The following is a 72,089-nucleotide window of genomic DNA, read 5'->3' as shown; positions in this document are numbered from 1 at the left end:
GACAAAACAAGACAAGACAAGACAAGACAACACAACACACGACATGACATGACATGACATGACATGACATGACATGACATGACAAGACAAGACAGGACAGGACAAGACAAGACAAGACAAGACATGACAAGACAAAACAACACAACACACGACAAGACAAGACAAGACAAGGCAAGACAAGACAAGACAAGACAAGACAAGACAAGACATGACAAGACAAGACAAGACAAGACAAGACAAGACAAGACAAGACAAGACAAGACAAGACAAGACAAGACAAGACAAGACAAGACAAGACAAGACAAGACATGACATGACAAGACAAAACAACACACCACACGACATGACATGACATCACAAGACAAGACAAGACAAGACAAGACAAGACAAGACATGACAAGACAAAACAACACAACACATGACATGACATCACAAGACAAGACAAGACAAGACAAGAGAAGACAAGACAAGACAAGACAAGACAAGACAAGACAAGACAAGACAAGACAAGACAAGACAAGACAAGACAAGACATGACAAGACAAGACAAGACAAGACAAGACATGACAAGACAAGACAAGACAAGACAAGACAAGACAAGACAAGACATGACATGACAAGACAAAACAACACACCACACGACATGACATGACATCACAAGACAAGACAAGACAAGACAAGACAAGACATGACAAGACAAAACAAGACAAAACAACACAACACACGACATGACATGACATCACAAGACAAGACAAGACAAGACAAGACAAGACAAGACAAGACAAGACAAGACAAGACAAGACAAGACAAGACAAGACAAGACAAGACAAGACAAGACAAGACAAGACAAGACATGACAAGACAAAACAACACAACACACGACATGACATGACATCACAAGACAAGACAAGACAATATAAGACATGAGAAGACAAAACAACACAACACACGACATGAAGAGACAAGACAAGACAAGACAAGACAAGACAAGACAAGACCAGATAAGACAAGACAAGACAAGACAAGACAAGACAAGACAAGACAAGATAAGACATGACAAGACAAAATAAGACAAGACAAAACAACACAACACAACACACGACATGACATGACATGATATGACAAGACAAGACAAGACAAAACAAGACAAGACAAGACAAGACAAGACAAGACAAGACAAGACAAGACAAGACAAGACAAGACAAGACAACACAAGACAAGACAAGACAAGACATGACAAGACAAAACAACACAACACACGACATGACATGACATCACAAGACAAGACAAGACAAGACAAGACAAGACATGTCAAGACAAAACAACACAACACACGACATGACATGACATCACAAGACAAGACAAGACAAGACAAGACAAGATAAGACATGACAAGACAAAATAAGACAAGACAAAACAACACAACACACGACATGTCATGACATGATATGACAAGACAAGACAAGACAAAACAAGACAAGACAAGACAAGACAAGACAAGACAAGACAAGACAAGACAAGACAAGACAAGACAAGACATGACAAGACAAAACAACACAACACACGACATGACATGACATCACAAGACAAGACAAGACAAGACAAGACAAGACATGTCAAGACAAAACAACACAACACACGACATGACATGACATCACAAGACAAGACAAGACAAGACAAGACAAGATAAGACATGACAAGACAAAATAAGACAAGACAAAACAACACAACACAACACACGACATGACATGACATGATATGACAAGACAAGACAAGACAAAACAAGACAAGACAAGACAAGACAAGACAAGACAAGACAAGACAAGACAAGACAAGACAAGACAAGACAAGACAAGACAAGACAAGACAAGACAAGACAAGACAAGACAAGACAAGACAAGACAAGACAAGACAAGACAAGACAAGACAAGACAAGACAAGACAAGATAAGACATGACAAGACAAAATAAGACAAGACAAAACAACACAACACAACACACGACAAGACAAGACAAGACAAGACAAGACAAGACAAGACAAGACAAGACAAGACAAGACAAGACAAAACAACACAACACACGACATGACATGACATCACAAGATAAGACAAGACAAGACAAGACAAGACATGTCAAGACAAAACAACACAACACACGACATGACATGACATCACAAGACAAGACAAGACAAGACAAGACAATATAAGACATGACAAGACAAAACAACACAACACACAACATGACAAGACAAGACAATACAAGACAAGACAAGACAAGACAAGACAAGACAAGACAAGACAAGACAAGATAAGACATGACAAGACAAAATAAGACAAGACAAAACAACACAACATAACACACGACATGACATGACATGATATGACAAGACAAGACAAGACAAAACAAGACAAGACAAGACAAGACAAGACAAGACAAGACAAGACAAGACAAGACAAGACAAGACAAGACAAGACAAGACAAGACAAGACAATACAAGACAAGACAAGACAAGACAAGACAAGACAAGACAAGACAAGACAAGACAAGATAAGACATGACAAGACAAAATAAGACAAGACAAAACAACACAACACAACACACGACAAGACAAGACAAGACAAGACAAGACAAGACAAGACAAGACAAAACAACACAACACACGACATGACATGACATCACAAGACAAGACAAGACAAGACAAGACAATATAAGACATGACAAGACAAAACAACACAACACACAACATGACAAGACAAGACAATACAAGACAAGACAAGACAAGACAAGACAAGACAAGACATGACAAGACAAGACAAGACAAGACAAGACATGACAAGACATGACAAAACAACACAACACAACACACGACATGACATGACATGACATGACAAGACAAGACAAGACAAGACAAAACAAGACAAGACAATACAAGACAAGACAAGACAAGACAAGACAAGACAAGACAAGACATGACAAGACAAGACAATACAAGACAAGATAAGACATGACAAGACAAAACAAGACAAGACAAAACAACACAACACACGACATGACATGACATGACATGACAAGACAAGACAAGACAATATAAGACATGACAAGACAAAACAAGACAAGACAACACACGACATGACAAGACAAGACAGAACAACACAACACACGACAGGACAGGACAAGACAAGACAAGACAAGACAAGACAAGACAAGACAAAACATGACACGACAAAACAACACAAGACAAGACAAAACAACACAACACACGACAGGACAGGACAAGACAAGACAAGACATGACAAGACAAAGCAAGACAAAACAAGACAAAACAAGACAAGACAAAACAACACAACACACGTCAGGACAGGACAAGACAGGACAAGACAAGACAAGACAAGACAAGACAAGACAAGACAAGACAAGACAAGACAAGACAAGACAAGACAAGACAAGACAAGACAAGACAAGACAAGACAAGACAAGACAAGACAAGACAAGACAAGACAAGACATGACAAGACAAGACAAGACAAGACAGGACAAGACAAGACAAGACAAGACATGACAAGACAAAACAAGACAAGACAACACAACACACGACATGACATGACATGACATGACATGACATGACATGACATGACATGACAAGACAAGACAGGACAGGACAAGACAAGACAAGACAAGACATGACAAGACAAAACAACACAACACACGACAAGACAAGACAAGACAAGACAAGGCAAGACAAGACAAGACAAGACAAGACAAGACAAGACAAGACAAGACAAGACAAGACAAGACAAGACAAGACAAGACAAGACAAGACATGACATGACAAGACAAAACAACACACCACACGACATGACATGACATCACAAGACAAGACAAGACAAGACAAGACAAGACAAGACAAGACAAGACAAGACAAGACAAGACAAGACAAGACAAGACAAGACAAGACAAGACAAGACAAGACAAGACATGACATGACAAGACAAAACAACACACCACACGACATGACATGACATCACAAGACAAGACAAGACAAGACAAGACAAGACAAGACATGACAAGACAAAACAACACAACACATGACATGACATCACAAGACAAGACAAGACAAGACAAGAGAAGACAAGACAAGACAAGACAAGACAAGACAAGACAAGACAAGACAAGACAAGACAAGACAAGACAAGACAAGACAAGACAAGACAAGACAAGACAAGACATGACAAGACAAGACAAGACAAGACAAGACATGACAAGACAAGACAAGACAAGACATGACATGACAAGACAAAACAACACACCACACGACATGACATGACATGACATCACAAGACAAGACAAGACAAGACAAGACAAGACATGACAAGACAAAACAAGACAAAACAACACAACACACGACATGACATGACATCACAAGACAAGACAAGACAAGACAAGACAAGACAAGACAAGACAAGACAAGACAAGACACGTCAGGACAGGACAAGACAAGACAAGACAAGACAAGACAAGACAAGACAAGACAAGACAAGACAAGACAAGACATGACAAGACAAAACAACACAACACACGACATGACATGACATCACAAGACAAGACAAGACAATATAAGACATGACAAGACAAAACAACACAACACACGACATGAAGAGACAAGACAAGACAAGACAAGACAAGACAAGACAAGACCGGATAAGACAAGACAAGACAAGACAAGACAAGACAAGACAAGATAAGACATGACAAGACAAAATAAGATAAGACAAAACAACACAACACAACACACGACATGACATGACATGATATGACAAGACAAGACAAGACAAAACAAGACAAGACAAGACAAGACAAGACAAGACAAGACAAGACAAGACAAGACAAGACAAGACAAGACAAGACAAGACAAGACATGACAAGACAAAACAACACAACACACGACATGACATGACATCACAAGACAAGACAAGACAAGACAAGACAAGACCAGATAAGACAAGACAAGACAAGACAAGACAAGACACGTCAGGACAGGACAAGACAAGACAAGACAAGACAAGACAAGACAAGACAAGACAAGACAAGACAAGACAAGACAAGACAAGACAAGACAAGACAAGACAAGACATGACAAGACAAAACAACACAACACACGACATGACATGACATCACAAGACAAGACAAGACAATATAAGACATGACAAGACAAAACAACACAACACACGACATGAAGAGACAAGGCAAGACAAGACAAGACAAGACAAGACCAGATAAGACAAGACAAGACAAGACAAGACAAGACAAGACAAGACAAGACAAGATAAGACATGACAAGACAAAATAAGACAAGACAAAACAACACAACACAACACACGACATGACATGACATGACATGACAAGACAAGACAAGACAAAACAAGACAAGACAATACAAGACAAGACAAGACAAGACAAGACATGACATGACAAGACAAGACAAGACATGACAAGACAAAACAAGAAAAGACAAAACAACACAACACACGACATGACATGACATGACATGACAAGACAAGACAAGACAAGACAATATAAGACATGACAAGACAAAACAAGACAAGACAACACACGACATGACAAGACAAGACAAAACAACACAACACACGACAGGACAGGACAAGACAAGACAAGACAAGACAAGACAAGACAAGACAAGACATGACACGACAAAACAACACAAGACAAGACAAAACAACACAACACACGACAGGACAGGACAAGACAAGACAAGACATGACAAGACAAAGCAAGACAAAACAAGACAAAACAAGACAAGACAAAACAACACAACACACGTCAGGACAGGACAAGACAGGACAAGACAAGACAAGACAAGACAAGACAAGACAAGACAAGACAAGACAAGACAAGACAAGACAAGACAAGACAAGACAAGACAAGACAAGACAAGACAAGACAAGACAAGACAAGACAAGACAAGACATGACAAGACAAGACAAGACAAGACAGGACAAGACAAGACAAGACAAGACATGACATGACATGGCATGACAAGACAAGACAGGACAGGACAAGACAAGACAAAACATGACATGACATGACAAGACAAGACAAGACAAAACAAGACAAGACAATACAAGACAAGACAAGACAAGACAAGACAAGACAAGACATGACAAGACAAGACAAGACAAGACAAGACAAGACAAGACATGACAAGACAAAACAAGAAAAGACAAAACAACACAACACACGACATGACATGACATGACAAGATAAGACAAGACAAGACAAGACAAGACATGTCAAGACAAAACAACACAACACACGACATGACATGACATCACAAGACAAGACAAGACCAGACAAGACAATATAAGACATGACAAGACAAAACAACACAACACACAACATGACAAGACAAGACAAGACAAGACAAGACATGACAAAACAACACAAGACATGACATGACATGACAAGACAAGACAAGACAAGACAAGATAAGACATGACAAGACAAAACAAGAGAAGACAAGACAAGACAAGACAAGACAAGACAAGACAAGACAAGACAAGACAAGACAAGACAAGACAAAACAACACAACACACGACATGACATGACATCACAAGACAAGGCAAGACAAGACAAGGCAAGACAAGATATGACATGACAAGACAAGACAAGACAAGACAAGACAAGACAAGACAAGACAAGACAAGACAAGACAAGACAAGACAAGACACGACAAGACAAGACAAGACAAGACAAGACAAGACAAGACAAGACAAGACAAGACAAGACAAGACAAGACAAGACAAGACAAGACAAGACAAGACAAGACAAGACAAGACAAGACAAGACATGACAAGACAAAACAAGACAAGACAAGACAAGACAAGACAAGACAAGACAAGACAAGACAAGACAAAACAACACAACACACGACATGACATGACATCACAAGATAAGACAAGACAAGACAAGACATGACAAGACAAAACAACACAACACACGACATGACATGACATCACAAGACAAGACAAGACAAGACAAGACAATATAAGACATGACAAGACAAAACAACACAACACACAACATGACAAGACAAGACAAGACAAGACAAGACAAGACAAGACAAGACATGACAAAACAACACAAGACATGACATGACAAGGCAAGACAAGACAAGACAAGACAAGACAAGACAAGACAAGACAAGACAAGACAAGACAGGACAAGACAAGACAAGACAAGACAAGACCAGACAAGACAAGACATGACAAGACAAAACAAGACAAGACAAGACAAGACAGGACAAGACAGGACAAGACAAGACAAGACAAGACAAGACAAGACAAAACAACACAACACACGACATGACATGACATGACAAGACAAAACAACACAACACACGACATGACATGACATCACAAGACAAGACAAGACAAGACAATATAAGACAAGACAAGACAAGACAAGACAATATAAGACAAGACAAGACATGACAAAACAACACAAGACATGACATGACAAGACAAGATAAGGCATGACAAGACAAAACAAGACAAGACAAGACAAGACAAGACAAGACAGGACAAGACAAGACAAGACAAGACAAGACCAGACAAGACAAGACATGACAAGACAAAACAAGACAAGACAAGACAAGACAGGACAAGACAGGACAAGACAAGACAAGACAAGACAAGACAAGACAAAACAACACAACACAAGACAGGACAAGACAAGACAAGACAAGACAAGACAAGACAAGACAAGACAAGACAAGACAAGACAAGACAAGACAAGACAAGACAAGACAAGACAAGACAAGACAAGACAAGACAAGACAAGACAAGACAAGACATGTCAAGACAAAACAACACAACACACGATATGACATGACATCACAAGACAAGACAAGACAAGACAATATAAGACATGACAAGACAAAACAACACAACACACAACATGACAAGACAAGACAAGACAAGACAAGACAAGACATGTCAAGACAAAACAACACAACACACGACATGACATGACATCACAAGACAAGACAAGACAAGACAAGACAATATAAGACATGACAAGACAAAACAACACAACACACGACATGACATGACATCACAAGACAAGACAAGACAAGACAAGACAAGACAAGACAAGACAAGACAAGACAAGACAAGACAAGACAAGACAAGACAAGACAAGACAAGACAAGACAAGACAAGACATGACAAGACAAAACAAGACAAGACAAGACAAGACAGGACAAGACAGGACAAGACAAGACAAGACAAGACAAGACAAGACAAAACAACACAACACACGACATGACATGACATGACAAGACAAAACAACACAACACACGACATGACATGACATCACAAGACAAGACAAGACAAGACAATATAAGACAAGACAAGACAAGACAAGACAATATAAGACAAGACAAGACATGACAAAACAACACAAGACATGACATGACAAGACAAGATAAGGCATGACAAGACAAAACAAGACAAGACAAGACAAGACATGACACGACAAAACAACACAAGACAAGACAAAACAACACAACACACGACAGGACAGGACAAGACAAGACAAGACATGACAAGACAAAGCAAGACAAAACAAGACAAAACAAGACAAGACAAAACAACACAACACACGTCAGGATAGGACAAGACAGGACAAGACAAGACAAGACAAGACAAGACAAGAGAAGACAAGACAAGACAAGACAAGACAAGACAAGACAAGACAAGACAAGACAAGACAAGACAAAACAACACAACACACGACATGACATGACATCACAAGACAAGGCAAGACAAGACAAGGCAAGACAAGATATGACATGACAAGACAAAGCAAGACAAGACAAAACAAGACCAGACAAAACAACACAACACACGTCAGGACAGGACTAGACAAGACAAGACAAGACAAGGCAAGACAAAACAAGACAAGACATGACAAGACAAGACAAGACAAGACAAGACAGGACAAGACAAGACAAGACAAGACAAGACAAGACCAGACAAGACAAGACAAGACAAGACAAGTCAAGACAAGACAAGACAAGACAAGACAAGACACGACAAGACAAGACAAGACAAGACAAGATAAGACATGACAAGACAAAACAAGACAAGACAGGGCAGGACAAGACAAGACAAGTCAAGACAAGTCAAGACAAGACAAGACAAGACAAGACATGACAAGACAAAACAAGACAAGACAAAACAAGACAAAACAACACAACACACGACATGACATCACAAGACAAGACAAGACAAGACAAGACAAGACAAGACAAAACAACACAACACACGACATGACATGACATGACATGACAAGACAAGACAATATAAGACATGACCAGACAAAACAAGACAAGACAACACACGACATGACAAGACAAGACAAAACAACACAACACACGACAGGACAGGACAAGACAAGACAAGACAAGACAAGACAAGACAAGACAAGACAACACAAGACATGACACGACAAAACAACACAAGACAAGACAAAACAACACAACACACGGCATGACATGACATGACATGACAAGACAAGACAAGACAAGACAAGACAAGACAAGACAAGACAAGACAAGACAACACAAGACAAGACAAGACAAGACAAGACAAGACAAGACAAGACAAGACAAGACAAGACAAGACAAAACAACACAACACACGTCAGGACAGGACAAGACAAGACAAGACAAGACAAGGCAAGACAAAACAAGACAAGACATGACAAGACAAGACAAGACCAGACAACACACGACATGACATGACATCACAAGACATGACAAGACAAAACAAGACAAGACAAGACAAGACAAGACAAGACAAGACAAGACAAGACAAGACAAGACAAGACAAGACAAGACAAGACAAGACAAGACAAGACAAGACAAGACAAGATAGGACAAGACAAGACAAGACAAGACAAGACAAGACAAGACAAGACAAGACAAGACATGACAAGACAAAACAAGACAAGACAAGACAAGACAAGACAAGACAAGACAAGACAAGACAAAACAACACAACACACGACATGACATGACATCACAAGATAAGACAAGACAAGACAAGACATGACAAGACAAAACAACACAACACACGACATGACATGACATCACAAGACAAGACAAGACAAGACAATATAAGACATGACAAGACAAAACAACACAACACACGACATGACATGACATCACAAGACAAGACAAGACAATATAAGACATGACAAGACAAAACAACACAACACACAACATGACAAGACAAGACAACACAAGGCAAGACAAGACAAGACAAGACAAGACAAGACAAGACAAGACAAAACAACAGAACACACGTCAGGACAGGACAAGACAAGACAAGACAAGACAAGACAAGGCAAGACAAAACAAGACAAGACATGACAAGACAAGACAAGACAAGACAGGACAAGACAAGACAAGACAAGACAAGACCAGACAACACACGACATGACATGACATCACAAGACATGACAAGACAAAACAAGACAAGACAAGACAAGACAAGACAAGACAAGACAAGACAAGACAAGACAAGACAAGACAAGACAAGACAAGGCAAGACAAAACAAGACAAGACATGACAAGACAAGACAAGACAAGACAGGACAAGACAAGACAAGACAAGACCAGACAAGACAAGACAAGACAAGTCAAGACAAGACATCACAAGACAAGACAAGACAAGACAAGACAATATAAGACATGACAAGACAAAACAAGACAAGACAACACACGACATGACAAGACAAGACAAAACAACACAACACACGACAGGACAGGACAAGACAAGACAAGACATGACACGACAAAACAACACAAGACAAGACAAAACAACACAACACACGACATGACATGACATGACATGACAAGACAAGACAAGACAAGACAAGACAAAACAAGACAAGACAAGACAAGACAAGACAAGACAAGACAAGACAAGACAAGACAAGACAAGACAAGACAAGACAAGACAAGACAAGACAAGACAAGACAAGACAAGACAAGACAAGACAAGACAAGACAAGACAAGACAAGACAAGACAAGACAAGACAAGACATGACAAGACAAGACATGACAAAACAACACAACACACGTCAGGACAGGACAAGACAAGACAAGACAAGACAAGGCAAGACAAAACAAGACAAGACATGACAAGACAAGACAAGACAAGACAGGACAAGACAAGACAAGACAAGACAAGACAAGACCAGACATCACACGACATGACATGACATCACAAGACATGACAAGACAAAACAAGACAAGACAAGACAAGACAAGACAAGACAAGACAAGACAAGACAAGACAAGACAAGACAAGACAAGACAAGACAAGACAAGACAAGACAAGACAAGACAAGACAAGACAAGACAAGACAAGACAAGACAAGACAAGACAAGACAAGACAAGACAAGACAAGACAAGACAAGACAAGACAAGACAAGACAAGACAAGACAAGACAAGACAAGACAAGACAAGACATGACAAGACAAAACAAGACAAGACAAGACAAGACAAGACAAGACAAGACAAGACAAGACAAAACAACACAACACACGACATGACATGACATCACAAGATAAGACAAGACAAGACAAGACATGACAAGACAAAACAACACAACACACGACATGACATGACATCACAAGACAAGACAAGACAAGACAAGACAATATAAGACATGACAAGACAAAACAACACAACACACAACATGACAAGACAAGACAAGACAAGACAAGACAAGACAAGACAAGACATGACAAAACAACACAAGACATGACATGACAAGGCAAGACAAGACAAGACAAGACAAGACAAGACAAGACAAGACAAGACAAGACAAGACAGGACAAGACAAGACAAGACAAGACAAGACCAGACAAGACAAGACAAGACAAGTCAAGACAAGACAAGACAAGACAAGACAAGACAAGACAAGACAAGACAAGACAAGACAAGACAAGACAAGACAAGACAAGACAAGACAAGACAAGACAAGACATGACAAGACAAAACAAGACAAGACAAGACAAGACAAGACAAGACAAGACAAGACAAAACAACACAACACACGACATGACATGACATCACAAGATAAGACAAGACAAGACAAGACATGACAAGACAAAACAACACAACACACGACATGACATGCCATCACAAGACAAGACAAGACAAGACAAGACAATATAAGACATGACAAGACAAAACAACACAACACACAACATGACAAGACAAGACAAGACAAGACAAGACAAGACATGACAAAACAACACAAGACATGACATGACAAGGCAAGACAAGACAAGACAAGACAAGACAAGACAAGACAAGACAAGACAAGACAAGACAGGACAAGACAAGACAAGACAAGACAAGACCAGACAAGACAAGACAAGACAAGTCAAGACAAGACAAGACAAGACAAGACAAGACACGACAAGACAATACAAGACAAGACAAGATAAGACATGACAAGACAAAACAAGACAAGACAGGGCAGGACAAGACAAGACAAGACAAGACAAGACAAGACAAGACAAGACAAGACAAGACAAGACAAGACATGACAAGACAAAACAAGACAAGACAAAACAAGACAAAACAACACAACACACGACATGACATCACAACACAAGACAAGACAAGACAAGGCAAGACAAGACAAGACAAGACAAGACAAGACAAGACAAGACAAGACAAGACAAGACAAGACAAGACAAGGCAAGACAAGACAAGACAAGACAAGACAAGACAAGACAAGACAAGACAAGACAAGACAAGACAAGACAAGACAAGACAAGACAAGACAAGACAAGACAAGACAAGACAAGACAATACAAGACAAGACAAGACAAGACAAGACAAGACAAGACAAGACAAGACAAGACAAGACAAGACAAGACAAGACAAGACAAGACATGACAAGACAACACACGACATGACAAGACAAGACAAGACAATATAAGACATGACAAGACAAAACAACACAACACACGACATGACAAGACAAGACAAGACAAGACAAGACAAGATAAGACATGACAAGACAAAACAAGACAAGACAGGGCAGGACAAGACACGACAAGACAAGACAAGACAAGACAAGACAAGACATGACAAGACAAAACAAGACAAGACAAAACAACACAACACACGACATCACAATACAAGACAAGACAAGACAAGACAAGACAAGACAAGACAAGACAATACAAGACATGACATGACAAAACAACACACCACACGACCTGACATGACATCACAAGACAAGACAAGACAAGACAAGACAAGACATGACAAGACAAAACAACACAACACACGACATGACATGACATCACAAGACAAGACAAGACAATATAAGACATGACAAGACAAAACAACACAACACACGACATGACAAGACAAGACAAGACAAGACAAGGCAAGACAAGACAAGACAAGACCAGACAAGACAAGACAAGACAAGACAAGACAAGACAGGACAAGACAAGACAAGACAAGACAAGACATGACAAGACAAAACAAGACAAGACAGGGCAGGACAAGACACGACAAGACAAGACAAGACAAGACAAGACAAGACATGACAAGACAAAACAAGACAAGACAAAACAACACAACACACGACATCACAATACAAGACAAGACAAGACAAGACAAGACAAGACAAGACAAGACAATACAAGACATGACATGACAAAACAACACACCACACGACCTGGCATGACATCACAAGACAAGACAAGACAAGACATGACAAGACAAAACAACACAACACACGACATGACATGACATCACAAGACAAGACAAGACAATATAACACATGACAAGACAAAACAACACAACACACGACATGACAAGACAAGACAAGACAAGACAAGGCAAGACAAGACAAGACAAGACCAGACAAGACAAGACAAGACAAGACAAGACAAGACAGGACAAGACAAGACAAGACAAGACAAGACAAGACAAGACAAGACAAGACCAGACAAGACAAGACAAGACAAGACAAGACAAGACAAGACAGGACATGACAAGACAAAGCAAGACAAGACAAGACAAGACAATATAAGACATGACAAGACAAAACAACACAACACACGACATGACAAGACAAGACAAGACAAGACAAGACAAGACAAGACAAGACCAGACAAGACAAGACAAGACAAGACAAGACAAGACAAGACAAGACAAGACAAGACAAGACAAGACAAGACAAGACAAGACAAGACAAGACAAGACAAGACAAGACAAGACAAGACATGACAAGACAAAACAACACAACACACGACATGACATGACATCACAAGACAAGACAAGAAAAGACAAGACAAGACAAGATAAGACATGACAAGACAAAGCAAGACAAGACAAAACAAGACCAGACAACACAACACAACACACGTCAGGACAGGACAAGACAAGACAAGACAAGACAAGGCAAGACAAAACAAGACAAGACATGACAAGACAAGACAAGACAAGACAGGACCAGACAAGACAAGACAAGACAAGACAAGACAAGACCAGACAAGACAAGACAAGACAAGACAAGACAAGACAAGGCAAGACAAGACAAGACAAGACAAGACAAGACAAGACAAGACAAGACAAGACAAGGCAAGACAAAACAAGACAAGACATGACAAGACAAGACAAGACAAGACAGGACCAGACAAGACAAGACAAGACAAGACAAGACAAGACAAGACCAGACAAGACAAGACAAGACAAGACAAGACAAGACAAGGCAAGACAAGACAAGACAAGACAAGACAAGACAAGACAAGACAAGACAAGACAAGACAAGGCAAGACATGACAAGACAAAACAACACAACACACGACATGACATGACATCACAAGACAAGACAAGACAAGACAAGACAAGATAAGACAAGACAAGACAAGACAAGGCAAGACAAGACAAGACAAGACAAAACAACACAACACACGACATGACAAGACAAGACAAGACAAGATAAGACATGACAAGACAAAACAAGACAAGATAAGATAAGACATGACAAGACAAAACAAGACAAGACAGGGCAGGACAAGACAAGACAAGACAAGACAAGACAAGACAAGACATGACAAGACAAAACAAGACAAGACAAAACAACACAACACACGACATGACATCACAAGACAAGACAAGACAAGACAAGACAAGACAAGACAAGACAAGACAAGACAAGACAAGACAAGACAAGACACGACAAGACAAGACAAGACAAGACAAGATAAGATAAGACATGACAAGACAAAACAAGACAAGACAGGGCAGGACAAGACAAGACAAGACAAGACAAGACAAGACAAGACAAGACATGACAAGACAAAACAAGACAAGACAAAACAAGACAAAACAACACAACACACGACATGACATCACAAGACAAGACAAGATAAGACAAGACAAGACAAGACAAGACAAGACAAGACAAGACAAGACAAGACAAGACAAGACAAGACAAGACAAGACAAGACAAGACAAGACAAGACAAGACAAGACAAGACAAGACAAGACAAGACAGGACAAGACAAGACAAGACAAGACAAGACAAGACAAGACAAGACAAGACAAGACAAGACAAGACAAGACAAGACAAGACAAGACAAGGCAAGACAAGACAAGACAAGACAAGACAAGACAAGACAAGACAAGACAAGACAAGACAAGACAAGACAAGACAAGGCAAGACATGACAAGACAAAACAACACAACACACGACATGACATGTCATCACAAGACAAGACAAGACAAGACAAGACAAGATAAGACAAGACAAGATAAGACATGACAAGACAAAGCAAAACAAGACAAAACAAGACCAGACAAAACAACACAACACACGTCAGGACAGGACAAGACAAGACAAGACAAGACAAGACATGACAAGACAACACACGACATGACAAGAAAAGACAAGACAATATAAGACATGACAAGACAAAACAACACAACACACGACATGACAAGACAAGACAAGACAAGATAAGACATGACAAGACAAAACAACACAACACACGACATGACAAGACAAGACAAGACAAGATAAGACATGACAAGACAAAACAAGACAAGACAGGGCAGGACAAGACAAGACAAGACAAGACAAGACAAGACATGACAAGACAAAACAAGACAAGACAAAACAACACAACACACGACATGACATCACAATACAAGACAAGACAAGACAAGACAAGACAAGACAAGACAAGACAAGACAAGACAAGACAAGACAAGACAAGACAAGACAAGACAAGACAAGACAAGACAAGACAAGACAAGACATGACAAGACAAAACAACACACCACACGACATGACATGACATCACAAGACAAGACAAGACAAGACAAGACAAGATAAGACAAGACAAGATAAGACATGACAAGACAAAGCAAGACAAAACAAGACCAGACAAAACAACACAACACACGTCAGGACAGGACAAGACAAGACAAGACAAGACAAGACAAGACATGACAAGACAACACACGACATGACAAGACAAGACAAGACAATATAAGACATGACAAGACAAAACAACACAACACACGACATGACAAGACAAGACAAGACAATATAAGACATGACAAGACAAAACAACACAACACACGACATGACAAGACAAGACAAGACAAGATAAGACATGACAAGACAAAACAACACAACACACGACATGACAAGACAAGACAAGACAAGATAAGACATGACAAGACAAAACAAGACAAGATAAGATAAGACATGACAAGACAAAACAAGACAAGACAGGGCAGGACAAGACAAGACAAGACAAGACAAGACAAGACATGACAAGACAAAACAAGACAAGACAAAACAACACAACACACGACATGACATCACAAGACAAGACAAGACAAGACAAGACAAGGCAAGACAAGACAAGACAAGACAAGACAAGACAAGACAAGACAAGACAAGACAAGACACGACAAGACAAGACAAGACAAGACAAGATAAGATAAGACATGACAAGACAAAACAAGACAAGACAGGGCAGGACAAGACAAGACAAGACAAGACAAGACAAGACATGACAAGACAAAACAAGACAAGACAAAACAAGACAAAACAACACAACACACGACATGACATCACAAGACAAGACAAGATAAGACAAGACAAGACAAGACAAGACAAGACAAGACAAGACAAGACAAGACAAGACAAGACAAGACAAGACAAGACAAGACAAGACAAGACAAGACAAGACAAGACAAGACAAGACAAGACAAGACAAGACAAGACAGGACAAGACAAGACAAGACAAGACAAGACAAGACAAGACAAGACAAGACAAGACAAGACAAGACAAGACAAGACAAGACAAGACAAGACAAGACAAGACAAGGCAAGACAAGACAAGACAAGACAAGACAAGACAAGACAAGACAAGACAAGACAAGACAAGACAAGGCAAGACATGACAAGACAAAACAACACAACACACGACATGACATGACATCACAAGACAAGACAAGACAAGACAAGATAAGACAAGACAAGATAAGACATGACAAGACAAAGCAAGACAAGACAAAACAAGACCAGACAAAACAACACAACACACGTCAGGACAGGACAAGACAAGACAAGACAAGACAAGACATGACAAGACAACACACGACATGACAAGAAAAGACAAGACAATATAAGACATGACAAGACAAAACAACACAACACACGACATGACAAGACAAGACAAGACAAGATAAGACATGACAAGACAAAACAACACAACACACGACATGACAAGACAAGACAAGACAAGATAAGACATGACAAGACAAAACAAGACAAGACAGGGCAGGACAAGACAAGACAAGACAAGACAAGACAAGACATGACAAGACAAAACAAGACAAGACAAAACAACACAACACACGACATGACATCACAATACAAGACAAGACAAGACAAGACAAGACAAGACAAGACAAGACAAGACAAGACAAGACAAGACAAGACATGACAAGACAAAACAACACACCACACGACCTGACATGACATCACAAGACAAGACAAGACAAGACATGACAAGACAAAACAACACAACACACGACATGACATGACATCACAAGACAAGACAAGACAATATAAGACATGACAAGACAAAACAACACAACACACGACATGACAAGACAAGACAAGACAAGACAAGACAAGACAAGACAAGACAAGACAAGACAAGACAAGACAAGACCAGACAAGACAAGACAAGACAAGACAAGACAAGACAAGACAAGACAAGACAAGACAAGACAAGACAAGACATGACAAGACAAAACAACACAACACACGACATGACATGACATCACAAGACAAGACAAGACAAGACAAGACAAGACAAGATAAGACATGACAAGACAAAGCAAGACAAGACAAAACAAGACCAGACAACACAACACAACACACGTCAGGACAGGACAAGACAAGACAAGACAAGACAAGACAGGACAAGACAAGACAAGACAAGACAAGACCAGACAAGACAAGACAAGACAAGACAAGTCAAGACAAGACAAGACAAGACACGACAAGACAAGACAAGACAAGATAAGATAAGACATGACAAGACAAAACAAGACAAGACAGGGCAGGACAAGACAAGACAAGACAAGACAAGACATGACAAGACAAAACAAGACAAGACAAAACAAGACAAAACAACACAACACACGACATGACATCACAAGACAAGACAAGACAAGACAAGACAAGACAAGACAAGACAAGACAAGACAAGACAAGACAAGACAAGACAAGACAAGACAAGACAAGACAAGACAAGACAAGACAAGACAAGACAAGACAAGACAAGACAAGACAAGATAAGACAAGACAAGACAAGACAAGACAAGACAAGACAAGACAAGACAAAACAACACAACACACGACATGACAAGACAAGACAAGACAAGATAAGACATGACAAGACAAAACAAGACAAGATAAGATAAGACATGACAAGACAAAACAAGACAAGACAGGGCAGGACAAGACAAGACAAGACAAGACAAGACAAGACATGACAAGACAAAACAAGACAAGACAAAACAACACAACACACGACATGACATCACAAGACAAGACAAGACAAGACAAGACAAGACAAGACAAGACAAGACAAGACAAGACAAGACAAGACAAGACACGACAAGACAAGACAAGACAAGACAAGATAAGATAAGACATGACAAGACAAAACAAGACAAGACAGGGCAGGACAAGACAAGACAAGACAAGACAAGACAAGACAAGACAAGACATGACAAGACAAAACAAGACAAGACAAAACAAGACAAAACAACACAACACACGACATGACATCACAAGACAAGACAAGATAAGACAAGACAAGACAAGACAAGACAAGACAAGACAAGACAAGACAAGACAAGACAAGACAAGACAAGACAAGACAAGACAAGACAAGACAAGACAAGACAAGACAAGACAAGACAAGACAAGACAAGACAAGACAAGACAAGACAGGACAAGACAAGACAAGACAAGACAAGACAAGACAAGACAAGACAAGACAAGACAAGACAAGACAAGACAAGACAAGACAAGACAAGACAAGGCAAGACAAGACAAGACAAGACAAGACAAGACAAGACAAGACAAGACAAGACAAGACAAGACAAGACAAGACAAGGCAAGACATGACAAGACAAAACAACACAACACACGACATGACATGTCATCACAAGACAAGACAAGACAAGACAAGACAAGATAAGACAAGACAAGATAAGACATGACAAGACAAAGCAAAACAAGACAAAACAAGACCAGACAAAACAACACAACACACGTCAGGACAGGACAAGACAAGACAAGACAAGACAAGACATGACAAGACAACACACGACATGACAAGAAAAGACAAGACAATATAAGACATGACAAGACAAAACAACACAACACACGACATGACAAGACAAGACAAGACAAGATAAGACATGACAAGACAAAACAACACAACACACGACATGACAAGACAAGACAAGACAAGATAAGACATGACAAGACAAAACAAGACAAGACAGGGCAGGACAAGACAAGACAAGACAAGACAAGACAAGACATGACAAGACAAAACAAGACAAGACAAAACAACACAACACACGACATGACATCACAATACAAGACAAGACAAGACAAGACAAGACAAGACAAGACAAGACAAGACAAGACAAGACAAGACAAGACAAGACAAGACAAGACAAGACAAGACAAGACATGACAAGACAAAACAACACACCACACGACATGACATGACATCACAAGACAAGACAAGACAAGACAAGACAAGATAAGACAAGACAAGATAAGACATGACAAGACAAAGCAAGACAAAACAAGACCAGACAAAACAACACAACACACGTCAGGACAGGACAAGACAAGACAAGACAAGACAAGACAAGACATAACAAGACAACACACGACATGACAAGACAAGACAAGACAATATAAGACATGACAAGACAAAACAACACAACACACGACATGACAAGACAAGACAAGACAATATAAGACATGACAAGACAAAACAACACAACACACGACATGACAAGACAAGACAAGACAAGATAAGACATGACAAGACAAAACAACACAACACACGACATGACAAGACAAGACAAGACAAGATAAGACATGACAAGACAAAACAAGACAAGATAAGATAAGACATGACAAGACAAAACAAGACAAGACAGGGCAGGACAAGACAAGACAAGACAAGACAAGACAAGACATGACAAGACAAAACAAGACAAGACAAAACAACACAACACACGACATGACATCACAAGACAAGACAAGACAAGACAAGACAAGGCAAGACAAGACAAGACAAGACAAGACAAGACAAGACAAGACAAGACAAGACAAGACACGACAAGACAAGACAAGACAAGACAAGATAAGATAAGACATGACAAGACAAAACAAGACAAGACAGGGCAGGACAAGACAAGACAAGACAAGACAAGACAAGACATGACAAGACAAAACAAGACAAAACAACACAACACACGACATGACATCACAAGACAAGACAAGATAAGACAAGACAAGACAAGACAAGACAAGACAAGACAAGACAAGACAAGACAAGACAAGACAAGACAAGACAAGACAAGACAAGACAAGACAAGACAAGACAAGACAAGACAAGACAAGACAAGACAAGACAAGACAAGACAAGACAAGACAAGACAAGACAAGACAAGACAAGACAAGACAAGACAAGACAAGACAGGACAAGACAAGACAAGACAAGACAAGACAAGACAAGACAAGACAAGACAAGACAAGACAAGACAAGACAAGACAAGACAAGACAAGGCAAGACAAGACAAGACAAGACAAGACAAGACAAGACAAGACAAGACAAGACAAGGCAAGACATGACAAGACAAAACAACACAACACACGACATGACATGACATCACAAGACAAGACAAGACAAGACAAGACAAGATAAGACAAGACAAGATAAGACATGACAAGACAAAGCAAGACAAGACAAAACAAGACCAGACAAAACAACACAACACACGTCAGGACAGGACAAGACAAGACAAGACAAGACAAGACATGACAAGACAACACACGACATGACAAGAAAAGACAAGACAATATAAGACATGACAAGACAAAACAACACAACACACGACATGACAAGACAAGACAAGACAAGATAAGACATGACAAGACAAAACAACACAACACACGACATGACAAGACAAGACAAGACAAGATAAGACATGACAAGACAAAACAAGACAAGACAGGGCAGGACAAGACAAGACAAGACAAGACAAGACAAGACATGACAAGACAAAACAAGACAAGACAAAACAACACAACACACGACATGACATCACAATACAAGACAAGACAAGACAAGACAAGACAAGACAAGACAAGACAAGACAAGACAAGACAAGACAAGACAAGACATGACAAGACAAAACAACACACCACACGACCTGACATGACATCACAAGACAAGACAAGACAAGACATGACAAGACAAAACAACACAACACACGACATGACATGACATCACAAGACAAGACAAGACAATATAAGACATGACAAGACAAAACAACACAACACACGACATGACAAGACAAGACAAGACAAGACAAGACAAGACAAGACAAGACAAGACAAGACAAGACAAGACCAGACAAGACAAGACAAGACAAGACAAGACAAGACAAGACAAGACAAGACAAGACAAGACAAGACAAGACATGACAAGACAAAACAACACAACACACGACATGACATGACATCACAAGACAAGACAAGACAAGACAAGACAAGACAAGATAAGACATGACAAGACAAAGCAAGACAAGACAAAACAAGACCAGACAACACAACACAACACACGTCAGGACAGGACAAGACAAGACAAGACAAGACAAGACAGGACAAGACAAGACAAGACAAGACAAGACCAGACAAGACAAGACAAGACAAGACAAGTCAAGACAAGACAAGACAAGACACGACAAGACAAGACAAGACAAGATAAGATAAGACATGACAAGACAAAACAAGACAAGACAGGGCAGGACAAGACAAGACAAGACAAGACAAGACATGACAAGACAAAACAAGACAAGACAAAACAAGACAAAACAACACAACACACGACATGACATCACAAGACAAGACAAGACAAGACAAGACAAGACAAGACAAGACAAGACAAGACAAGACAAGACAAGACAAGACAAGACAAGACAAGACAAGACAAGACAAGACAAGACAAGACAAGACAAGACAAGACAAGACAAGACAAGACAAGACAAGACAAGACAAGACAAGACAAGACAAGACAAGACAAGGCAAGACATGACAAGACAAAACAACACAACACACGACATGACATGACATCACAAGACAAGACAAGACAAGACAAGACAAGACAAGACAAGATAAGACATGACAAGACAAAGCAAGACAAGACAAAACAAGACCAGACAAAACAACACAACACACGTCAGGACAGGACAAGACAAGACAAGACAAGACAAGACAAGACAAGACAAGACAAGACATGACAAGACAACACACGACATGACAAGACAAGACAAGACAAGACAAGACAAGACAAGACAAGACAAGACAAGACAAGACAAGACAAGACAAGACAAGACAAGACAAGACAAGACAAGACAAGACAAGCCAAGACAAGACAAGACAAGACAAGACAAGACAAGACATGACATGACATGACAAGACAAAACAACACACCACACGACATGACATGACATCACAAGACAAGACAAGACAAGACAAGACAAGACAAGACAAGACATGACAAGACAAAACAACACAACACACGACATGACATGACATCACAAGACAAGACAAGACAAGACAAGACAAGACAAGACAATATAAGACATGACAAGACAAAACAACACAACACACGACATGACAAGACAAGACAAGACAAGACAAGACAAGACAAGACAAGACAAGACAAGACAATATAAGACATGACAAGACAAAACAACACAACACACGATATGACAAGACAAGACAAGACAATATAAGACATGACAAGACAAAACAACACAACACACGACATGACAAGACAAGACATGACAATATAAGACATGACAAGACAAAACAACACAACACACGACATGACATGACATCACAAGACAAGACAAGAAAAGACAAGACAAGACAAGATAAGACATGACAAGACAAAGCAAGACAAGACAAAACAAGACCAGACAACACAACACAACACACGTCAGGACAGGACAAGACAAGACAAGACAAGACAAGACAGGACAAGACAAGACAAGACAAGACAAGACAAGACCAGACAAGACAAGACAAGACAAGTCAAGACAAGACAAGACAAGACACGACAAGACAAGACAAGACAAGATAAGATAAGACATGACAAGACAAAACAAGACAAGACAGGGCAGGACAAGACAAGACAAGACAAGACAAGACATGACAAGACAAAACAAGACAAGACAAAACAAGACAAAACAACACAACACACGACATGACATCACAAGACAAGACAAGACAAGACAAGACAAGACAAGACAAGACAAGACAAGACAAGACAAGACAAGACAAGACAAGACAAGACAAGACAAGACAAGACAAGACAAGACAAGACAAGACAAGGCAAGACATGACAAGACAAAACAACACAACACACGACATGACATGACATCACAAGACAAGACAAGACAAGACAAGACAAGATAAGACATGACAAGACAAAGCAAGACAAGACAAAACAAGACCAGACAAAACAACACAACACACGTCAGGACAGGACAAGACAAGACAAGACAAGACAAGACAAGACAAGACAAGACATGACAAGACAACACACGACATGACAAGACAAGACAAGACAAGACAAGACAAGACAAGACAAGACAAGACAAGACAAGACAAGACAAGACAAGACAAGACAAGACAAGACAAGACAAGACAAGCCAAGACAAGACAAGACAAGACATGACAAGACAAGACATGACATGACATGACAAGACAAAACAACACACCACACGACATGACATGACATCACAAGACAAGACAAGACAAGACAAGACAAGATAAGACAAGACAAGATAAGACATGACAAGACAAAGCAAGACAAAACAAGACCAGACAAAACAACACAACACACGTCAGGACAGGACAAGACAAGACAAGACAAGACAAGACAAGACATGACAAGACAACACACGACATGACAAGACAAGACAAGACAATATAAGACATGACAAGACAAAACAACACAACACACGACATGACAAGACAAGACAAGACAATATAAGACATGACAAGACAAAACAACACAACACACGACATGACAAGACAAGACAAGACAAGATAAGACATGACAAGACAAAACAACACAACACACGACATGACAAGACAAGACAAGACAAGATAAGACATGACAAGACAAAACAAGACAAGATAAGATAAGACATGACAAGACAAAACAAGACAAGACAGGGCAGGACAAGACAAGACAAGACAAGACAAGACAAGACATGACAAGACAAAACAAGACAAGACAAAACAACACAACACACGACATGACATCACAAGACAAGACAAGACAAGACAAGACAAGACAAGACAAGACAAGACAAGACAAGACAAGACACGACAAGACAAGACAAGACAAGACAAGATAAGATAAGACATGACAAGACAAAACAAGACAAGACAGGGCAGGACAAGACAAGACAAGACAAGACAAGACAAGACAAGACAAGACAAGACAAGACAAGACAAGACAAGACAAGACAAGACAAGACAAGACAAGACAAGACAAGGCAAGACATGACAAGACAAAACAACACAACACACGACATGACATGACATCACAAGACAAGACAAGACAAGACAAGACAAGACAAGACAAGATAAGACATGACAAGACAAAGCAAGACAAGACAAAACAAGACCAGACAAAACAACACAACACACGTCAGGACAGGACAAGACAAGACAAGACAAGACAAGACAAGACAAGACAAGACAAGACATGACAAGACAACACACGACATGACAAGACAAGACAAGACAAGACAAGACAAGACAAGACAAGACAAGACAAGACAAGACAAGACAAGACAAGACAAGACAAGACAAGACAAGACAAGCCAAGACAAGACAAGACAAGACAAGACAAGACAAGACATGACATGACATGACAAGACAAAACAACACACCACACGACATGACATGACATCACAAGACAAGACAAGACAAGACAAGACAAGACAAGACAAGACATGACAAGACAAAACAACACAACACACGACATGACATGACATCACAAGACAAGACAAGACAAGACAAGACAAGACAAGACAATATAAGACATGACAAGACAAAACAACACAACACACGACATGACAAGACAAGACAAGACAAGACAAGACAAGACAAGACAAGACAAGACAAGACAATATAAGACATGACAAGACAAAACAACACAACACACGATATGACAAGACAAGACAAGACAATATAAGACATGACAAGACAAAACAACACAACACACGACATGACAAGACAAGACATGACAATATAAGACATGACAAGACAAAACAACACAACACACGACATGACATGACATCACAAGACAAGACAAGAAAAGACAAGACAAGACAAGATAAGACATGACAAGACAAAGCAAGACAAGACAAAACAAGACCAGACAACACAACACAACACACGTCAGGACAGGACAAGACAAGACAAGACAAGACAAGACAGGACAAGACAAGACAAGACAAGACAAGACAAGACCAGACAAGACAAGACAAGACAAGTCAAGACAAGACAAGACAAGACACGACAAGACAAGACAAGACAAGATAAGATAAGACATGACAAGACAAAACAAGACAAGACAGGGCAGGACAAGACAAGACAAGACAAGACAAGACATGACAAGACAAAACAAGACAAGACAAAACAAGACAAAACAACACAACACACGACATGACATCACAAGACAAGACAAGACAAGACAAGACAAGACAAGACAAGACAAGACAAGACAAGACAAGACAAGACAAGACAAGACAAGACAAGACAAGACAAGACAAGACAAGGCAAGACATGACAAGACAAAACAACACAACACACGACATGACATGACATCACAAGACAAGACAAGACAAGACAAGACAAGATAAGACATGACAAGACAAAGCAAGACAAGACAAAACAAGACCAGACAAAACAACACAACACACGTCAGGACAGGACAAGACAAGACAAGACAAGACAAGACAAGACAAGACAAGACATGACAAGACAACACACGACATGACAAGACAAGACAAGACAAGACAAGACAAGACAAGACAAGACAAGACAAGACAAGACAAGACAAGACAAGACAAGACAAGACAAGACAAGACAAGACAAGACAAGCCAAGACAAGACAAGACAAGACATGACAAGACAAGACATGACATGACATGACAAGACAAAACAACACACCACACGACATGACATGACATCACAAGACAAGACAAGACAAGACAAGACAAGATAAGACAAGACAAGATAAGACATGACAAGACAAAGCAAGACAAAACAAGACCAGACAAAACAACACAACACACGTCAGGACAGGACAAGACAAGACAAGACAAGACAAGACAAGACATGACAAGACAACACACGACATGACAAGACAAGACAAGACAATATAAGACATGACAAGACAAAACAACACAACACACGACATGACAAGACAAGACAAGACAATATAAGACATGACAAGACAAAACAACACAACACACGACATGACAAGACAAGACAAGACAAGATAAGACATGACAAGACAAAACAACACAACACACGACATGACAAGACAAGACAAGACAAGATAAGACATGACAAGACAAAACAAGACAAGATAAGATAAGACATGACAAGACAAAACAAGACAAGACAGGGCAGGACAAGACAAGACAAGACAAGACAAGACAAGACATGACAAGACAAAACAAGACAAGACAAAACAACACAACACACGACATGACATCACAAGACAAGACAAGACAAGACAAGACAAGACAAGACAAGACAAGACAAGACAAGACAAGACACGACAAGACAAGACAAGACAAGACAAGATAAGATAAGACATGACAAGACAAAACAAGACAAGACAGGGCAGGACAAGACAAGACAAGACAAGACAAGACAAGACATGACAAGACAAAACAAGACAAGACAAAACAAGACAAAACAACACAACACACGACATGACATCACAAGACAAGACAAGATAAGACAAGACAAGACAAGACAAGACAAGACAAGACAAGACAAGACAAGACAAGACAAGACAAGACAAGACAAGACAAGACAAGACAAGACAAGACAAGACAAGACAAGACAAGACAAGACAAGACAAGACAAGACAAGACAAGACAAGACAAGACAAGACAAGACAGGACAAGACAAGACAAGACAAGACAAGACAAGACAAGACAAGACAAGACAAGACAAGACAAGACAAGACAAGACAAGACAAGACAAGACAAGGCAAGACAAGACAAGACAAGACAAGACAAGACAAGACAAGACAAGACAAGACAAGACAAGACATGACATGACATCACAAGACAAGACAAGACAAGACAAGACAAGATAAGACAAGACAAGATAAGACATGACAAGACAAAGCAAGACAAGACAAAACAAGACCAGACAAAACAACACAACACACGTCAGGACAGGACAAGACAAGACAAGACAAGACAAGACATGACAAGACAACACACGACATGACAAGAAAAGACAAGACAATATAAGACATGACAAGACAAAACAACACAACACACGACATGACAAGACAAGACAAGACAAGATAAGACATGACAAGACAAAACAACACAACACACGACATGACAAGACAAGACAAGACAAGATAAGACATGACAAGACAAAACAAGACAAGACAGGGCAGGACAAGACAAGACAAGACAAGACAAGACAAGACATGACAAGACAAAACAAGACAAGACAAAACAACACAACACACGACATGACATCACAATACAAGACAAGACAAGACAAGACAAGACAAGACAAGACAAGACAAGACAAGACAAGACATGACAAGACAAAACAACACACCACACGACCTGACATGACATCACAAGACAAGACAAGACAAGACATGACAAGACAAAACAACACAACACACGACATGACATCACATCACAAGACAAGACAAGACAATATAAGACATGACAAGACAAAACAACACAACACACGACATGACAAGACAAGACAAGACAAGACAAGACAAGACAAGACAAGACAAGACAAGACAAGACAAGACAAGACAAGACAAGACCAGACAAGACAAGACAAGACAAGACAAGACAAGACAAGACAAGACAAGACAAGACATGACAAGACAAAACAACACAACACACGACATGACATGACATCACAAGACAAGACAAGACAAGACAAGACAAGACAAGATAAGACATGACAAGACAAAGCAAGACAAGACAAAACAAGACCAGACAACACAACACAACACACGTCAGGACAGGACAAGACAAGACAAGACAAGACAAGACAGGACAAGACAAGACAAGACAAGACAAGACCAGACAAGACAAGACAAGACAAGACAAGTCAAGACAAGACAAGACAAGACACGACAAGACAAGACAAGACAAGATAAGATAAGACATGACAAGACAAAACAAGACAAGACAGGGCAGGACAAGACAAGACAAGACAAGACAAGACATGACAAGACAAAACAAGACAAGACAAAACAAGACAAAACAACACAACACACGACATGACATCACAAGACAAGACAAGACAAGACAAGACAAGACAAGACAAGACAAGACAAGACAAGACAAGACAAGACAAGACAAGACAAGACAAGACAAGACAAGACAAGACAAGACAAGACAAGACAAGACAAGACAAGACAAGACAAGACAAGACAAGACAAGACAAGGCAAGACATGACAAGACAAAACAACACAACACACGACATGACATGACATCACAAGACAAGACAAGACAAGACAAGACAAGACAAGACAAGATAAGACATGACAAGACAAAGCAAGACAAGACAAAACAAGACCAGACAAAACAACACAACACACGTCAGGACAGGACAAGACAAGACAAGACAAGACAAGACAAGACAAGACAAGACCTGACAAGACAACACACGACATGACAAGACAAGACAAGACAAGACAAGACAAGACAAGACAAGACAAGACAAGACAAGACAAGACAAGACAAGACAAGACAAGACAAGACAAGCCAAGACAAGACAAGACAAGACAAGACATGACATGACATGACAAGACAAAACAACACACCACACGACATGACATGACATCACAAGACAAGACAAGACAAGACAAGACAAGACAAGACAAGACAAGACAAGACATGACAAGACAAAACAACACAACACACGACATGACATGACATCACAAGACAAGACAAGACAAGACAAGACAAGACAAGACAATATAAGACATGACAAGACAAAACAACACAACACACGACATGACAAGACAAGACAAGACAAGACAAGACAAGACAAGACAAGACAAGACAAGACAAGACAATATAAGACATGACAAGACAAAACAACACAACACACGACATGACAAGACAAGACAAGACAATATAAGACATGACAAGACAAAACAACACAACACACGACATGACAAGACAAGACATGACAAGACAAAACAACACAACACACGACATGACAAGACAAGACAAGACAATATAAGACATGACAAGACAAAACAACACAACACACGACATGACATGACATCACAAGACAAGACAAGAAAAGACAAGACAAGACAAGATAAGACATGACAAGACAAAGCAAGACAAGACAAAACAAGACCAGACAACACAACACAACACACGTCAGGACAGGACAAGACAAGACAAGACAAGACAAGACAGGACAAGACAAGACAAGACAAGACAAGACCAGACAAGACAAGACAAGACAAGTCAAGACAAGACAAGACAAGACACGACAAGACAAGACAAGACAAGATAAGATAAGAAATGACAAGACAAAACAAGACAAGACAGGGCAGGACAAGACAAGACAAGACAAGACAAGACATGACAAGACAAAACAAGACAAGACAAAACAAGACAAAACAACACAACACACGACATGACATCACAAGACAAGACAAGACAAGACAAGACAAGACAAGACAAGACAAGACAAGACAAGACAAGACAAGACAAGACAAGACAAGACAAGACAAGACAAGACAAGACAAGACAAGACAAGACAAGACAAGACAAGACAAGACAAGACAAGACAAGACAAGACAAGACAAGACAAGGCAAGACATGACAAGACAAAACAACACAACACACGACATGACATGACATCACAAGACAAGACAAGACAAGACAAGATAAGACATGACAAGACAAAGCAAGACAAGACAAAACAAGACCAGACAAAACAACACAACACACGTCAGGACAAGAAAAGACAAGACAAGACATGACAAGACAAAACAAGACAAGACAAAACAACACAACACACGACATGGCATGACATCACAATACAAGACAAGACAAGACAAGACAAGACATGACAAGACAAAACAACACACCACACGACATGACATGACATCACAAGACAAGACAAGACAAGACATGACAAGACAAAACAACACAACACACGACATGACATGACATCACAAGACAAGACAAGACAATATAAGACATGACAAGACAAAACAACACAACACACGACATGACAAGACAAGACAAGACAAGACAAGACAAGACAAGACAAGACAAGACAAGACAAGACAAGACAAGACAAGACAAGACCAGACAAGACAAGACAAGACAAGACAAGACACGACAAGACAAGACAGGACAAGACAAGACAAGACAAGACAAGACAAGACAAGACAAGACAAGACAAGACAAGACAAGACAAGACAAGACAAGACAAGACAAGACAAGACAAGACAAGACAAGACAAGACAAGACAAGACAAGACAAGACAAGACAAGACAAGACAAGACATGACAAGACAAGACAAGACAAGACAAGCCAAGACAAGACAAGACAAGACAAGACAAGACATGACATGACATGACAAGACAAAACAACACACCACACGACATGACATGACATCACAAGACAAGACAAGACAAGACAAGACATGACAAGACAAAACAACACAACACACGACATGACATGACATCACAAGACAAGACAAGACAAGACAAGAGAAGACAAGACAAGACAAGACAAGACAAGACAAGACAAGACAAGACAAGACAAGACAAGACAAGACAAGACAAGACAAGACAAGACAAGACAAGACAAGACAAGACAAGACAAGACAAGACAAGACAAGACATGACATGACATGACAAGACAAAACAACACACCACACGACATGACATGACATCACAAGACAAGACAAGACAAGACAAGACATGACAAGACAAAACAACACAACACACGACATGACATGACATCACAAGACAAGACAAGACAAGACAAGAGAAGACAAGACAAGACAAGACAAGACAAGACAAGACAAGACAAGACAAGACATGACAAGACAAGACAAGACAAGACAAGACAAGACAAGACAAGACAAGACAAGACAAGACAAGACAAGACAAGACAAGACAAGACAAGACAAGACAAGACAAGACAAGACAAGACAAGACAAGACAAGACAAGACAAGACAAGACAAGACAAGACAAGACAAGACAAGACAAGACAAGACAAGACAAGACAAGACAAGACAAGACAAGACAAGACAAGACAAGACAAGACAAGACAAGACAAGACAAGACAAGACAAGACAAGACATGACAAGACAAGACAAGACAAGACAAGACAAGACAAGACAAGACAAGACAAGACAAAACAACACAACACACGACATGACAAGACAAGACAAGACAAGACAAGACAAGACAGGACAAGACAAGACCAGATAAGACAAGACAAGACAAGACAAGACAAGACAAGACAAGACAAGATAAGACATGACAAGACAAAATAAGACAAGACAAAACAACACAACACAACACAATACACGACATGACATGACATGACAAGACAAGACAAGACAAGACAAGACAAGACAAGACAAGACAAAACAAGACAAGACAAGACAAGACAAGACAAGACAAGACAAGACAAGACAAGACAAGACAAGACAAGACAAGACAAGACAAGACAAGACAAGACAAGACAAGACAAGACAAAACAACACACCACACGACATGACATGACATCACAAGACAAGACAAGACAAGACAAGACATGACAAGACAAAACAACACAACACACGACATGACATGACATCACAAGACAAGACAAGACAAGACAAGACAAGACAAGACAAGAGAAGACAAGACAAGACAAGACAAGACAAGACAAGACAAGACAAGACAAGACAAGACAAGACAAGACAAGACAAGACAAGACAAGACAAGACAAGACAAGACAAGACAAAACAAGACAAGACAAGACAAGACAAGACAAGACAAGACAAGACAAGACAAGACAAGACAAGACAAGACAAGACAAGACAAGACAAGACAAGACAAGACAAGACAAGACAAGACAAGACAAGACAAGACAAGACAAGACAAGACAAGACAAGATAAGACAAGACAAGACAAGACAAGACAAGACAAGACAAGACAAGACAAGACAAGACAAGACAAGACAAGACAAGACAAGACAAGACAAGACAAGACAAGACAAGACAAGACAAGACAAGACAAGACAAGACAAGACAAGACAAGACAAGACAAGACAAGACAAGGCAAGACTAGACAAGACAAGACAAGACAAGACAAGACAAGACAAGACAAGACAAGACAAGACAAGACAAGACAAGACAAGACAAGACAAGACAAGACAAGACAAGACAAGACAAGACAAGACAAGACAAGACAAGACAAGACAAGACAAGACAAGACAAGACAAGCCAAGACAAGACAAGACAAGACAAGACAAGACATGACATGACATGACAAGACAAAACAACACACCACACGACATGACATGACATCAAAAGACAAGACAAGACAAGACAAGACATGACAAGACAAAACAACACAACACACGACATGACATGACATCACAAGACAAGACAAGACAAGACAAGACAAGACAAGACAAGACAAGACAAGACAAGACAAGACAAGACAAGACAAGACAAGACAAGACAAGACAAGACAAGACAAGACAAGACAAGACAAGACAAGAAAAGACAAGACAAGATAAGACAAGACAAGATAAGATAAGACAAGACAAGACAAGACAAGACAAGACAAGACAAGACAAGACAAGACAAGACAAGACAAGCCAAGACAAGACAAGACAAGACAAGACAAGACAAGACATGACATGACATGACAAGACAAAACAACACACCACACGACATGACATGACATCAAAAGACAAGACAAGACAAGAGAAGACATGACAAGACAAAACAACACAACACACGACATGACATGACATCACAAGACAAGACAAGACAAGACAAGAGAAGACAAGACAAGACAAGACAAGACAAGACAAGACAAGACAAGACAAGACAAGACAAGACAAGACAAGACAAGACAAGACAAGACAAGACAAGACAAGACAAGACAAGACAAGACAAGACAAGACAAGACAAGACAAGACAAGACAAGACAAGACAAGACAAGACAAGACAAGACAAGACAAGACAAGACAAGACAAGACAAGACAAGACAAGACAAGACAAGACAAGACAAGACAAGACAAGACAAGACAAGACAAGACAAGACAAGACAAGACAAGACAAGACAAGACAAGACAAGACAAGACACGACAAGACAAGACAAGACAAGACAAGACAAGACAAGACAAGACAAGACAAGACAAGACAGGACAAGACAAGACAAGACAAGACAAGACAAGACAAGACAAGACAAGACAAGACAAGACAAGACAAGACAAGACAAGACAAGACAAGATAAGACAAGACAAGACAAGACAAGACCAGACAAGACAAGACAAGACAAGACAATATAAGACATGACAAGACAAAACAACACAACACACGACATGACAAGACAAGACAAGACAAGACAAGACAGGACAAGACAAGACCAGATAAGACAAGACAAGACAAGACAAGACAAGACAAGACAAGACAAGACAAGATAAGACATGACAAGACAAAATAAGACAAGACAAAACAACACAACACAACACAACACACGACATGACATGACATGACAAGACAAGACAAGACAAGACAAGACAAGACAAGACAAGACAAGACAAAACAAGACAAGACAAGACAAGACAAGACAAGACAAGACAAGACAAGACAAGACAAGACAAGACAAGACAAAACAAGACAAGACAAGACAAGACAAGACAAGACAAGACAAGACATGGCAAGACAAAACAACACAACACACGACATGACATGACATCACAAGACAAGACAAGACAAGACAAGACAAGACAAGACAAGACAAGACAAGAGAAGACAAGACAAGACAAGACAAGACAAGACAAGACAAGACAAGACAAGACAAGACAAGACAAGACAAGACAAGACAAGACAAGACAAGACAAGACAAGACAAGACAAGACAAGACAAGACAAGACAAGACAAGACAAGACAAGACAAGACAAGACAAGACAAGACAAGACAAGACAAGACAAGACAAGACAAGACAAGATAAGACAAGACAAGACAAGACAAGACAAGACAAGACAAGACAAGACAAGACAAGACAAGACAAGACAAGACAAGACAAGACAAGACAAGACAAGACAAGACAAGACAAGACAAGACAAGACAAGACAAGACAAGACAAGGCAAGGCAAGACTAGACAAGACAAGACAAGACAAGACAAGACAAGACAAGACAAGACAAGACAAGACAAGACAAGACAAGACAAGACAAGACAAGACAAGACAAGACATGACATGACAAGTCAGGACAAGACAGGACAAGACAAGACAAGACAAGACAAGACTAGACAAGACAAGACAAGACAAGACAAGACAAAACAAGACAAGACATGACAAGACAAAACAACACAACACACGACATGACATGACATCACAAGACAAGACAAGACAAGACATGACAAGACAAAACAAGACAAAACAACACAACACACGACATGACAAGACAAGACAAGACAAGACAAGACAAGACAAGACAAACAAGACAAGACAAGACAAGACAAGACAAGACAAGACAAGACAAGACAAGACAAGACAAGACAAGACAAGACAAGACAAGGCATGACAAGGCATGACAAGGCAAAACAAGACAAGACAAGACAAGACAAGGCAAGACAAGACAAGACAAGACAAGGCAAGACAAGACAAAACAACACAACACACGACATGACATCACAAGACAAGACAAGACAAGACAAGACAAGACAAGACAAGACAAGACAAGACAAGACAAGACAAGACAAGACAAGACAAGACAAGACAAGACAAGACAAGACAAGACATGACAAGACAAAACAACACAACACAAGACAAGACAAGACAAGACAAGACAAGACAAGACAAGACAAGACAAGACATGACAAGACAAAACAAGACAAGACAAAACAAGACAAAACAACACAACACACGACATGACATCACAAGACAAGACAAGACAAGACAAGACAAGACAAGACAAGACAAGACAAGACAAGACAAGACAAGACAAGACAAGACAAGACAAGACAAGACAAGACAAGACAAGACAAGACAAGACAAGACAAGACAAGACAAGACAAGACAAGACAAGACAAGACAAGACAAGACAAGACAAGACAAGACAAGACAAGACAAGACAAGACAAGACAAGACAAGACAAGACAAGACAAGACAAGACAAGACAAGACAAGACAAGACAAGACAAGACAAGACAAGACAAGACAAGACAAGACAAGACAAGACAAGACAAGACAAGACAAGGCAAGACAAGACAAGACAACACAACACACGACCTGACAAGACAAAACAACACAACACACGACATGACAAGACAAGACAAGACAAGACAAGACAAGACAAGACAAGACAAGACAAGACAAGACAAGACAAGACAAGATAAGATAAGACATGACAAGACAAAACAAGACAAGACAGGGCAGGACAAGACAAGACAAGACAAGACAAGACAAGACAAGATAAGACATGACAAGACAAAGCAAGACAAGACAAAACAAGACCAGACAAAACAACACAACACACGTCAGGACAGGACAAGACAAGACAAGACAAGACAAGACATGACAAGACAACACACGACATGACAAGACAAGACAAGACAATATAAGACATGACAAGACAAAACAACACAACACACGACATGACAAGACAAGACAAGACAATATAAGACATGACAAGACAAAACAACACAACACACGACATGACAAGACAAGACAAGACAAGATAAGATATGACAAGACAAAACAACACAACACACGACATGACAAGACAAGACAAGACAAGATAAGACATGACAAGACAAAACAAGACAAGACAGGGCAGGACAAGACAAGACAAGACAAGACAAGACAAGACAAGACAAGACAAGACAAGACAAGACATGACAAGACAAAACAAGACAAGACAAAACAACACAACACACGACATGACATGACATCACAATACAAGACAAGACAAGACAAGACAAGACAAGACAAGACATGACAAGACAAAACAACACACCACACGACATGACATGACATCACAAGACAAGACATGACAAGACAAAACAACACAACACACGACATGACATGACATCACAAGACAAGACAAGACAATATAAGACATGACAAGACAAAACAACACAACACACGACATGACAAGACAAGACAAGACAAGACAAGACAAGACAAGACAAGACATGACATGACAAGACAAAACAACACACCACACGACATGACATGACATCACAAGACAAGACAAGACAAGACAAGACATGACAAGACAAAACAACACAACACACGACATGACAAGACAAGACAAGACAAGACAAGACAGGACAAGACAAGACCAGATAAGACAAGACAAGACAAGACAAGACAAGATAAGACATGACAAGACAAAATAAGACAAGACAAAACAACACAACACAACACACGACATGACATGACATGACAAGACAAGACAAGACAAGACAAGACAAGACAAGAAAAAACATGACAAGACAATACAAGACAAGACAAGACAAGACAAGACAAGACATGACAAGACAAGACAAGACAAGACAAGACAAGACAAGACAAGACAAGACAAGACAAGACAAGACAAGACAAGACAAGACAAGACAAGACAAGACAAGACAAGACAAGACAAGACAAGACAAGACAAGACAAGACAAGACAAGACAAGACAAGACAAGACATGACAAGACAGGACAAGACAGGACAAGACATGACAAGACAAAACAACTCAACACACGACATGACATGACATCACAAGACAAGACAAGACAAGACAAGACAAGACAAGACATGACAAGACAAAACAACACAACACACGACATGACAAGACAAGACAAGACAAGAGAAGACAAGACAAGACAAAACAACACAACACACGACATGACATGACATCACAAGACAAGACAAGACAAGACAAGACAAGACAAGACATGACAAGACAAAACAAGACAAAACAACACAACACACGACATGACATGACATCACAAGACAAGACAAGACAAGACAAGACAAGACAAGACATGACAAGACAAAACAACACACCACACGACATGACATGACATCACAAGACAAGACAAGACAAGACATGACAAGACAAAACAACACAACACACGACATGACATGACATCACAAGACAAGACAAGACAAGACAAGACAAGACAAGAGAAGACAAGACAAGACAAGACAAGACAAGACAAGACAAGACATGACAAGACAAGACAAGACAAGACAAGACAAGACAAGACAAGACAAGACATGACAAGACAAAACAAGACAAAACAACACAACACACGACATGACAAGACAAGACAAGACAAGACAAGACATGACAAGACAAAACAACACAACACACGACATGACATGACATCACAAGACAAGACAAGACAAGACAAGACAAGACAAGACAAGACAAGACATGACAAGACAAAACAAGACAAAACAACACAACACACGACATGACATGACATCACAAGACAAGACAAGACAAGACAAGACAAGACAAGATAAGACAAGACAAGACAAGACAAGACAAGACAAGACAAGACAAGACAAGACAAGACAAGACATGACAAGACAGGACAAGACAGGACAAGACAGGACAAGACATGACAAGACAAAACAACTCAACACACGACATGACATGACATCACAAGACAAGACAAGACAAGACAAGACAAGACATGACAAGACAAAACAACACAACACACGACATGACATGACATCACAAGACAAGACAAGACAAGACAAGACAAGACAAGACAAGACAAGACAAGACAAGACAAGACATGACAAGACAGGACAAGACAGGACAAGACAGGACAAGACAGGACAAGACATGACAAGACAAAACAACTCAACACACGACATGACATGACATCACAAGACAAGACAAGACAAGACAAGACAAGACATGACAAGACAAAACAACACACCACACGACATGACATGACATCACAAGACAAGACAAGACAAGACATGACAAGACAAAACAACACAACACACGACATGACATGACATCACAAGACAAGACAAGACAAGACAAGACAAGACAAGACAAGAGAAGACAAGACAAGACAAGACAAGACAAGACAAGACAAGACATGACAAGACAAGACAAGACAAGACAAAACAAGACAAGACAAGACAAGACAAGACAAGACAAGACAAGACAAGACAAGACAAGACAAGACAAGACAAGACAAGACAAGACAAGACAAGACAAGACAAGACAAGACAAGACAAGACAAGACAAGACAAGACAAGATAAGACAAGACAAGACAAGACAAGACAAGACAAGACAAGACAAGACAAGACATGACAAGACAAAACAACTCAACACACGACATGACATGACATCACAAGACAAGACAAGACAAGACAAGACAAGACAAGACAAGACATGACAAGACAAAACAAGACAAAACAACACAACACACGACATGACAAGACAAGACAAGACAAGACAAGACAAGACAAGACAAGACAAGACAAGACAAGACATGACAAGACAAAACAACACAACACACGACATGACATGACATCACAAGACAAGACAAGACAAGACAAGACAAGACATGACAAGACAAAACAAGACAAAACAAGACAAAACAACACAACACACGACATGACAAGACAAGACAAGACAAGACAAGACAAGACAAGACAAGACAAGACAAGACAAGACAAGACAAGACAAGACAAGACAAGACAAGACAAGACAAGACAAGACAAGACAAGACAAGACAAGACAAGACAAGACACGACAAGACAAGGTATGACAAGGCATGACAAGGCATGACAAGGCAAAACAAGACAAGACAAGACAAGACAAGGCAAGACAAGACAAGACAAGACAAGACAAGACAAGACAAAACAACTCAACACACGACATGACATGACATCACAAGACAAGACAAGACAAGACAAGACAAGACAAGACATGACAAGACAAAACAACACACCACACGACATGACAGGACAGGACAAGACAAGACAAGACAAGACAAGACAAGGCAAGACAAAACAAGACAACACATGACAAGACAAGACAAGACAAGACAAGACAGGACAAGACAAGACAAGACAAGACAAGACCAGACAAGACAAGACAAGAAAAGTCAAGACAAGACAAGACAAGACAAGACACGACAAGACAAGACAAGACAAGATAAGATAAGACATGACAAGACAAAACAAGACAAGACAGGGCAGGACAAGACAAGACAAGACAAGACAAGACAAGACAAGACATGACAAGACAAAACAAGACAAGACAAAACAAGACAAAACAACACAACACACGACATGACATCACAAGACAAGACAAGACAAGCCAAGACAAGACAAGACAAGACAAGACAAGACAAGACAAGACAAGACAAGACAAGACAAGACAAGACAAGACAAGACAAGACAAGACAAGACAAGACAAGAGAAGACAAGACAAGACAAGACAAGACAAGACAAGACAAGACAAGACAAGACAAGGCAAGACAAGACAAGACAAGACAAGACAAGACAAGACAAGACAAGACAAGACAAGACAAGACAAGACAAGACAAGACAAGGCAAGACATGACAAGACAAAACAACACAACACACGACATGACATGACATCACAAGACAAGACAAGACAAGACAAGACAAGACAAGACAAGATAAGACATGACAAGACAAAGCAAGACAAGACAAAACAAGACCAGACAAAACAACACAACACACGTCAGGACAGGACAAGACAAGACAAGACAAGACAAGACATGACAAGACAACACACGACATGACAAGACAAGACAAGACAATATAAGACATGACAAGACAAAACAACACAACACACGACATGACAAGACAAGACAAGACAATATAAGACATGACAAGACAAAACAACACAACACACGACATGACAAGACAAGACAAGACAAGATAAGATATGACAAGACAAAACAACACAACACACGACATGACAAGACAAGACAAGACAAGATAAGACATGACAAGACAAAACAAGACAAGACAGGGCAGGACAAGACAAGACAAGACAAGACAAGACAAGACAAGACAAGACAAGACATGACAAGACAAAACAAGACAAGACAAAACAACACAACACACGACATGACATGACATCACAATACAAGACAAGACAAGACAAGACAAGACAAGACAAGACATGACAAGACAAAACAACACACCACACGACATGACATGACATCACAAGACAAGACAAGACAAGACATGACAAGACAAAACAACACAACACACGACATGACATGACATCACAAGACAAGACAAGACAATATAAGACATGACAAGACAAAACAACACAACACACGACATGACAAGACAAGACAAGACAAGACAAGACAAGACATGACATGACAAGACAAAACAACACACCACACGACATGACATGACATCACAAGACAAGACAAGACAAGACAAGACAAGACATGACAAGACAAAACAACACAACACACGACATGACATGACATCACAAGACAAGACAAGACAAGACAAGACAAGACAAGACAAGACAAGACAAGACAAGACAAGACAAGACAAGACAAGACAAGACAAGACATGACAAGACAAGACAAGACAAGACAAGACAAGACAAGACAAGACAAGACAAGACAAGACAAGACAAGACAAGACAAGACAAGACAAGACAAGACAAGACAAGACAAGACAAGACAAGACAAGACAAGACAAGACAAGACAAGACAAGACAAGACAAGACAAGACAAGACAAGACAAGACAAGACAAGACAAGACAAGACAAGACAAGACAAGACAAGATAAGACAAGACAAGACAAGACAAGACAAGACAAGACAAGACAATATAAGACATGACAAGACAAAACAACACAACACACGACATGACAAGACAAGACAAGACAAGACAAGACAGGACAAGACAAGACCAGATAAGACAAGACAAGACAAGACAAGACAAGACAAGACAAGATAAGACATGACAAGACAAAATAAGACAAGACAAAACAACACAACACAACACACGACATGACATGACATGACAAGACAAGACAAGACAAGACAAGACAAGACAAGAAAAAACATGACAAGACAATACAAGACAAGACAAGACAAGACAAGACAAGACATGACAAGACAAGACAAGACAAGACAAGACAAGACAAGACAAGACAAGACAAGACAAGACAAGACAAGACAAGACAAGACAAGACAAGACAAGACAAGACAAGACAAGACAAGACAAGACAAGACAAGACAAGACAAGACAAGACAAGACAAGACAAGACAAGACAAGACAAGACAAGACAAGACAAGACAAGACAAGACAAGACAAGACAAGACAAGACAAGACAAGACATGACAAGACAGGACAAGACAGGACAAGACATGACAAGACAAAACAACTCAACACACGACATGACATGACATCACAAGACAAGACAAGACAAGACAAGACATGACAAGACAAAACAACACAACACACGACATGACAAGACAAGACAAGACAAGAGAAGACAAGACAAGACAAAACAACACAACACACGACATGACATGACATCACAAGACAAGACAAGACAAGACAAGACAAGACAAGACATGACAAGACAAAACAAGACAAAACAACACAACTCACGACATGACATGACATCACAAGACAAGACAAGACAAGACAAGACAAGACATGACAAGACAAAACAACACACCACACGACATGACATGACATCACAAGACAAGACAAGACAAGACATGACAAGCCAAAACAACACAACACACGACATGACATGACATCACAAGACAAGACAAGACAAGACAAGACAAGAGAAGACAAGACAAGACAAGACAAGACAAGACAAGACATGACATGACAAGACAAGACAAGACAAGACAAGACAAGACAAGACAAGACATGACAAGACAAAACAAGACAAAACAACACAACACACGACATGACAAGACAAGACAAGACAAGACAAGACAAGACAAGACAAGACAAGACAAGACATGACAAGACAAAACAACACAACACACGACATGACATGACATCACAAGACAAGACAAGACAAGACAAGACAAGACAAGACATGACAAGACAAAACAAGACAAAACAACACAACACACGACATGACATGACATCACAAGACAAGACAAGACAAGACAAGACAAGACAAGACAAGAGAAGACAAGACAAGACAAGACAAGACAAGACAAGACAAGACATGACAAGACAAGACAAGACAAGACAAGACAAGACAAGACAAGACAAGACAAGACAAGACAAGACAAGACAAGACAAGACAAGACAAGACAAGACAAGACAAGACAAGACAAGACAAGACAAGACAAGACAAGACAAGATAAGACAAGACAAGACAAGACAAGACAAGACAAGACAAGACAAGACATGACAAGACAAAACAACTCAACACACGACATGACATGACATCACAAGACAAGACAAGACAAGACAAGACAAGACAAGACATGACAAGACAAAACAAGACAAAACAACACAACACACGACATGACAAGACAAGACAAGACAAGACAAGACAAGACAAGACAAGACAAGACAAGACAAGACAAGACAAGACAAGACAAGACATGACAAGACAAAACAACACAACACACGACATGACATGACATCACAAGACAAGACAAGACAAGACAAGACAAGACAAGACATGACAAGACAAAACAAGACAAAACAACACAACACACGACATGACAAGACAAGACAAGACAAGACAAGACAAGACAAGACAAGACAAGACAAGACAAGACAAGACAAGACAAGACAAGACAAGACAAGACACGACAAGACAAGGTATGACAAGGCATGACAAGGCATGACAAGGCAAAACAAGACAAGACAAGACAAGACAAGGCAAGACAAGACAAGACAAGACAAGACAAGACAAGACAAAACAACTCAACACACGACATGACATGACATCACAAGACAAGACAAGACAAGACAAGACATGACAAGACAAAACAACACACCACACGACAAGACAAGACAAGACAAGACAAGACAAGACAAGACAAGACATGACAAGACAAAACAACACACCACACGACATGACATGACATCACAAGACAAGACAAGACAAGACAAGACAAGACATGACAAGACAAAACAACACACCACACGACATGACATGACATCACAAGACAAGACAAGACAAGACATGACAAGCCAAAACAACACAACACACGACATGACATGACATCACAAGACAAGACAAGACAAGACAAGACAAGACAAGAGAAGACAAGACAAGACAAGACAAGACAAGACAAGACATGACATGACAAGACAAGACAAGACAAGACAAGACAAGACAAGACAAGACATGACAAGACAAAACAAGACAAAACAACACAACACACGACATGACAAGACAAGACAAGACAAGACAAGACAAGACAAGACAAGACAAGACAAGACAAGACAAGACATGACAAGACAAAACAACACAACACACGACATGACATGACATCACAAGACAAGACAAGACAAGACAAGACAAGACAAGACATGACAAGACAAAACAAGACAAAACAACACAACACACGACATGACATGACATCACAAGACAAGACAAGACAAGACAAGACAAGACAAGATAAGACAAGACAAGACAAGACAAGACAAGACAAGACAAGACATGACAAGACAGGACAAGACAGGACAAGACAGGACAAGACATGACAAGACAAAACAACTCAACACACGACATGACATGACATCACAAGACAAGACAAGACAAGACAAGACAAGACAAGACAAGACATGACAAGACAAAACAACACAACACACGACATGACATGACATCACAAGACAAGACAAGACAAGACAAGACAAGACAAGACAAGACAAGACAAGACATGACAAGACAGGACAAGACAGGACAAGACAGGACAAGACATGACAAGACAAAACAACTCAACACACGACATGACATGACATCACAAGACAAGACAAGACAAGACAAGACAAGACAAGACATGACAAGACAAAACAACACACCACACGACATGACATGACATCACAAGACAAGACAAGACAAGACATGACAAGACAAAACAACACAACACACGACATGACATGACATCACAAGACAAGACAAGACAAGACAAGACAAGACAAGAGAAGACAAGACAAGACAAGACAAGACAAGACAAGACAAGACATGACAAGACAAGACAAGACAAGACAAGACAAGACAAGACAAGACAAGACAAGACAAGACAAGACAAGACAAGACAAGACAAGACAAGACAAGACAAGACAAGACAAGACAAGACAAGACAAGACAAGACAAGACAAGATAAGACAAGACAAGACAAGACAAGACAAGACAAGACAAGACAAGACAAGACATGACAAGACAAAACAACTCAACACACGACATGACATGACATCACAAGACAAGACAAGACAAGACAAGACAAGACAAGACATGACAAGACAAAACAAGACAAAACAACACAACACACGACATGACAAGACAAGACAAGACAAGACAAGACAAGACAAGACAAGACAAGACAAGACAAGACAAGACAAGACATGACAAGACAAAACAACACAACACACGACATGACATGACATCACAAGACAAGACAAGACAAGACAAGACAAGACAAGACAAGACAAGACATGACAAGACAAAACAAGACAAAACAACACAACACACGACATGACAAGACAAGACAAGACAAGACAAGACAAGACAAGACAAGACAAGACAAGACAAGACAAGACAAGACAAGACAAGACACGACAAGACAAGGTATGACAAGGCATGACAAGGCATGACAAGGCAAAACAAGACAAGACAAGACAAGACAAGGCAAGACAAGACAAGACAAGACAAGACAAGACAAGACAAAACAACTCAACACACGACATGACATGACATCACAAGACAAGACAAGACAAGACAAGACATGACAAGACAAAACAACACACCACACGACATGACATGACATCACAAGACAAGACAAGACAAGACAAGACATGACAAGACAAAACAACACAACACACGACATGACATGACATCACAAGACAAGACAAGACAAGACAAGAGAAGACAAGACAAGACAAGACAAGACAAGACAAGACAAGACAAGACATGACAAGACAAGACAAGACAAGACAAGACAAGACAAGACAAGACAAGACAAGACAAGACAAGACAAGACAAGACAAGACAAGACAAGACAAGACAAGACAAGACAAGACAAGACAAGACAAGACAAGACAAGACAAGACAAGACAAGACAAGACAAGACAAGACAAGACAAGACAAGACAAGACAAGACAAGACAAGACAAGACAAGACAAGACAAGACAAGATAAGACAAGACAAGACAAGACAAGACAAGACAAGACAAGACAAGACAAGACATGACAAGACATGACAAGACAAAACAACTCAACACACGACATGACATGACATCACAAGACAAGACAAGACAAGACATGACAAGACAAAACAAGACAAAACAACACAACACACGACATGACAAGACAAGACAAGACAAGACAAGACAAGACAAGACAAGACAAGACAAGACAAGACATGACAAGACAAAACAACACAACACACGACATGACATGACATCACAAGACAAGACAAGACAAGACAAGACAAGACAAGACATGACAAGACAAAACAAGACAAAACAACACAACACACGACATGACAAGACAAGACAAGACAAGACAAGACAAGACAAGACAAGACAAGACAAGACAAGACAAGACAAGACACGACAAGACAAGGTATGACAAGGCATGACAAGGCATGACAAGGCAAAACAAGACAAGACAAGACAAGACAAGACAAGGCAAGACAAGACAAGACAAGACAAGACAAGACAAGACAAAACAACACAACACACGACATGACATCACAAGACAAGACAAGACAAGACAAGACAATTTAAGACATGACAAGACAAACCAACACAACACACGACATGACAAGACAAGACAAGACAAGACAAGACAAGACAAGACAAGACAAGACAAAACACGACAAAACAACACAAGACAAGACAAAACAACACAACACACGACCTGACATTACATGACAAAACAAGACAAGACAAGACAAGACAAGACAAGACAAGACAAGACAAGATAAGACAAGACAAGGCAAGACAATATAAGACATGACAAGACAAAACAACACAACACACGACATGACAAGACAAGACAAAACAATACAACACACGACATGACATTACATGACAAAACAAGACAAGACAAGACAAGACAAAACAAGAAAAACAAGACAAGACAAGACAAGACAAGACAAGACAAGACAAGACAAGACAAGACAAGACAAGACAAGACAAGACAAGACAAGACAAGACAAGACAAGACAAGACAAGACAAGACAAGACAAGACAAGACAAGACAAGACAAGACAAGACAAGACAAGACAAGACAAGACAAGACAAGACAAGACAAGACAAGACAAGACAAGACAAGACAATATAAGACATGACAAGACAAAACAACACAACACACGACATGACAAGACAAGACAAGACAAGAGAAGACAAGACAAAACAACACAACACACGACATGACATTACATGACAAGACAAGACAAGACAAGACAAGACAAAACAAGAAAAACAAGACAAGACAAAACAAGAAAAACAAGACAAGACAAGACAAGACAAGACAAGACAAGACAAGACAAGACAAGACAAGACAAGACAAGACAAGACAAGACAAGACAAGACAAGACAAGACAAGACAAGACAAGACAAGACAAGACAAGGCAAGACAATATAAGACATGACAAGACAAAACAACACAACACACGACATGACAAGACAAGACAAAACAACACAACACACGACATGACATTACATGACAAAACAAGACAAGACAAGACAAGACAAAACAAGACAAGACATGACAAGACAAAACAACACAACACACGACATGACATGACATCACAAGACAAGACAAGACAAGATAAGACATGACAAGACAAAGCAAGACAAGACAAAACAAGACAAGACAAAACAACACAACACACGACATGATATTACATGACAACATAAAACAAGACAAGACAAGACAAAACAAGACAAGACATGACAAGACAAAACAACGCAACACACGACATGACATGATAGACAAGACAGGACAGGACAAGACAAGACAAGACAAGACATGACAAGACAAAACAACACAACACACGACATGACATGACATCACAAGACATGACAAGACAAGACAAGATAAGACATGTAGATTATGCGTTTCATTTATATTTATTTAAAATCATTACACACATTATTGTAGATTACACTTTTACTTTTAGTTACATGTAGATTAAAGTTCATTTATATTCAATAATAATTATACACATTATTTGTCGATTATTATATCGTACAAGCAGTTGATGCCGCTGTTTTCACTATCGTCATAGCGGTTGATGCCGCTGTCTTCACTATCGTGCTAGCGGTTGATGCCGCTGTCTTCACTCGACTCACTCTACTCGTCAACTATACTTATTTTATTAAAAATGGTCGTATGTGTCGTTGTGTCTTCGTTAAACTTTGCAGGGTTGTAATTAAAAGTAACAGCCACTACGTGTGGACCTTTTACCCACAGGTTCCACTCCCACAATCGGCCGTCCTGCACCGTCATTCGCCCCGAAATGGGGATCAAACCCTTTCATGTATTCTGCTACCGTGACAGTGTTTCGTGGCCCTTCGTTTTCGCCCACCTTTTGAACTTCATACCTGCCGTGAGGCCTTACCACTTTTACCTCGTACGGTCCGAAATATTTTTGTTTTAATTTTAAATTTGGTCCATATTGTGTCCGTTTTATAGCTACTAAGTCGCCTACCTTATATATGACTTCTGCTTTACGCTTTGAATTAAATGTTTGTTTGTTTTCTTCGTGTATCTTACAAATATTTTCTTGAGCTAGTTTTCGAATGTTATCGCGTTCGTCGCCTAATTCTTTCATTATGCAATCTTCAAGTAAACTTTTAATTTATATGTCTTCACATTGCCTCATTTCCAAACCAGTAAGTATTTTGAATGGCGATAACTTAGTACTTCTTGGAGGTGTATTATTAATGATTCTTTGAACTTTTTCAACATATTTATACCAACAAGCAGGATTATCATGACATAGTTTAGCTAACATTGGAACCAATATACGGTGCATCCGTTCCACTTGACCATTTCCCCGAGGGACGCCTGTGGAAATAGTCAAATGTTGTATGTTTTGTTCTGTACAATAATTATGGAAAATGTTCGACGTGAAAGCAGATCCTCTGTCCGTTACTTTTCTCTTAGGATTACCGAAAACTGCCGATTGTTTTGTTAATCTATCAACTACGGAATTCGCGTCCGCTTTTCGTGGGATAAAGCCACACAAATTTTGAAAAAGCATCTACTACTACTAATAAATGTTGATATTTTTTATTAGTAACCTCTAGTGGTCCTATATGATCTATATGATAAGTTTGTAATGGTCTATCTTCTTTGTCTATCGGTGAGAGGAAACCTTCTTTTTTGCCTGCCTTTGTGTTAATGATGATGCATTCAACGCAATTTTTTACAACTTTAACTACTTTTGTCGAAATTTTTGGAATATAAAACGATTTCTCTAAATACTCTTGCGTTTTTTTAGCGGATAAATGTCCTTGCCGGTGTGCAATGCTGATTATTTCATCTTCCATTGCTTCTGGTACTACCACCAACTCGTTAACGTGGTCTTTATATACTAGCCCGTTTCGCATAAAGAAATCTTCGTATTCACATTTTCCTAAGACTTGAATAATCGCCCTGATCCACTCATCAGATTTTTGAGCTTCCCTTAAGCGATGCGCGACCGAATCTTCAATTATCATGCATGCCACACGACTTAAAGCATCAACATGTCGCATTCTTGAATTTTTCCTATGTTCGATGACATAATCGAAGTCTTGTAAGTACATAGCCCAACGAGCTACTCGTAATGGTACGTCACGTTTTTTAATAGTCATCGTAAATGCATTGCAGTCGGTTACAATTCGGAATTTCTGACCTAGCACATACACACGCCATTTCTTTAATGCCTGAATAATTGCTAACACTTCGAGTTCATAGGAGTTGTATTTCTCCTCTGCTGGAGTAGTTTTCTTACTCATGAACTGTACAGGATGAAACTGCTGATCATCCGAGTTTTTCTGCAGTAACACGGCACCATATCCATACATTGAAGCATCTGTGTGTATCTCCGTTTGAGCCTTTGGATCGTAAATCTGTAATACCGGAGCTTTCATTAAAGCTAATTTTAATTGTTGAAACGCTAACAGTTGCTGCTCTCCTATATGATATTTCGCATCCTTTCTTAACATGTCTCTTAGTGGCTTCGCTATCAATGCATATCCCTCAATGAATCTTCTAAAATAAGATGTTAATCCTAAATACCGTTGCAGTCCCTTTTTAGCTTGCGGCAAAGGAAACTGTTGCACGGCCTTTACCTTCCCTTCAGAGGGCCTGATACTACCGTTCTCGATTACATATCCTAAAAATTCGATTTTCTTTTTTAAGAAAAAACACTTGGTCCATTTAATACGCAGTCCGAATGTTGCTGCCCTTGTTAAAACAGTTCTTAATTTTTTAATGCTTTCCTCAATGGTCTGTCCAGGTATGATAATGTCATCCATATAATCCATTGATGAAATGTATCGACAAAATATGGCTGGTGAATTAGAAAGTCCAAATGGGACGAAGTTAAACTCGTATTGCCCTCCGTATGTTACAAAAGATGTGTATCGTTTTGATCCTTCATCCACGGGAACATGAAAAAAACCGTTTGCAAGATCCAGCGTAGTGAACACACTAGCCCCTTGCAACGTTTCCAAAACGTCGTCTATAAGTACCATTGGAAAATTGTCACGTATAATCTTCTCGTTTATTTTTCTAAAGTCACAGCAGAGTCGTTTCGTACCGTCTTTTTTTGAAACCAAAACAACTGGTGAAGCATACTCAGAATTGCTTTGTCGAATTATACCTTCGTTCAACTACGTGGCTACGTACAAACAATTTAGCAGCCCCTCTAAGAAGCTGTTTTGCAAACACAAATCGTTGTAAACTGTTCCAATTTAAAGTTACCGCGTTATCCTCAAATTCTTCTAACCATTTATCAACACCTAGCTCATCCGTACCACTAAACAATGAAATACTCCCTTCCACATCCCTCAGTGTGAACTGCGGATTAAACACTACATTGTCTTGGTGAGAGGTTGGTGCCTCTACTATTGTCACTGAACGTGTTTCACTTTCACTTTCATCTTCATCCTCCAACACATGTCCGAAATATAAGAGCAACCTATCTCTTAATTCACATTTCCTGCCTTGAACACTCAGTCCAACTTCCCTCAATTTGTTCTTCAGAGCTACCACTGTCAAACTCAAAATATCTTGTACGTCCATCGTCTTTTCCTGGTGTGTTGATTATGATTACAAAAAACAAAATCTTAAAATACAACTTATCTCATAAACAACATTATATCAATAAAAATTCTTAAGTGATTTCAAATTCAGGCTTAAGTTACAATATTTCAATTTAAGTAAACATTTTAAAAGTATTTATACTGGTTCTCTGGACATACTATGTATCAGAAAATAACATTATGTATTAGAAAATAATATTAACATTCATAAGTTTTTACAGCACATATGCAAATGTAGCTAATTCTTATTTGGAATTCATTACTGGAATCTTATAACAATGTTGTAGCAAATAACATTATGTATGAGAAAATAATATTAACATTCATAAGTTTTTACAGCACATACGCAAATGTAGCTAATTCTTATTTGGAATTCATTACTGGAATCTTATAACAATGTTGTAGCAAATAACATTATGTATTAGAAAATAATATTAACATTCATAAGTTTTTACAGCACATATGAAAATGTAGCTAATTCTTATTTGGAATTCATTACCATTATTGGAATCTTATAACAATGTTGTAGCAAATAACATTATATATTAGAAAATAACATTAACATTCATAAGTTTTTACAGCATATATGCATATGTAGCTAATTCTTATTGGACTTCATTACCATTATTGGAATCTTGTAACAACTTATACAAACACATGTTTCGTTTCCAATTTTTGCTTCTGTCCATTTGTTCTTAATTCAGTGCTACCAAATTACATACATACATTCTCTCTCATCTTCCTATGTCTTTCCTTCATCTCATTTTCTAATTGGCGCAGTCACTTGAATCTTTGCAGCTTCACACCTTCTCACTTTTCCGTCTTTCTGCTTCTCTCGTTCTCTCGAACTTTCTGGACCTTTGAATTGACAAATTTGAATTACGACGCCAACTGTAACTGCCGTTTGTTGCAAGATTGAACATGTCTGGAACGATTTTTGCATGTATCACTTTTAGTTTTTGCACATTTTAGTTTTAATGTAATACACATTTTCTCCAAATTTCCTTGTATGTAACGATATTTTTACACGTATTAGTTTAAGTTTTTACACAAAACAGTTTTAATTTAACAAATTTTCGAATTTCCGACACCGCTCACATACGTTCACATCTCGGATACATTCTCTCTCATCTTCATATGTCTATCCTTCATCTCATTTTCTAATTGGCGCAGTCACTTCAATCTTTGCAGCTTCACACCTTCTCACTTTTCCTTCTTTCTATTTCTCTCGAACTTTCTGGACCTTTGACAAATTTGAATTACGACGCCAACTGTAACTGTGGTTTGTTGCAAGATTCTACTTGTATGAATAATACACATTTTCTCCAAATTTCTTTGTATATAACGATATTTTACACGTATTAGTTTTAGTTTTTACACATTTTAGTTTTAATTTAACAAAACTGTTTTAATTTAACAAATTTTCGAATTTCCGACACCGCTCACATACGTTCACATCTCGGCTGAGCCCACATTTGTAAATTATGCGTTTCATTTATATTTATTTAAAATCATTACACACATTATTGTAGATTACACTTTTACTTTCAGTTACATGTAGATTAAAGTTCATTTATATTCAATAATAATTACACACATTATTTGTTGATTATTATATCGTACAAGCAGTTGATGCCGCTGTCTTCACTATCGTCATAGCGGTTGATGCCGCTGTCTTCACTATCGTGCTAGCGGTTGATGCCGCTGTCTTCACCCGACTCACTCTACTCGTCAACTATACTTATTTTATTAAAAATGGTCGTATGTGTCGTTGTGTCTTCGTTAAACTTTGCAGGGTTGTAATTAAAAGTAACAGCCACTACGTCGCCTAATTCTTTCATTATGCAATCTTCAAGTAAACTTTTAATTTATATGTCTTCACATTGCCTCATTTCCAAACCAGTAAGTATTTTGAATGGCGATAACTTAGTACTTCTTGGAGGTGTATTATTAATGATTCTTTGAACTTTTTCAACATATTTATACCAACAAGCAGGATTATCATGACATAGTTTAGCTAACATTGGAACCAATATACGGTGCATCCGTTCCACTTGACCATTTCCCCGAGGGACGCCTGTGGAAATAGTCAAATGTTGTATGTTTTGTTCTGTACAATAATTATGGAAAATGTTCGACGTGAAAGCAGATCCTCTGTCCGTTACTTTTCTCTTAGGATTACCGAAAACTGCCGATTGTTTTGTTAATCTATCAACTACGGAATTCGCGTCCGCTTTTCGTGGGATAAAGCCACACAAATTTTGAAAAAGCATCTACTACTACTAATAAATGTTGATATTTTTTATTAGTAACCTCTAGTGGTCCTATATGATCTATATGATAAGTTTGTAATGGTCTATCTTCTTTGTCTATCGGTGAGAGGAAACCTTCTTTTTTGCCTGCCTTTGTGTTAATGATGATGCATTCAACGCAATTTTTTACAACTTTAACTACTTTTGTCGAAATTTTTGGAATATAAAACGATTTCTCTAAATACTCTTGCGTTTTTTTAGCGGATAAATGTCCTTGCCGGTGTGCAATGCTGATTATTTCATCTTCCATTGCTTCTGGTACTACCACCAACTCGTTAACGTGGTCTTTATATACTAGCCCGTTTCGCATAAAGAAATCTTCGTATTCACATTTTCCTAAGACTTGAATAATCGCCCTGATCCACTCATCAGATTTTTGAGCTTCCCTTAAGCGATGCGCGACCGAATCTTCAATTATCATGCATGCCACACGACTTAAAGCATCAACATGTCGCATTCTTGAATTTTTCCTATGTTCGATGACATAATCGAAGTCTTGTAAGTACATAGCCCAACGAGCTACTCGTAATGGTACGTCACGTTTTTTAATAGTCATCGTAAATGCATTGCAGTCGGTTACAATTCGGAATTTCTGACCTAGCACATACACACGCCATTTCTTTAATGCCTGAATAATTGCTAACACTTCGAGTTCATAGGAGTTGTATTTCTCCTCTGCTGGAGTAGTTTTCTTACTCATGAACTGTACAGGATGAAACTGCTGATCATCCGAGTTTTTCTGCAGTAACACGGCACCATATCCATACATTGAAGCATCTGTGTGTATCTCCGTTTGAGCCTTTGGATCGTAAATCTGTAATACCGGAGCTTTCATTAAAGCTAATTTTAATTGTTGAAACGCTAACAGTTGCTGCTCTCCTATATGATATTTCGCATCCTTTCTTAACATGTCTCTTAGTGGCTTCGCTATCAATGCATATCCCTCAATGAATCTTCTAAAATAAGATGTTAATCCTAAATACCGTTGCAGTCCCTTTTTAGCTTGCGGCAAAGGAAACTGTTGCACGGCCTTTACCTTCCCTTCAGAGGGCCTGATACTACCGTTCTCGATTACATATCCTAAAAATTCGATTTTCTTTTTTAAGAAAAAACACTTGGTCCATTTAATACGCAGTCCGAATGTTGCTGCCCTTGTTAAAACAGTTCTTAATTTTTCAATGCTTTCCTCAATGGTCTGTCCAGGTATGATAATGTCATCCATATAATCCATTGATGAAATGTATCGACAAAATATGGCTGGTGAATTAGAAAGTCCAAATGGGACGAAGTTAAACTCGTATTGCCCTCCGTATGTTACAAAAGATGTGTATCGTTTTGATCCTTCATCCACGGGAACATGAAAAAAACCGTTTGCAAGATCCAGCGTAGTGAACACACTAGCCCCTTGCAACGTTTCCAAAACGTCGTCTATAAGTACCATTAGAAAATTGTCACGTATAATCTTCTCGTTTATTTTTCTAAAGTCACAGCAGAGTCGTTTCGTACCGTCTTTTTTTGAAACCAAAACAACTGGTGAAGCATACTCAGAATTGCTTTGTCGAATTATACCTTCGTTCAACCAATTATCTATTTGATTATCGATTATCTTCTGATCAACGCATGAAACTCGTCTTGGCGTTTGGTAAACAGGAATGTCATCTGTTATCAAAATCTTCATTTGTACTGGTGACTGTGTCTGCTTTACTGGTTTAAAACTGTGCACCATCTTTAAAACTGTATCTGCTTGCTCGCTTTTCAAATGTCCTAAATTAAGGTCTATTATCGAGTTGCTATCTTTCTCTTCCATTGCTACGCAAAGTGCAGCAAATTCAGTTAAAGCCACATTACTACCACCTGCGTTGTTCTCTTCTTCCTTTTCCTTTAACAATTCAAAATCTTTTCCGTCTTTACTTTGACAAATTTGTCTTATCCCTAAATTCTCTTTATCATTTAAACTTTCGAGCTTTTTCCTGCCGAACTTAGCGCCCTTTTCGCTACAAAAAATATTTACGTTTTTTAAAATATCATTTCCCAGAATTACTTCATATGGCAAGTCGTTCAGCCCAGTAACGTGAAAAGTCACTGTGAAATTAATCCCATCCACTTCGATATTTATTTCAAAAGTACCTAGTGTACTTACTTCACTGCCTTTAATGCCTCCCAGGATCGAACGATTATCGCTAAGCTTCGAAATTCCTGTACGCTTAAACATATCATACCTCATTAAACTCACGTCAGCACCCGTATCAATTAAAGCACTGATCACTAAATTACCCATCTTCATTGGTTTGAAGATGCCACTTGTCTTCCAGACAGTCAAAGCGCTATTGCGTTTTGATTCTGTATTAACATGCACGTCGTTTCTACGATCGCATTCAATTTTACGATGGCCCATCTGTCCACACTTGAAACATTTGATCTGCCTAATCTTATCACAACCATTGGCCAAATGAGATTCACTTCCACACTTGAAACACTTCCTTTGAACCCTTGGTTCCACCGGTGTTGCCACCCCATGCCATGACTTCTCCTTGCTTGAAGGCTGTCGAGAATCATGTACCCTCTCATTCTTATCACAACCATTGGCCAAATGAGATTCACTTCCACACTTGAAACACTTCCTTTGAACCCTTGGTTCTACCGGTGTTGCCACCCCCTGCCATGACTTCTCCTTGCTTGAAGGCTGTCGAGAATCATGTACCCTCTCATATACTCTTAACTGCTCTTTGAGCTCTTGTATTGTTCGTGCCTGATATAAAACTGTTTTATTTAATTTTGAATCTGGAATTCCTCCAATAAAGTACAAAATGAGACTTTCGTCATCTAAACCAACTGGCTTGGCAATTTCTATCAAATTGTACAAGTATTCACGAAGACTTTCGTTATTTTTCTTACGACGATTTTGTAACATGCGATGAATATCTAGTGATGTTGGTTTTACACCGAACTCACTTCTCAACGCCGATTTTAGCGAATTGAAACTATTGATTCCCGTCTGGCTACGTACAAACAATTTAGCAGCCCCTCTAAGAAGCTGTTTTGCAAACACAAATCGTTGTAAACTGTTCCAATTTAAAGTTACCGCGTTATCCTCAAATTCTTCTAACCATTTATCAACACCTAGCTCATCCGTACCACTAAACAATGAAATACTCCCTTCCACATCCCTCAGTGTGAACTGCGGATTAAACACTACATTGTCTTGGTGAGAGGTTGGTGCCTCTACTATTGTCACTGAACGTGTTTCACTTTCACTTTCATCTTCATCCTCCAACACATGTCCGAAATATAAGAGCAACCTATCTCTTAATTCACATTTCCTGCCTTGAACACTCAGTCCAACTTCCCTCAATTTGTTCTTCAGAGCTACCACTGTCAAACTCAAAATATCTTGTACGTCCATCGTCTTTTCCTGGTGTGTTGATTATGATTACAAAAAACAAAATCTTAAAATACAACTTATCTCATAAACAATATTATATCAATAAAAATTCTTAAGTGATTTCAAATTCAGGCTTAAGTTACAATATTTCAATTTAAGTAAACATTTTAAAAGTATTTATACTGGTTCTCTGGACATACTATGTATCAGAAAATAACATTATGTATTAGAAAATAATATTAACATTCATAAGTTTTTACAGCACATATGCAAATGTAGCTAATTCTTATTTGGAATTCATTACTGGAATCTTATAACAATGTTGTAGCAAATAACATTATGTATGAGAAAATAATATTAACATTCATAAGTTTTTACAGCACATACGCAAATGTAGCTAATTCTTATTTGGAATTCATTACTGGAATCTTATAACAATGTTGTAGCAAATAACATTATGTATTAGAAAATAATATTAACATTCATAAGTTTTTACAGCACATATGAAAATGTAGCTAATTCTTATTTGGAATTCATTACCATTATTGGAATCTTATAACAATGTTGTAGCAAATAACATTAACATTCATAAGTTTTTACAGCATATATGCATATGTAGCTAATTCTTATTGGACTTCATTACCATTATTGGAATCTTGTAACAACTTATACAAACACATGTTTCGTTTCCAATTTTTGCTTCTGTCCATTTGTTCTTAATTCAGTGCTACCAAATTACATACATACATTCTCTCTCATCTTCCTATGTCTTTCCTTCATCTCATTTTCTAATTGGCGCAGTCACTTGAATCTTTGCAGCTTCACACCTTCTCACTTTTCCGTCTTTCTGCTTCTCTCGTTCTCTCGAACTTTCTGGACCTTTGAATTGACAAATTTGAATTACGACGCCAACTGTAACTGCCGTTTGTTGCAAGATTGAACATGTCTGGAACGATTTTTGCATGTATCACTTTTAGTTTTTGCACATTTTAGTTTTAATGTAATACACATTTTCTCCAAATTTCCTTGTATGTAACGATATTTTTACACGTATTAGTTTAAGTTTTTACACAAAACAGTTTTAATTTAACAAATTTTCGAATTTCCGACACCGCTCACATACGTTCACATCTCGGATACATTCTCTCTCATCTTCATATGTCTATCCTTCATCTCATTTTCTAATTGGCGCAGTCACTTCAATCTTTGCAGCTTCACACCTTCTCACTTTTCCTTCTTTCTGTTTCTCTCGAACTTTCTGGACCTTTGACAAATTTGAATTACGACGCCAACTGTAACTGTGGTTTGTTGCAAGATTCTACTTGTATGAATAATACACATTTTCTCCAAATTTCTTTGTATATAACGATATTTTACACGTATTAGTTTTAGTTTTTACACATTTTAGTTTTAATTTAACAAAACTGTTTTAATTTAACAAATTTTCGAATTTCCGACACCGCTCACATACGTTCACATCTCGGCTGAGCCCACATTTGTAGATTATGCGTTTCATTTATATTTATTTAAAATCATTACACACATTATTGTAGATTACACTTTTACTTTCAGTTACATGTAGATTAAAGTTCATTTATATTCAATAATAATTACACACATTATTTGTTGATTATTATATCGTACAAGCAGTTGATGCCGCTGTCTTCACTATCGTCATAGCGGTTGATGCCGCTGTCTTCACTATCGTGCTAGCGGTTGATGCCGCTGTCTTCACTATCGTGCTAGCGGTTGATGCCGCTGTCTTCACCCGACTCACTCTACTCGTCAACTATACTTATTTTATTAAAAATGGTCGTATGTGTCGTTGTGTCTTCGTTAAACTTTGCAGGGTTGTAATTAAAAGTAACAGCCACTACGTCGCCTAATTCTTTCATTATGCAATCTTCAAGTAAACTTTTAATTTATATGTCTTCACATTGCCTCATTTCCAAACCAGTAAGTATTTTGAATGGCGATAACTTAGTACTTCTTGGAGGTGTATTATTAATGATTCTTTGAACTTTTTCAACATATTTATACCAACAAGCAGGATTATCATGACATAGTTTAGCTAACATTGGAACCAATATACGGTGCATCCGTTCCACTTGACCATTTCCCCGAGGGACGCCTGTGGAAATAGTCAAATGTTGTATGTTTTGTTCTGTACAATAATTATGGAAAATGTTCGACGTGAAAGCAGATCCTCTGTCCGTTACTTTTCTCTTAGGATTACCGAAAACTGCCGATTGTTTTGTTAATCTATCAACTACGGAATTCGCGTCCGCTTTTCGTGGGATAAAGCCACACAAATTTTGAAAAAGCATCTACTACTACTAATAAATGTTGATATTTTTTATTAGTAACCTCTAGTGGTCCTATATGATCTATATGATAAGTTTGTAATGGTCTATCTTCTTTGTCTATCGGTGAGAGGAAACCTTCTTTTTTGCCTGCCTTTGTGTTAATGATGATGCATTCAACGCAATTTTTTACAACTTTAACTACTTTTGTCGAAATTTTTGGAATATAAAACGATTTCTCTAAATACTCTTGCGTTTTTTTAGCGGATAAATGTCCTTGCCGGTGTGCAATGCTGATTATTTCATCTTCCATTGCTTCTGGTACTACCACCAACTCGTTAACGTGGTCTTTATATACTAGCCCGTTTCGCATAAAGAAATCTTCGTATTCACATTTTCCTAAGACTTGAATAATCGCCCTGATCCACTCATCAGATTTTTGAGCTTCCCTTAAGCGATGCGCGACCGAATCTTCAATTATCATGCATGCCACACGACTTAAAGCATCAACATGTCGCATTCTTGAATTTTTCCTATGTTCGATGACATAATCGAAGTCTTGTAAGTACATAGCCCAACGAGCTACTCGTAATGGTACGTCACGTTTTTTAATAGTCATCGTAAATGCATTGCAGTCGGTTACAATTCGGAATTTCTGACCTAGCACATACACACGCCATTTCTTTAATGCCTGAATAATTGCTAACACTTCGAGTTCATAGGAGTTGTATTTCTCCTCTGCTGGAGTAGTTTTCTTACTCATGAACTGTACAGGATGAAACTGCTGATCATCCGAGTTTTTCTGCAGTAACACGGCACCATATCCATACATTGAAGCATCTGTGTGTATCTCCGTTTGAGCCTTTGGATCGTAAATCTGTAATACCGGAGCTTTCATTAAAGCTAATTTTAATTGTTGAAACGCTAACAGTTGCTGCTCTCCTATATGATATTTCGCATCCTTTCTTAACATGTCTCTTAGTGGCTTCGCTATCAATGCATATCCCTCAATGAATCTTCTAAAATAAGATGTTAATCCTAAATACCGTTGCAGTCCCTTTTTAGCTTGCGGCAAAGGAAACTGTTGCACGGCCTTTACCTTCCCTTCAGAGGGCCTGATACTACCGTTCTCGATTACATATCCTAAAAATTCGATTTTCTTTTTTAAGAAAAAACACTTGGTCCATTTAATACGCAGTCCGAATGTTGCTGCCCTTGTTAAAACAGTTCTTAATTTTTCAATGCTTTCCTCAATGGTCTGTCCAGGTATGATAATGTCATCCATATAATCCATTGATGAAATGTATCGACAAAATATGGCTGGTGAATTAGAAAGTCCAAATGGGACGAAGTTAAACTCGTATTGCCCTCCGTATGTTACAAAAGATGTGTATCGTTTTGATCCTTCATCCACGGGAACATGAAAAAAACCGTTTGCAAGATCCAGCGTAGTGAACACACTAGCCCCTTGCAACGTTTCCAAAACGTCGTCTATAAGTACCATTGGAAAATTGTCACGTATAATCTTCTCGTTTATTTTTCTAAAGTCACAGCAGAGTCGTTTCGTACCGTCTTTTTTTGAAACCAAAACAACTGGTGAAGCATACTCAGAATTGCTTTGTCGAATTATACCTTCGTTCAACCAATTATCTATTTGATTATCGATTATCTTCTGATCAACGCATGAAACTCGTCTTGGCGTTTGGTAAACAGGAATGTCATCTGTTATCAAAATCTTCATTTGTACTGGTGACTGTGTCTGCTTTACTGGTTTAAAACTGTGCACCATCTTTAAAACTGTATCTGCTTGCTCGCTTTTCAAATGTCCTAAATTAAGGTCTATTATCGAGTTGCTATCTTTCTCTTCCATTGCTACGCAAAGTGCAGCAAATTCAGTTAAAGCCACATTACTACCACCTGCGTTGTTCTCTTCTTCCTTTTCCTTTAACAATTCAAAATCTTTTCCGTCTTTACTTTGACAAATTTGTCTTATCCCTAAATTCTCTTTATCATTTAAACTTTCGCTTTTTCCTGCCGAACTTAGCGCCCTTTTCGCTACAAAAAATATTTACGTTTTTTAAAATATCATTTCCCAGAATTACTTCATATGGCAAGTCGTTCAGCCCAGTAACGTGAAAAGTCACTGTGAAATTAATCCCATCCACTTCGATATTTATTTCAAAAGTACCTAGTGTACTTACTTCACTGCCTTTAATGCCTCCCAGGATCGAACGATTATCGCTAAGCTTCGAAATTCCTGTACGCTTAAACATATCATACCTCATTAAACTCACGTCAGCACCCGTATCAATTAAAGCACTGATCACTAAATTACCCATCTTCATTGGTTTGAAGATGCCACTTGTCTTCCAGACAGTCAAAGCGCTATTGCGTTTTGATTCTGTATTAACATGCACGTCGTTTCTACGATCGCATTCAATTTTACGATGGCCCATCTGTCCACACTTGAAACATTTGATCTGCCTAATCTTATCACAACCATTGGCCAAATGAGATTCACTTCCACACTTGAAACACTTCCTTTGAACCCTTGGTTCCACCGGTGTTGCCACCCCATGCCATGACTTCTCCTTGCTTGAAGGCTGTCGAGAATCATGTACCCTCTCATTCTTATCACAACCATTGGCCAAATGAGATTCACTTCCACACTTGAAACACTTCCTTTGAACCCTTGGTTCTACCGGTGTTGCCACCCCCTGCCATGACTTCTCCTTGCTTGAAGGCTGTCGAGAATCATGTACTCTCTCATATACTCTTAACTGCTCTTTGAGCTCTTGTATTGTTCGTGCCTGATATAAAACTGTTTTATTTAATTTTGAATCTGGAATTCCTCCAATAAAGTACAAAATGAGACTTTCGTCATCTAAACCAACTGGCTTGGCAATTTTTATCAAATTGTACAAGTATTCACGAAGACTTTCGTTATTTTTCTTACGACGATTTTGTAACATGCGATGAATATCTAGTGATGTTGGTTTTACACCGAACTCACTTCTCAACGCCGATTTTAGCGAATTGAAACTATTGATTCCCGTCTGGCTACGTACAAACAATTTAGCAGCCCCTCTAAGAAGCTGTTTTGCAAACACAAATCGTTGTAAACTGTTCCAATTTAAAGTTACCGCGTTATCCTCAAATTCTTCTAACCATTTATCAACACCTAGCTCATCCGTACCACTAAACAATGAAATACTCCCTTCCACATCCCTCAGTGTGAACTGCGGATTAAACACTACATTGTCTTGGTGAGAGGTTGGTGCCTCTACTATTGTCACTGAACGTGTTTCACTTTCACTTTCATCTTCATCCTCCAACCTCTAGTGGTTCTATATGATCTATATGATAAGTTTGTAATGGTCTATCTTCTTTGTCTATCGGTGAGAGGAAACCTTCTTTTTTGCCTGCCTTTGTGTTAATGATGATGCATTCAACGCAATTTTTTACAACTTTAACTACTTTTGTCGAAATTTTTGGAATATAAAACGATTTCTCTAAATACTCTTGCGTTTTTTTAGCGGATAAATGTCCTTGCCGGTGTGCAATGCTGATTATTTCATCTTCCATTGCTTCTGGTACTACCACCAACTCGTTAACGTGGTCTTTATATACTAGCCCGTTTCGCATAAAGAAATCTTCGTATTCACATTTTCCTAAGACTTGAATAATCGCCCTGATCCACTCATCAGATTTTTGAGCTTCCCTTAAGCGATGCGCGACCGAATCTTCAATTATCATGCATGCCACACGACTTAAAGCATCAACATGTCGCATTCTTGAATTTTTCCTATGTTCGATGACATAATCGAAGTCTTGTAAGTACATAGCCCAACGAGCTACTCGTAATGGTACGTCACGTTTTTTAATAGTCATCGTAAATGCATTGCAGTCGGTTACAATTCGGAATTTCTGACCTAGCACATACACACGCCATTTCTTTAATGCCTGAATAATTGCTAACACTTCGAGTTCATAGGAGTTGTATTTCTCCTCTGCTGGAGTAGTTTTCTTACTCATGAACTGTACAGGATGAAACTGCTGATCATCCGAGTTTTTCTGCAGTAACACGGCACCATATCCATACATTGAAGCATCTGTGTGTATCTCCGTTTGAGCCTTTGGATCGTAAATCTGTAATACCGGAGCTTTCATTAAAGCTAATTTTAATTGTTGAAACGCTAACAGTTGCTGCTCTCCTATATGATATTTCGCATCCTTTCTTAACATGTCTCTTAGTGGCTTCGCTATCAATGCATATCCCTCAATGAATCTTCTAAAATAAGATGTTAATCCTAAATACCGTTGCAGTCCCTTTTTAGCTTGCGGCAAAGGAAACTGTTGCACGGCCTTTACCTTCCCTTCAGAGGGCCTGATACTACCGTTCTCGATTACATATCCTAAAAATTCGATTTTCTTTTTTAAGAAAAAACACTTGGTCCATTTAATACGCAGTCCGAATGTTGCTGCCCTTGTTAAAACAGTTCTTAATTTTTCAATGCTTTCCTCAATGGTCTGTCCAGGTATGATAATGTCATCCATATAATCCATTGATGAAATGTATCGACAAAATATGGCTGGTGAATTAGAAAGTCCAAATGGGACGAAGTTAAACTCGTATTGCCCTCCGTATGTTACAAAAGATGTGTATCGTTTTGATCCTTCATCCACGGGAACATGAAAAAAACCGTTTGCAAGATCCAGCGTAGTGAACACACTAGCCCCTTGCAACGTTTCCAAAACGTCGTCTATAAGTACCATTGGAAAATTGTCACGTATAATCTTCTCGTTTATTTTTCTAAAGTCACAGCAGAGTCGTTTCGTACCGTCTTTTTTTGAAACCAAAACAACTGGTGAAGCATACTCAGAATTGCTTTGTCGAATTATACCTTCGTTCAACCAATTATCTATTTGATTATCGATTATCTTCTGATCAACGCATGAAACTCGTCTTGGCGTTTGGTAAACAGGAATGTCATCTGTTATCAAAATCTTCATTTGTACTGGTGACTGTGTCTGCTTTACTGGTTTAAAACTGTGCACCATCTTTAAAACTGTATCTGCTTGCTCGCTTTTCAAATGTCCTAAATTAAGGTCTATTATCGAGTTGCTATCTTTCTCTTCCATTGCTACGCAAAGTGCAGCAAATTCAGTTAAAGCCACATTACTACCACCTGCGTTGTTCTCTTCTTCCTTTTCCTTTAACAATTCAAAATCTTTTCCGTCTTTACTTTGACAAATTTGTCTTATCCCTAAATTCTCTTTATCATTTAAACTTTCGAGCTTTTTCCTGCCGAACTTAGCGCCCTTTTCGCTACAAAAAATATTTACGTTTTTTAAAATATCATTTCCCAGAATTACTTCATATGGCAAGTCGTTCAGCCCAGTAACGTGAAAAGTCACTGTGAAATTAATCCCATCCACTTCGATATTTATTTCAAAAGTACCTAGTGTACTTACTTCACTGCCTTTAATGCCTCCCAGGATCGAACGATTATCGCTAAGCTTCGAAATTCCTGTACGCTTAAACATATCATACCTCATTAAACTCACGTCAGCACCCGTATCAATTAAAGCACTGATCACTAAATTACCCATCTTCATTGGTTTGAAGATGCCACTTGTCTTCCAGACAGTCAAAGCGCTATTGCGTTTTGATTCTGTATTAACATGCACGTCGTTTCTACGATCGCATTCAATTTTACGATGGCCCATCTGTCCACACTTGAAACATTTGATCTGCCTAATCTTATCACAACCATTGGCCAAATGAGATTCACTTCCACACTTGAAACACTTCCTTTGAACCCTTGGTTCCACCGGTGTTGCCACCCCATGCCATGACTTCTCCTTGCTTGAAGGCTGTCGAGAATCATGTACCCTCTCATTCTTATCACAACCATTGGCCAAATGAGATTCACTTCCACACTTGAAACACTTCCTTTGAACCCTTGGTTCTACCGGTGTTGCCACCCCCTGCCATGACTTCTCCTTGCTTGAAGGCTGTCGAGAATCATGTACTCTCTCATATACTCTTAACTGCTCTTTGAGCTCTTGTATTGTTCGTGCCTGATATAAAACTGTTTTATTTAATTTTGAATCTGGAATTCCTCCAATAAAGTACAAAATGAGACTTTCGTCATCTAAACCAACTGGCTTGGCAATTTCTATCAAATTGTACAAGTATTCACGAAGACTTTCGTTATTTTTCTTACGACGATTTTGTAACATGCGATGAATATCTAGTGATGTTGGTTTTACACCGAACTCACTTCTCAACGCCGATTTTAGCGAATTGAAACTATTGATTCCCGTCTGGCTACGTACAAACAATTTAGCAGCCCCTCTAAGAAGCTGTTTTGCAAACACAAATCGTTGTAAACTGTTCCAATTTAAAGTTACCGCGTTATCCTCAAATTCTTCTAACCATTTATCAACACCTAGCTCATCCGTACCACTAAACAATGAAATACTCCCTTCCACATCCCTCAGTGTGAACTGCGGATTAAACACTACATTGTCTTGGTGAGAGGTTGGTGCCTCTACTATTGTCACTGAACGTGTTTCACTTTCACTTTCATCTTCATCCTCCAACACATGTCCGAAATATAAGAGCAACCTATCTCTTAATTCACATTTCCTGCCTTGAACACTCAGTCCAACTTCCCTCAATTTGTTCTTCAGAGCTACCACTGTCAAACTCAAAATATCTTGTACGTCCATCGTCTTTTCCTGGTGTGTTGATTATGATTACAAAAAACAAAATCTTAAAATACAACTTATCTCATAAACAATATTATATCAATAAAAATTCTTAAGTGATTTCAAATTCAGGCTTAAGTTACAATATTTCAATTTAAGTAAACATTTTAAAAGTATTTATACTGGTTCTCTGGACATACTATGTATCAGAAAATAACATTATGTATTAGAAAATAATATTAACATTCATAAGTTTTTACAGCACATATGCAAATGTAGCTAATTCTTATTTGGAATTCATTACTGGAATCTTATAACAATGTTGTAGCAAATAACATTATGTATGAGAAAATAATATTAACATTCATAAGTTTTTACAGCACATATGAAAATGTAGCTAATTCTTATTTGGAATTCATTACCATTATTGGAATCTTATAACAATGTTGTAGCAAATAACATTATATATTAGAAAATAACATTAACATTCATAAGTTTTTACAGCATATATGCATATGTAGCTAATTCTTATTGGACTTCATTACCATTATTGGAATCTTGTAACAACTTATACAAACACATGTTTCGTTTCCAATTTTTGCTTCTGTCCATTTGTTCTTAATTCAGTGCTACCAAATTACATACATACATTCTCTCTCATCTTCCTATGTCTATCCTTCATCTCATTTTCTAATTGGCGCAGTCACTTCAATCTTTGCAGCTTCACACCTTCTCACTTTTCCTTCTTTCTGTTTCTCTCGAACTTTCTGGACCTTTGACAAATTTGAATTACGACGCCAACTGTAACTGTGGTTTGTTGCAAGATTCTACTTGTATGAATAATACACATTTTCTCCAAATTTCTTTGTATATAACGATATTTTACACGTATTAGTTTTAGTTTTTACACATTTTAGTTTTAATTTAACAAAACTGTTTTAATTTAACAAATTTTCGAATTTCCGACACCGCTCACATACGTTCACATCTCGGCTGAGCCCACATTTGTAGATTATGCGTTTCATTTATATTTATTTAAAATCATTACACACATTATTGTAGATTACACTTTTACTTTCAGTTACATGTAGATTAAAGTTCATTTATATTCAATAATAATTACACACATTATTTGTTGATTATTATATCGTACAAGCAGTTGATGCCGCTGTCTTCACTATCGTCATAGCGGTTGATGCCGCTGTCTTCACTATCGTGCTAGCGGTTGATGCCGCTGTCTTCACTATCGTGCTAGCGGTTGATGCCGCTGTCTTCACCCGACTCACTCTACTCGTCAACTATACTTATTTTATTAAAAATGGTCGTATGTGTCGTTGTGTCTTCGTTAAACTTTGCAGGGTTGTAATTAAAAGTAACAGCCACTACGTGTGGACCTTTTACCCACAGGTTCCACTCCCACAGACATGACAAGACAAAGCAAGACAAGACAAAACAACACAACACACGTCAGGACAGGACAAGACAAGAAGAGACAAGACAAGGCAAGGCAAGACAAGACAAGACAAGACATGACAAGACAGGACAAGACAGGACAAGACAAGACAAGACAAGACAAGACAAGACAAGACTAGACAAGACAAGACAAGACAAGACAAGACTAGTCAAGACAAGACAAGACAAGACAAGACAAGACAAGACAAGACAAGACATGACAAGACAAAACAACACAACACACGACATGACATGACATCACAAGACAAGACAAGACAAGACAAGACAAGACAAGACAAGACATGACAAGACAAAACAACACAACACACGACATGACATGACATCACAAGACAAGACAAGAGAATATAAGACATGACAAGACAAAACAACACAACACACAACATGACAAGACAAGACAAGACAAGACAAGACACGACAAAACAACACAAGACATGACATAACAAGACAAGATAAGACATGACAAGACAAAACAAGACAAGACAAGACAAGACAAGACATGACAAGACAAAACAACACAACACACGACATGACATGACATCACAAAACAAGACAAGACAAGACAAGACAAGACATGACAAGACAAAACAACACAACAAACGACATGACATGACATCACAAGACAAGACAAGACAAGACAAGACAAAACAACACAACACACGTCAGGACAGGACAAGACAAGACAAGACAAGACAAGACTAGACAAGGCAAGACAAGACAAGACATGACAAGACAAGACAAGACAAGACAAGACAGGACAAGAAAAGACAAGACAAGACAAGACAAGACAAGACAAGACAAGACAAGACAAGACAAGACAAGACAAGACAGGGCAGGACAAGACAAGACAAGACAAGACAAGACAAGGCATGATAAGACAAAGCAAGACAAGACAAGACAAGACAAGGCAAGACAAGACAAGACAAGACAAGACAAGACAAGACAAGACATGACAAGACAAAACAACACAACACACGACATGACATCACAAGACAAGACAAGACAAGACAAGACAATATAAGACATGACAAGACAAACCAACACAACACACGACATGACAAGACAAGAAAAGACAAGACAAGACAAGACAAGACAAGACAACACAACACACGACATGACAAGACAAGACAAGACAAGAGAAGACAAGACAAGACAAAACAACACAACACACGATATGACATTACATGACAACATAAAACAAGACAAGACAAGCCAAAACAAGACAAAACAACACAACACACGACATGACATGACAAGACAAGACAGGACAGGACAAGACAAGACAAGACAAGACAAGACAAGATGAGACATGACAAGACAAAGCAAGACAAGACAAAACAAGACAAGACAAAACAACACAACACACGACATGACATTACATGACAACATAAAACAAGACAAGACAAGACAAAACAACACAACACACGACATGACATGACAAGACAAGACAGGACAGGACAAGACAAGACAAGACAAGACATGACAAGACAAAACAACACAACACACGACATGACATGACATCACAAGACAAGACAAGATAAGATAAGACATGACAAGACAAAGCAAAACAAGACAAAACAAGACAAAACAAAACAACACAACACACGTCAGGATAGGACAAGACAAGAAGAGACAAGACAAGGCAAGGCAAGACAAGACAAGACAAGACATGACAAGACAGGACAAGACAGGACAAGACAGGACAAGACAAAACAAGACAAGACAAGACTAGACAAGACAAGACAAGACAAGACAAGACAAGACAAGACAAGGCAAGACAAGACAAGACAAGACATGACAAGACAAAACAACACAACACACGACATGACATGACATCACAAGACAAGACAAGACAAGACATGACAAGACAAAACAACATAACACACGACATGACATGACATCACAAGACAAGACAAGACAATATAAGACATGACAAGACAAAACAACACAACACACAACATGACAAGACAAGACAAGACAAGACACGACAAAACAACACAAGACATGACATAACATGACAAGACAAGATAAGACATGGCAAGACAAAACAAGACAAGACAAGACAAGACAAGACAAAACAACACAACACACGTCAGGATAGGACAAGACAAGAAGAGACAAGACAAGGCAAGGCAAGACAAGACAAGAAACGACAAGACAAGACAAGACAAGACAAGACAAGACAAGACAAGACAAGACATGACCAGACAAGACAAGACAAGACAAGTCAAGACAAGACAAGACAAGACAAGACAAGACAAGACAAGACAAGGAAAGGCATGACAAGACAAAACAAGACAAGACAAGACAAGGCAAGACAAGACAAGACAAGACAAGACAAGACATGACAAGACAAAACAACACACGACATGACATGACATCACAAGACAAGACAAGACATGACAAGACAAAACAACACAACACACGACATGACATCACAAGACAAGACAAGACAAGACAATATAAGACATGACAAGACAAACCAACACAACACACGACATCACATTACATGACAACATAAATCAAGACAAGACAAGACAAAACAAGACAAGACATGACAAGACAAAACAACACAACACACGACATGACATAACAAGACAAGACAGGACAGGACAAGACAAGACAAGACAAGACATGACAAGACAAAACAACACAACACACGACATCACATTACATGACAACATAAATCAAGACAAGACAAGACAAAACAAGACAAGACATGACAAGACAAAACAACACAACACACGACATGACATGACAAGACAAGACAGGACAGGACAAGACAAGACAAGACAAGACATGACAAGACAAAACAACACAACACACGACATGACATGACATCACAAGACAAGACAAGACAAGATAAGACATGACAAGACAAAGCTAAACAAGACAAAACAAGACAAGACAAAACAACACAACACTCGTCAGGACAGGACAAGACAAGACAAAACACGACAAGACAAGGCAAGACAAGACAAGACAAGACAAGACATGACAAGACAAGACAAGACTAGACAATACAAGACAAGACAAGACAAGACAAGACAAGACAAGACAAGACAAGGCAAGACAAGACAAGACAAGACAGGACAAGACAAGACGAGACAAGACTAGACAATACAAGACAAGACAAGACAAGACAAGACAAGACAAGACAAGACAAGACAAGACAAGACAAGACAAGACAAGACAAGACACGACAAGACAAGACAAGACATGACAAGACAAAACAACACAACACACGACATGACTTGACATCACAAGACAAGACAAGACAAGACATGACAAGACAAAACAACACAACACACGACATGACTTGACATCACAAGACAAGACAAGACAAGATAATATAAGACATGACAAGACAAAACAACACAACACACAACATGACAAGACAAGACAAGACAAGACACGACAAAACAACACAAGACATGACATGACATGCCAAGACAAGATAAGACATGACAAGACAAAACAAGACAAAACAACACAACACACGACATGACATGACATCACAAGCCAAGACAAGACAAGGCAAGACAAGACACGACAAAACAACACAAGACAAGACAAAACAACACAACACACGACATGACATTACATGACAAAACAAGACAAGACAAGACAAGACAAAACAAGAAAAACAAGACAAGACAAGACAAGACAAGACAAGTCAAGACAAGACAAGACAATATAAGACATGACAAGACAAAACAACACAACACACGACATGACATCACATCACAAGACAAGACAAGACAAGATAAGACATGACAAGACAAAGCAAGACAAGACAAAACAAGACAAGACAAAACAACACAACACACGACATCACATTACATGACAACATAAATCAAGACAAGACAAGACAAAACAAGACAAGACATGACACGACAAAACAACACAAGACATGACATGACATGCCAAGACAAGATAAGACATGACAA

This window comes from Zeugodacus cucurbitae, chromosome X (assembly GCF_028554725.1).
Source record: "Zeugodacus cucurbitae isolate PBARC_wt_2022May chromosome X, idZeuCucr1.2, whole genome shotgun sequence".
Classification (NCBI taxonomy): domain Eukaryota; kingdom Metazoa; phylum Arthropoda; class Insecta; order Diptera; family Tephritidae; genus Zeugodacus; species Zeugodacus cucurbitae.
Note: the sequence above shows the minus strand (reverse complement) of the source record.